The following is a 72,089-nucleotide window of genomic DNA, read 5'->3' as shown; positions in this document are numbered from 1 at the left end:
GTTTTTTTCGATTGCTAAACGACAGTGAGCACAACTGGAGCTACATGTGCAAAACTCTAACTACAGTCTGCACTACCAACAGTCACCTGAGCTAAACAGTTCACATCACCTGCAAAACTCACTCCAAGCAACACAACTCTTAACACATGGCTCAAAACAGGCTCAGTGCAGCCAAACACTATGCACAACCCTCACTGAGATAACACACACTGTCACTCACAACACACTGAGAGTAAAAACACTAGCATCAAACACCAATACAGAAAATACAAACTTTTTATCTTTACAGTTTGAACAATTTCAGTGACTTCATACAAAGTAATATTTTCTTCAAAGAAAAGAGTGACATTCTTTCACATGATTTATTTAAATTTTTAGAACATAACAATTCTTTTAAGGTAAATGAAAATTAGCAGTTTGCTTCAATAGTCTATAGTAATTTACGGAATTACAGTAATGAGAAAAAAAAGGTAGAAACTAAAAGTACATACTGTAATTCGAACAAATAATTGAGGGGCTAATCCTGCCTCTCTCTAGCATCAGGCCACAGGTTTTCATCAACATCACATCTAATGTTCTCTCTGCCATGCACCTGGGGAAGAACCTTCTGGAGTGCCTTATCCATCCCTGGCAGTCGTGTCCTCACATCCGGCACGCATGGCTTCCAAAAGAGACATTCATGTGGGTGGTGACCAAACACTTTCCACCTCCACCCATACAGAAGAAAAAAAATATTGAAATATATTTTACGTAAAGTGTCGAAAATATATGTGGCATATATTCTAAATACATTGAAATATATTTGCATTGTTGGTCACTTATATTTATCATTTTGAAATATATTCTGAAATAACAAAAATATATGATGTTACAGTAAGTGTGAAATATATTTACATATATTTACATAAGTAGTATTAACATATACTTTGTGTCACTTTTGGTTGATTTATGACCCTTGTCACTAGTGATTGACAGGGAATCCATGCGTCACTCAAACTGACTGGTCAGTGGGTGTCAAATGTTTTTACAGGGGGAACGTCTGTATGGGGGAAACTGTTGCTGATTGTATTTTCCTTTGATTGTTGGGGGTGAAGTTCACCCAAGCAGGTATTGCGTAATGTTGACACCCTGAGTGTCAAAATCGTTGTTGTTTGATCAATAGGGTAGCCTATATGTTAACTATAGTCAAAGTATTTGAGTCAAGACATTCAGGAATACCATTACCCCTACACCACACTGGCTATATTCATTAAAATAACATGTCTGGGGATGTTCTTTTAAGTCAAGTCATTTCATTTATATAGCACTTTTAACAATGCAGATTGTTTCAAAGCAGCTTTACAGAGATAAGCCACCCGCTTCGGATGTTATCACCCGATTGAATGGACATTATCAGTGGTTATCGGCCCATTCGTATGGGCTAGTAGTTCTCTGAGCCATCTTCAACCTGGAATATAAATGGATATAAACTTGCCTTTACATATATTTCACAATCAGCCCACTAAATCCATGCAGCTTGGTTAAAACCTTATTTACAATAATGCAATATGGACAACTTATAAACAAACTTACCACTGCAATCTTGGAACAGTTTTTCCTAATCTGGGAATCAAAAGTTGTAAAATGAGATGGACAAAGTCAAGTACAGAGAAACATAAGCAGGAAAGCAGACAGATAGAAAGACCGGTGTATAGGTTTTATGTTTCAAGTTCAAGGTTAATTCAAGTAATGCATTTTTGTTAGCCTGTTGTTGCTAGCTTACATAAATCAAAATAGAGCTAGCACAAACCTGATATCACTATCACTATATACAGTAGGTATACGAGCATGATATAGCCTGAATGAAGAGTTTGTATGAAGCAGATACAAAATATATGTACAGTGTAGTCATTACACAGAACGCCTTTAAGGCTAAAAGGTGTAATTTACAGGAAACTCGGTGTAATAAATCGTTTTTTCCCTCATCTGCTAACTTTTTTTAACTCATTAGTTAGCCATGGTGGAAGCTAAATTGTTAGTAATACTAACAGTTTTGTTTCGATTAAAAAAAAAACAACGTTTTTGTAGTAAACTGTAATGCTAGCTTGACCGGTAAATACAGTAAATGCAAATGAAAAAAAAAAAATCAATAAAAACAATATCTGGTATTTCGTTTAAACTCTTTAATATAACAGTTTTTTAAAAATGTTTTTTTTTTAGCTCATAAACTAAATAGGAACAGTTGAAAATGTCTTAATTTTCTGTCATTTTACCTGAAAGTCGCGGGAGGTTTGAGGTCTGGCGGCGGACTGTATTCCTAGGGGACTGGATCGAGAGTCTTCCTGTATGATGCTGATCAGCGATGTGAATAGATGATAACAACCTACTGCACCTGCTAGGAGGCACAGTAGGGCCCTACTAGCCCATACGAATGGGCCGATAACCACTGATAATGTCCATTCAATCGGGTGATAACATCCGAAGCGGGTGCACCAGCGTATAATTTAAGGTAACAGATTGTTTTGGCTTTATAGCGGTTCTTTAATAAAGTTTTTTTCCAGCTAAAGTTAGTTTTGATTGATACGCTTCCGTTGCAACGATCATTTGTTATTAAATTAGACGACACCGTTCTACACAGACTTTAAATGCGAACCTGTGATAAACGCTGATGGTGCTCATATGCGCATTAAGAATTGGTTCTATAGTTATGTGCGTTTGAATATATGTGCGCAGGTTTGTAATTCCCTACAAACCAAGCCTAAACAAAGTACTGGTCTTTCCTTATAAATTTTGATACAGAATTTTATTTTATTTTGTCAGGTACACAAAACGAATTTTCCCGACAACGCCTTATCTGTAGAGTGGTAAATGTTCTTTTAAGAACAACTGTGTGTGTGGTGTGTGTGTGTGTGTGTGCACACCTCAGTAGGATCAGTAGTACCTGAACTTTAGGTTTTATGTTAATGCCTAAGACAAAGACTCAGACACGTTCATCAAGCCAAAGAGTCCTAATTACCCACACACCCCGTGCTATATTCTTCTCAACAAGTAAAGGTGTCGTTTTTTCTGGAACATCTGTATCTGTTTCCCAGACGCCAATAGGATCAGTGGTAAAAAGACAAAGAATCAAACATTTATCTAACTCACAGTGAAGGTGTTTGCGAGTGGAACTGGCGGGGGAAGAGTGCATCCTAAATGGGTTTGTTAATGGGTTTAGGACAGTTGCTTAGGCTAGCCTAGATGTTTAAAGAATGACACTTCATCAAAAGCTTTCTGGTGATTCTCTGGGCTCACACACAAAAACATCTTTTTAGTGTATATAAATTTGGTCGTTACTTTTGTTATTTTAGTATTTTTTAAAGAAAATGTTTTAGTTTTTAACCCAACCCATAGTGTGTGTGTGTGTGTGTGTTGCAAAACAACAAATTTACATATTTTACTACAAAATTTTGAGTAAAATAAGACACACAGGGATTTTAAACATTCAAACATTTTATACATTTGTTTGCCATACAAAAAGCAAGAAAAGTTGTCTATTTCCTTTAAATAAAACTTTTACTTTATTTTATTCTTTAAAACAGACTGATGACCAGCATCTTTTATTAGTACTGTAGCCGAGCAGTTTCCTCACATGAGTAAAACACAATTTTCACTTAGAAAACTTTTTAAATGTATGCATGTACCTTTTTTCTTTTGACAAACCTACATTTCAAATTATACCTGTGTGTGTGTAACAACCACAAGGGATACATGTTGACGCCTAAGTTTCGGGTACAGTGCAAACATGCAATACTCAATCAATAATAAATCTAATCTTAGTGTAATCTTCGTGTGGTCAGAACACAAAACTTTGTTGAGTGATCCAGACAAAGCTTCATGCTAGAAAATATCATGGAAGTCACTAGCCCTTCAACATCCAGCACAAAATTAAAGAGATGAGCTTAGGATGTTTCGACTATTACCATCTTCTTTGACCCCCAAAAACGGGTGATATCAAGGTTCTATCAAAGCGACACAATATATAGTTAGATATTTGTGTATGTGTGTGTGTGTGTGTGTGTGTGAATAGTTGTTTTATCACTCCACTAGTGTCCATCTTATTCAGATAGCACTATTTTGTTTGTTGGACTCTCCTTTGAGAACTGTCAACATTCGGTGTTTATAGGAATAAAAGCAAATTAAGAATTTGAGTGATAGTCTTTCTGCTTGAGAGTGTTTGACTAAGTTGATATTTTTTAGTGCAACTTTACAGCTATCTATGATGTGGGATCACATGAAGCATCAGCACGAAAAGTAAGTTATTCTGTTTTACACTTAATCTGTTACAACTGATTCGAATCACATCTGACTATTGCACTGAGAGCTGCACATTCATTAATGTTTGAGGCTGGTAAACAAAGTGCCACACTCCGGTAAAACCTGCAGATAAAATTAAAAAATGACGTGTGCAGAAATCACCATGTAAAATTAAGACCCCAAATCACTAAGAAAATAAGTTAGGCCATACAAAAATTGTTTATGATGCATACAGAAAATAGAAAACTCAAATGATGAGCAATTTGTAAGTTTGTTACACGTTTGTAAGTATGGTTTTGCAAATGACTTTTTATTACAACACTAGATTAGTCATCTTGTTGAGATGACACTGTTCACATTTCTTTGTTTGTTGGCCTGTTTTGTTTTAGGCGAAGACAAACCGATGTAAGTTCATGCTATTCCGCACATGCGAAAACGTGTGTGATGAACGCAGGCCTTTCATTTAAGAGGCGTTTTAAATATATGACTGAGCTTTCTCTTTTTGACAAACCAGTATTTCATATATTACATTATACTTAATATTATATTAAGTTATTTAACGTCCACAGAATTGTTTATTTCAACGTCCCGCTTAACATTAAAGATTATAGTTTGTTTTCAATTGTTATCACCATCTTCTTTGACTCAAATAAAGGTACTATATATGTGCTTAAAATCTTTGTACATTTTTTGCTCTTCTGTCAGATTTGTTAGAGGAACTATGCCACACTGTTGTAATGCAAACTCATTAAGAACTATAAAGTTACATATCCTTATAAAGACTATGAATAAAATTCAAACATATTCGTTATACAGGATTTATGTGTACACAAAAGTAAATTCGAGAGGTCAATTTATTACGAAAGAGTGTAAGGCATATAGGAAAAGAGACAATTAGCCATAAAGAATACAGAAATCCTCTCTCCTGGTCTATTGTGAAAGTTTATGTCGATACAGTATGGAAAATGATATTTTTCCACTAATCGATGACCCGCTTTACATTTAGTTTCTTTGTTTTGTACAGTTTGTAAAGACTACTCTCTGAGCGTGGTCAAACATGTTCATAGGAATAATGAAAACATGAACAAATACCGCATTTTGAGAATTAAATGTCAGTAATTCTACATGACACTGCTTGAGACTAAACAAATGAAATTTATTTTAGGACATCTTTCTGGTAGAGATGTTCCGATACCCTTTTTTCCTTCCCGATACCGATTCCGATACCTGGACTCAGGGTATCGGCTGATACCAAGTACTAATCCGATACAGTGTATACAGCTGCAATTCATACTAGCCCTGTATGAATTGATAGAATTATTTTATAAAAGGTATTTTAGTTTTACAATATACCTGTATAAAAAAGTGCAACAAATAAATCTAGGAATCTAAAAAATGATATATGAATAATAGGGGTGTAACGGTCCACAAAATTCATGGTTCGGTTCGATACCATAAACTGGTGTCACAGTTCGGTACGTTTTCAATACAGCAAAAAGAAAGAAATGCCAGAGAAATTTCCTTGATTTACATTTTTTTTTTTTTTTATTAACATCATAAAGTATGATCATTTTTTACTTTGAGCAATGATGGAGCTATAATTGACATATAAAACAAAAACAGCTGCTTATAAAAAAAAATGAAATGTAATATTGTAGTAGTTAAGTTATAAACAAAGGTTTATTTTATTTCAGATTAACATTTGAGGGCAGCAATTTTATTCATAATGTCAAGATAAAACCAACGTAACGTTACTTGAAAGCACAATGTTCCTGGTTTCCAAGTCACCGCTGTTTGATCCGTTAATAACGGAGAATGTGAATGCTTCTCACTAACGTAGATCTCGCAGCGATGTTATTACTTCAGTGGCGAATTCAAATGCTTTCTTCACTGGATCTCTTAGCGCTGTGTAGCAACAGTGTAACAGTTAGCTTGATCAAGATCGGCTCGCGCTGCATTGGTCCAAACTGTTTAATGGTCCGTGAAGCACAAAATAACAAGTAGCGCAGTTTTGTTCCGTTTTTATTACGTTTGCCATTTGATGTTGGGCGCCAGCGTCTCTTACATTATGCGCTTGCCGCGCGCCTGCATTAGAAAATTTGCGTTTTCATTTCTTCTTCGCTGCTCTAAACAGTGATTGCTTGTGGCAACAGCACAACTTCCTGTGTTGCCACAAGCAACCACTGTTTAGAGCAGCGAAGAAGAATGATCTCCGATTTGCAGCGTAAAGCAAAGCTAGCGTGCATAACTAGGTATTGTTTAATAAAATGGTATCGGATCGGTACATGGGTAGATGTACTCGCCGATACCGATGCCAGAATTTGTATTGGTATCGGCGGCATTTCCGATACTAGTATCGGAATCGGAACAACCTTACTCTCTGGTCTATCTACGCTGTGGGATCGCAAGACACAATGAACCAACATGAAAAGTGAGTTATGCCGTTTTTCTGTTACCTATTCAACCATTACACTTCAAACTTTTCGAACTATTACACTTAAAACTCTGCATTTCACCGCACAGTCATAGATACACAGTTCTTTTGTGTTTGTCTCTAAACAACTGTTAAGTAAATGAACTACAGTTGATAAGTAGTAATTTTAAGTGAAAGGTGCAATGTTTCTGTCCATGCCAATACTTTGACACCTGTGTTTTGGACGTAGGCCTATGTCTTTTAGGTTTGATCCAGAAAACAGACGGTGTGTTTTATGTCTTAATATTTTGTTCTCCTTTTTTCTTTTTATGAAAACATGCAGTTTTTGTTCACATCAGCAGAGTACCAAAATGTTTTAGTATATCGTAAATTTCAATAGTTAGCTAGCAAATGCAAGTGAACTGTTTATTACTGTGATAATTTACAGTTATATGTGAAACAAGCTCAGTCACATCAGAGTTGAATTGGAACAGTTATTGTCACGCATGTTTAACAGTGCTAGTGTTCTTGGCCTCATCAAAGTTCACACAAGGCACAACGTTTTCACTGTGGTGCGTTTCATTCTTCCAAAGTTCCATTGCTTCAAAGTTTAATTGTAGCATGTAACAGTTTGGAGACATTTTTTTATTATTATTATTTTTATGGTACTTTGGTTTTGCGTGCACTTTTCCTGAAACAAACTGTTTTAGAAACTGTTAACCGTGTGTGTGTGTGTGTGTGTGTGTGAGTGTGTCTGTCTTCCTTACACTTTGAAAAACAACCGTTTCCTCTAATCTGCTGTAATTTTAGTGATCTCTAGATGTTCTCGGCTTCTCTTTGTTCAAATAAGACAATGCTCCCATGAATTTTGGGGTGGTATGTGGATATAGAATGCAGCACAAGGAACTCTTAAATATTTAATCTAATAAAACATCTATGTAGTGTTTTTAAAAACACCGTAAAACAAAGGTATGAAGACATCTTTCTATCAGAGACCTTCACAATCTATTTGTAAAACAAAATACAGTGCATCAGAGTACAACAGTTTACCAGCAAATTACTGTAATCACTTTTGTTTGAAGAAAAAACTGGTTAATCTCACTAAGTGTGATGTTTTATGACTACTGAAGGTGTCACATCCTTAGAGCATTACAACCCTGGATGTTTCTCACCTACAGCCCAGCCTCCTGAATTTGGTATTTAAATAAGATTTAGGATAGTAAGTAAAAATGTAGTGTTACAATGCTACTCCAAAAACTCCACTCTAGAGTGATGTGTGTAACACCGATAAGAACAGCAACAGATGAACAGTTAACAAGCTTAAACAGATGAAGACCTTCACTATCCACTCCAGAAAATTAGTTTGACGAAGTTTCTACATGAAGATGAAGATTTTGTGAAACAGGACTTTCTGATGTCTGAGGATCGTGTAGGAAGATTTGTGTTTGACAAGGGGTCACACACACAGTCAAACTCTACGCTATGGAACCTTACGAAGATTATGTACATAGAATGTGGTTTTCTGCTTTTGACTGCCATAGACTTGCCATTTTACTACACCAAAAAAAAGAAAAAAAAATGTATTGGTATTAGTGAAAAATAAAATGCGTGAAGATTATGCGTGGCACTAGTATTATTATTTTATTGTTTGTATGCAATGCCATGTTTTTCATTTTCTTTACTACTTCAGTGTATGAATATATATTCAATATTGTATGTGCATGAAATAAAAGGTTGAGTCACTTAACTTGTTATTGTTTTGTGACTCCATGTCTGAGCTCGTATAAAAAAGTAACTTACACAACTTGCGACCCTGATTCTTTAGGAGGTGAAAAAACAAAACAAAAACAAAAAACAAAAACATATGCTCTGGTGAATTGTTCACAAAAAGATGCATAACATGCATTTAGATAGTAGGGTGGAATTTCATTCTGTGCAGACTTTAACTTCTATGATAATGTTAAGATGAAGTTATGTTATGATGGTTCAGTTAAAGACTTTTAGGTGACATTGTCATATTAAATTGTCTTGAGTAAAAATAAAACTCAATGTTGTATAACAGCACTGATAGATAATAATTTAAATGTTTTTCAAAAATATAGAAATTGATAAAACCAACGTAACGTTACTTGAAAGCACAATGTTCCTGGTTTCCAAGTCACCGCTGTTTGATCCGTTAATAACGGAGAATGTGAATGCTTCTCACTAACGTAGATTACTACTTATTAACTTTGTTGATTATGATCAATCTAAAAAAATGCCAATTACATGTAATTAATCTGATCTTGTTACTCGCTAAATTCCACATTCATAAATCTAAATGCTAAACCTCTCTTTCTTGTTTTTATGAAAGAACTTTAAAAAATACCTCTTTTCAATTATACATTGTCGGAGAACTTTTTTCAGTGTAATGTAATTCTCATTATTTGTAACTCATTATAACTCATAACTCTCATTATAGATTTATGATGCTGGAAGACTTTTAATGAGAACATACCACAGAGGAGTCTTCTGACCAAATTGTAAGTACCTTTTGAATGCTTATGGTTTAGGTCAGATTTGACTTTCTTTATCTTACCTGAGAATAATAAAAATATAATAAAAAATAATAAATAGGTAAAAGGTGTTAAGAGTAAAGTACACACCGTAAAACAGTACACATACATTATTTGATCCTCAGAGAATATCATATGAAATGAATTCACAACACATTCGCAATGAAAAAAAAAAAGATTTATCATGATCCAAATGCTTCAAAAAGTATGAAAAAACACAGCTTCAGCTAGTTTTTTAGGTTACTAAAGTACAAATGCAGCTATATAAGACTCAAAAAGACAAATTCTCTATTTAATAATAATAATAGTTTATTTGTTCATAAGTAGTTGTAGTTGCAGTAGTAATAATTACAATGATAATATCTAAATATTATAAATAATATTTAAATAAATTTTATTTAAATTGACAAATCTACTAAATCAATTTTTTACTTAACTCATTATTTATTATTAATAATAATAACAAAACGTATTAAATAATGATGGAAATAATTCATTTAATAAATGAACAACAATAATTGATCATTCATTATAAAATAATAAATGTCATAAATAATAATTATTATTATTAAATAATTAATTAAATAAACCAAATTTAAAATTGGTAAAACTATAGATTTAATAAATGTAAAAAGTCAACAGATTTAATAATGTAATAATTGTTTAATGTAATTTTAATATTAATATTATTTTACATTTTGTTTTATTTTAAAATGAATAATACATTATTATCATTATTATTGTTGTTGATGTTGTTATTTATTTATTTATATTTTTATTCTCCCTTGGTGGAAGTGGAAAGGAGTCAGCCTTAGTTAACGCATTAACTTTTCTGTAATCTGTACAGAACCTTGAAGTACCGTCGGGCTTGGGGACGAGAAGACATGGTGAACACCATGGACTAGAACTAGGGGCTGCCAAGTTGTGTTTAAGTAAATACTGAGTTTCTTGCTTCATCAGTTCTTTCTTAAGTGGATTTACTCGATAAGCACTTTGTTTAATAGGCGCATGTGAACCAACATCAATGTCGTGTTTTAGCACGTGTGTAGTCGTAGGTGAGTCACTGAACAAAGTCGGATACCTCTTTACCAAATTTAGAATGTCAGCCTGGGCAAATAAAGACAAGTGTGACAATTTTGTTGCAAAGTTTAACAGAGTTTCTGAATTGGGCAACCGAGCGGTTGAGAACGCAGCACTGTTCATCTTCAAACCATCAATTTCTGGTGAATATTCTGAGGGTGATACATTTACTGGAGCGACAGTGACAACAGGGATCTTAGTCTCAGTGTTAGAGCGAGTCACATATGCCTTCAGCATATTGATATGACAGACGCGTGACTTTTTCTTACGATTTGGGGTGTCAACAACATAATCAGTGACACTCAGTTTCTCTTTAATATCATAGGGCCCAGTAAATTTAGCCTTAAGTGCCGAACCAGGCACAGGAAGTAAAACGAGAACTTTCTCTCCAATTTGGAATGAGCGCTGTACAGCTTTTTGATCGTAACGAGTTTTCATTTGGTCTTGGGCAGAATCAAGAGAGCGTTTTGCCAGCTTCCACACTTTATGAAGTCGCTCACGAAACGAGCTTATGTAATCTAGGACGTTCGTTGTGGGAGACGGACGATCGGAGGAAAGGATCTGCTCCTGCAAAATTTTCAAGGGTCCACGCACGGAGTGGCCAAAGATCAATTCAGCAGGACTGAATCCGAGAGAAGCTTGAGTCGTGGTACGAATCGCAAACAACAATAATGGGATTTCCTCATCCCATTCTTTCTGTTGATCAACGCAGAAAGTTCGGAGCATGGACTTGAGAGTTTGATGAAATCTTTCGATTGCCCCCTGTGACTGAGGATGATAGGCGCTAGATACCTGATGTTTGATGTTTAATTTTTTTATTACTTTGGTGAACACTTTAGACATAAAATTGGTTCCTTGATCGGACTGAATGTATTTCGGTACTCCAAAAGTGGTGCAGAATTTAACGATTGCTTTGACAACTCCATGAGCTTTAAGAGAGCGTAGTGGTATCGCTTCAGGATACCTGGTCGACGTACACATTAATGTCAACAAGTAGGAATTTCCAGATTTTGTTTTGGGTAACGGCCCAACGCAATCAATCAAAATACGTTTGAATGGTTCACCAAGCACAGGTATTGGCCTCAATGGGGCTGGAGGAATGACTTGATTGGGTTTACCGGATAACTGACACGCATGACAAGATTTACAGAATTTAGAAACGTCTGATTTCATGGAAGGCCAAAAGAAATGTTTCAACAGATTATCATACATTTTTCGAACTCCTACATGACCAGAAAGTTCATGGTCATGTGCCACACTCAACACTTGTTCTCGGTAGGGTTTTGGAATGACAACTTGAACAACAGTGCCCCAGTCATCCTTAACATGACCTGGAGACCACTTACGCATGAGAACTCCGTCTTCAAAGAAGTAACCCACTGGACACTCTGGCAAAACGCTCGGCTCAACAACAGCTGCAACACAGTGACACAGAGTTTGATCGGCACGTTGTGCCTCAATTAACATGGTTTTTCCAAATGGGAAGTCAACATTGGGAAGTGCACACATTTTTAACTCAACTGCATCAACTTTTTCCTCGGTCTCATCAGAATTATCAGCACACAAAAAGGTTTTTGACAGATCGACAGAGTCTTTAAATTTCTGAGCTTGAGCTCGAGTCACTACACACGTACTAAATACATTGGGAAATTCTTTATGCAATGCATCTTCATTGTGCGCATCGGGAACGTCTATCACTTCTGGCAAACAGAAAACTTTGTCACCTGCCAGATCGTTTCCTAGAATGAGCGATACACCTTTAACAGGTAATTCAGCCCGAACTGCCAGTTTAACGTTCCCTGAAATAATCCCAGAACGTAAATAAACATTGTGCAAAGGAACTTTAACTACAGTGAGATCAATGCCTTGCACTAGCACACTGGAACCGCAGTTTGAATGTTCAGAAAAGGGCAACACACTCTCTAAAATAAAGGATTGCGCAGCGCCAGTATCACGGAGCATACAAACGCGTTTTGTTTCAGAGTCTGCTTCGTTAAACGACACAACACCATCAAAAATGAACGGCTTAAAAGCAGATTCAGCGACTGTATCCAGAGATACTGGCTCGGGGGAAAAGACATGTCGCTCAACTAACACAACGCTTTTGGAAGTGTTTGCTTTCTTGCCAGCTTTACGCTTCAGAACAGGGCAGGCGGAAATGAGATGTCCCACCTCATGACAGTAAAAACATTCACGGTTTTCAGTAGAATCTGCTCTCAAAACATTCTTAGGTACCACTGGGGCATCCTTAGAACTGCGAACACGATCAGGGAAATTACGTTTTGTGGGTGAAAACACTACTCTGTGTGTAAGTACGAACTCATCTGAAAAAACTGCAGCAGCAGAAAGAGAGGACACTTTCTGCTCATTTAAGTAAACCACGATTTTCTCTGGTAAACAATTCTTAAACTCCTCCAAAAGTATTAGTTCTTTAAGCTGCTCAAACGTGACTATTTTGTTTGCGGCGCACCACTTCTCAAACAAACTTGCTTTGTCTCTAGCGAACTCAACATATGTTTGACTAGGGGTTTTCACATGATTACGGAACTTTTGCCGATATGCTTCGGGAACTAATTCATACGCACGCAAAACGGCATTTTTCATTACTTCATAGTCCAAGCTCTGTTCAAGCGTTAACGCTGAACAGACTTCTTGGGCTTTACCCACGAGTTTACATTGTAACAACAGCGGCCAAACATTCCGCGGCCATTTCAACCCAGCAAACACGTGACGTAACGGCGACCAAAAGTGACGTCAGTATTGGTCGTGGGTTCGTCACGTCACCAAAAGACTATGCCACGACGTTGTGGCAACGTCATCACAAGGTAGTCTCGTGACCACAGCTCTTGGTCGCTTCCTTACCTTCCCACAACGTTGTCTAAAGACCAGCTGATGACTAATTATTTTGGTCATTTTCTAACCTCCTCACCACGTCTTAGCCACGTCATTTCTTGACTTTAAGCAGATGTACATTTTAATAGAAGAATTTGTTTTCAGATGTTTTATATGTACAGGTGCTGGTCATATAATTAGAATATCATCAAAAAGTTGATTTATATCAGTAATTTCATTCAAAAAGTGAAACTATAATTTAATTATATACACACATATATATATATATATATATATATATATATATATATATATATATATATATATATATATATATTTATTATTATTATTATTATTATTTAAAAATGTTACCCTATTCACCTGTAGTGTCTCACTTAAGACTCATTCAAGTCGTACAGATTTCAACAATTTCACTTCGGTACAGTAGGGGGCAGTATATGCAACTCTCAAACGCTTGCAGCCTCCCCATATCCACAAAAGAAGAGCTTCCGCTGCTGGTTGTGTTGAATCGAAGAAAGAAGAAATACACCATTCCTTCACGACGAAACACAGGTAAGTGTAAATACAACCCGCCATAAGGGTCCCACACATTCTCTAAAGTATTTTCCGAATTTTACATTTTAACCAAGATCTCTGTTTCAAATGTAGGTTAAAATTGTCGGCAAACGCGCCCGCGCGTTTTGCTAGATTTTCTTCACATTGTAGCACAATAAACATAAATTTCTCCGTCATTTATGGTCATACAGAAAAAAGAAATATAAAAAAGAATCTGTGAGATGTCTACTTTTGTATGTGTCCACTTACAATCAAATCAAAACATTGTGCTTTTGTAAAATAAAGAAAATAAACAGGGTGCTTTCTGCCTTTCCGTCTCGCTGAACTTTTTTTTCTTGAGCACGTCTATAAACTGAAACAAAACTCAGCGAATACTTGTCACACATTTATGAGCCATACACCTTTATAAACATTTAAGTGTGTACTTTTAAATGATCGGATTCAAACTGAAAACAAATAAACAAAAAACCCAAACGGTTACAGTAATGCAAGGTATCTTCATTTTTATTGTGGGTAAATTTCAGTCATGTAATAACTGCAATGTGTTATCTTTGCACTTTGTACATTTCTGACCTTCATTTTAATGTCTTTGAAACATTTTGCATTTCTGAAACAGAGACACTTAAGGCAATGTTGACCCACCAGGATGTGATGGCAAAAAACATCCAGGAGATCCTCCTCCGGTTAAACCAGACTGGAGGAGCCAGCCAGGGTCCGGAGACTCCAACAGAAATCGATGTGGCCCAGTCTTTGGAAGAACTTGCTGTCTTGGAGGCAAAACTGAAAGAGCTTCCAGACTACAAGATTTATTTAAATTGTTTGTCTAGGTGCAGTCAGTCTCAGAAGTGGCGGTCCCACAAGAGATCAATAACCAGCAATTCAGTGACACAGATTAAGATTCAGATGAAGAGCTTTTTAAAGTGTTTTACATAGTGATGTTTATTTTTTTCCTTTTTTGCTTTAATGTATAGTTGTGTTAATTTTTTCCCCATTTGTTATTATAGTGTCTGTTAAATTCTGTTAAATAAAATCTGCAAAAACACTTTTCAGTTCTTTCAATTATTCTACAATGTTTTTTAACATGTGTTTACATTAGTGAATGTTTAAACATGTTTTTACCAATTGTTTGAGTAAAATGTCAAGATTTGAACAGTAATGCTAGTTGAAACAACAAACTTAAGTTCTGAACAAGAACCACAATTATCGATGTTGCTGTGACAGTAGTGGCAGGTAAATGCTAGTATAAATGGATGTGAATAAATCCACTGCAGAATGAATATATATATGAATATATGAAAAACTATCAAAAGTCATCAAATGACCAATCGGCGACCTTAATTAAATAACGTTGTCGCAACGTACTGGAGACGTTGTCACGACGTCGGTTGGCGACGTCATAGCGACCTCTTTTGGTGTTTCACTTTGACGGTTGTGGCGACGTCATATGCTAACGTAAGCGTGACTAAAAATGACCAGCACGTGACGTCGTCACAACGTCATATTGTTTGCTGGGAACGTGCCGGGGATTCTCTCAAACACGGTGAAATAAGTGTCAACCTCGGTCTCTCGAAAAAGTGGGACTAGTGATATTTGACGACTAATATCAAATTCAGGTTGACTTACTTGTGGGTTGCGTCGAGGTGCAGGAATAGGACTCGGAGTGGAAGCAATCATGGGTGACGGCACATTCACGTTCATGCCAGGCGCATCAACAGCTGAGGGGTGAACAGGTGATTTAATTTTGAGCTCCAGCTCCAGCTCCTTGAGCTTGATATCTCGCTTGGTTTCAAGCTCAACTGTGCGTACATGCAACAGCTGACTCTCATAACGCTGTCTGCCCAGCTCCACCTCTAACTCTTTCAATCTGATCGCCAGTAAAGGATCTCGTGGAGAAACTAGATCGACGGGATCTATGCTGGCCAGCTCCTCAAGTTTGGGTTGCTCACCCTCACCCGCGAAAACCGGCAACTGAAATGCAACACCCGCCGACTCACTCCGCTCTGGCAAAACTCCGTGCTCTATCAAGTGTCTATGAATTACCTCCTTAATCTCCTGTTTCACTGCACCACGAGGAACTGTGATTTGATAAAAATCCACAATCATGAACAGATCATCTTTACGGCAAATATCTAACTGTTCAGACGTAGGCTGAATCGCAAATTTTTCTAGTGCAAACTTTAAAGACATTCCGAATTCCCTCCCCCTCAAAGTGAAAACCACTAGCCAAACAACAATATACAAAGCAAATTTCATGAGTTTTTATTTCTCTTCTTTTTCTCTAACACGCAGTGACGAAACTTCAATTGGTTTTTGCAATAAATTTTTTTTTTTTTTTTAAGACGAGCTAGGGGTCAGCCGCAACAGGAAAAGGAAGAGAGTCACACTACCAGAGAGATGACGTGTAATATGAATTTTATTGACCATGAAGGGTTAGCGTCAGGGGCAGACAAGGCCAACATAACAAACAAAACAATCTTCTTCTTAGAACCTAAATGACCTTAAACAAAAGAAAGAAAGAAAAATACAGTTCAACTTACCTAACTCCCTTACCTATAAACAAAGTGAAAAAGCAATACAAACAAAATGGCGTCTAACCCCCTACATCCCCTGCTGAAAAATCCAGCTAAAACCAGCCTAAGCTGGTTGGCTGGTTTTAGCTGGTTTAAGCTGGAAGTAGCTGGTTTTAGCTGGTCTCCCAGCCTGGCTTAGCTGGTTTTAGCTGGTCTCCCAACCTGGCCTAGCTGGTCAAGCTGGTCTCCCAGCCTGGCTTTGCTGGTTTTAGCTGGTCTCCCAACCTGGCCTAGCTGGTCAAGCTGGTCTCCCAGCCTGGCTTTGCTGGTTTTAGCTGGTCTCCCAGCCTGGCCTAGCTGGTCAAGCTGGTCTCCCAGCCTGGCTTTGCTGGTTTTAGCTGGTCTCCCAGCCTGGCTTTGCAGGTCAAGCTGGTCTCCCAGCCTGGCTTAGCTGGTTTTAGCTGGTCTCCCAGCCTGGCTTATAGCTTATTTTAGCTGGTCTCCCAGCCTTTCCTAGCTGGTCAAGCTGGTTTCCCAGCCTGGACAATTTGGTGGTCAGCTGGTTTTAGCTGGTCTCCCAGCCTAGCCAAGCTGATGAACATCTCACAATATTATATATATATATATATATATATATATATATATATATATATATAATAATTCACACACACACACACACAATAAGTTAATATAGACGAAGTTGATTATAATATACACTAGTTAATTATTGGAACCGTCTGGAACCCAGATTTTTTGTTTGTTTGTTTGCTTGCCATTTAGTAATATAACGCAATTATTAGTATTCTAACGCAACTTATCATTATATAAATGTAAATTGAATTTTTCAAAAATAAAATAAAAAACTTTTAATACTTCTGTCACTGTCACAATTTTTTTTTACTCGCCTGCCATAAACCTGGCATATTGCACATGAATGGGTCATATAACTACACAATGAGTTTTAAATTCATGATTTAATATTAATGATTTTTTTATTCTAGATGTTTATTTAAATGCTGCGTGACTTTGAAGTGTTTTAATGTGCGTGCGCGTGAACATTCGAACATTCGCATTCAAACACTGGAGCGAGCGCGCTGTGCGCGCGAGAGCAGATGGAAACGGGAAACGTCATCAACTGACACACAGCAAAACTCTTGTCTCTCGCTGTTGTTTTCACTGCTTTCAGGTGAGTTTAGTCAACAAATTCACAAAAATAATACATACAAACGTCCCTGACACCTTTATTACGTGTAATTGACACGCTCCTGTTGAATATTTACTTTATAGAAATGGTTTTGTGTCTTCGAAAAAGTCCGTTAGCATCTCAACCAGTTTCAGAAGAGGTAAGTTAGGCCTAACTTAACTTACGTTAAGGCTAACTATAGTCTGACTGGAGCTCTTGTTTATAAAAGTTTGGGGTTTTAACCACATCTTTGTGTAGATAACAGTTTTTGATAGTTTTGTTTTGCTGGTAATTTGTCAATGGGTGATTGAAAGTAAGCTAATTTATTTAACCTGAAAGAATACGCTGCACTGTTAATCAGTGACGGCACTTACAAATAGTGATTTAAAAAAAGTGATTTCAGGAGCAACAGGAAAAAACCCTCTACAACAAAGGGTGAATTATTAATTTCATATGCATCTATTTATATTAATATATAATTAATTATTATCTTAATATATTATCTAAATATATAATTCTTTCTCTTTTCTGCAGTTCACCTCTGCTCTGGCTTGGTTTCTTGTAATAAACCCTATTGTAAATCCTATGTAACAGTGTTGGCTCTGTGACATTGCATGTTATGTTCCTACTGTAGATCATCATGCTGAAGGCCTGCTGCAACCCCATCCAAGAAAATCTCCACGGCTATGAACCATATGACTAGTAAGCAAAACCACCTCAAACATACAATGCACTACTGTCCAAAAGTTTGGGGTCTGTAAGATTTATGCTTTTGAAAGAAGTCTCACATTTTAAAATCATTAACCCCAGGTTTTTTCAGTGTGATTGTCCTTGAGAAGCCTGTAGGCTAAATAATAGGCGACAAATATAATGGTATAATGGTCGTAGTTATAATTATTTATTTAACTATTATGATAACAGGATATCATGGTCATTGGTATATTTTATTTCTCTAGGTCTGTTTTGAGTTATGTTGGCCAGTGAGACAGACACCATACTCAGGGGTATTTATTTATTTGTATGTATTTTTTACTGATAAATACTGAAATTCTTTTTACTTTTAAATGCTAAATATGGTTCAGGCACGCAAGTTATTTTTCACAGATATCTGGCCAGCTTACTCATGGCTCATACTCTTAGCCTTTAAAATGTTTGAATTGATATCCCCAATGCAATATCAGGGGCTAAAGATATCATTAGAGTTCTTAAACTTATGGCTATGCTCTTGTTATCAGATGAAATAATCCCTAGCGTTTGGCCCTGTGATTCTTCAGGACAAGACCTTGATGCGGTCACCTTGACAAGGTGAGTTTCACAATAGCTGTCACTATCACAAATCAAGAGACTGAACACAACAGGCTTTCATCCATATGAACACACCCATATGTAGGCATGGGTACTGAAACATGAACATTAATGGGTACATTAATTATGAACTACAATTAATTTGCCTTGCCTAAATTCATAACGACATCACCACATAACCACACTTGCGACATCACCGACGTGCGTATGAGATCCATTCACAAATTGTCGAGTGCTTGCTTTAACAGACGCATCATTTAGAGCCAAGATGAAGATGGCATCGTTGTTCGTCAGTATTTTGTTTCCATAGCACATTAACAAAACATTGAATGACACTAATAACACTAAAAACAATACAATTACAAAATATTAATGATAATAATATCACTAAAATTATATAGGCCTAATAAAAGTCTTTAGTTCAAGAACGCAGCACAACTCTGCCGTCTGTGAAATCAAAAGCAACTTCAAACTAGGGGTGTCCCCGACTATGGATTTTCATAGTCGAATCAGAATCGTCATGTCTTGCCTATAGTCGACTAATAGTCGAATCATGTGTGTAGGGGTGGGGCTGGGGGCGGGGCTTTAACATTTCAAAGCCACCATGTACAGAAAATCACACAAAGATATAGAAGAAAATGTATAAAAACATTTTGGATCAATAAAACTAAGAAATAACATAAATAACTCCAGAAAGGCCACGGACAGGATTTGCATTTCACATGCAAATCAAATTAAATCGGCTAAATTACCTGTGCGGGCACAACATCGATGCACCGAAAAAATAAACAATTTACTAAATTAAATTAGAACAGAATATACCTTTCTAATAAATAAAAATACAAAACGAAATAAATCAGAATCAAGTCACAAGATGAGCAAATGTGTGCAAAATGCCTAAAGTGCAGGGGAACATATATTCAAAACACAAGCCACAAATAAAGATTACCCTGACAGATCAATAAATAAAATTAAAATAAAGAAACTATTAAAATAACGATAGTAGCCAGAATTTTCAACTTTGTCTTTTTAACTGCAGAAACAACAATAAATGCTAAACTGGAGTGGCAGTCTTTTTAGCTAAAAATGTTCACACTCACAGCATCCAAAAATCAAATTAGAACCGGCTGAAAAGTTTTGAAATCACTTGTACCCTACCTGATCGAGAGAACAAATCCAATCTTTCACTCTGTCTGTGTCCGTTGGAGTCTTTTCAAATTGTGCGCGCGGATAAAATACATTCTAACGTGAAACTTAACGTTGGCCGGCAGAAGTGCGATCATGGTTTTCCTGATGCTAAATCCAGCCTTGGAGAATATCCTTTCTGATGGTGTACATCCACACTTTAAAGTTTCTTATCCCAGACATTGTTAAAGATTTAAATCCTTGCCGCGAAGACGCTCCTCTGTCGGTCACGGATTGAAAGTGAAACTTAAATCTGTCACGGGGTGTTTGGATTTATTCACGCACATTAAAAATATTTATTAAAAACTTATTTCTTTGCACATTTTTATATACAGCATTATCATAATAGGCTGAATATTAATGTATTGACAGAAAACCGATAGTTCTATGTGAAATCAGACATTGAGCGCTCTCTTATAGCCAAAGTGGCATGATCCTCGTTTCATAACACCTGTGCGAAGATTCGACCGTGAGATCGGTAGTCGAATCAGGCTCCTCCAATCGAATCTTCGACTATTCGGGGTCACCCCTACTTCAAACACTTGTTTAACAAGTAATATTCTTCTAATTGTTTCACTGTCAATAATGTAAGTCCACAAGAGAAATATTAAGCCAGTAAATTAAGATAGTTGCTATACCGTTATATCCACCGTCGTCTCTGAGAGAACGCGCTGTTAATGCAGCGAAAGCTCAGTCCGTTTCTGCTTTCACTTTCAGGGAATGAGCGCGTTTACATGCACGTTATTAACTCGATTATGCTGAATAAACTGGCAATGCATGTCATGTAAACACATTAACCCGTTTTCCTTTATCGGAGTCAAGTCATAAGTTTAAGTATAACCGATCGACTTTTAGATTTTTGCCTTTGATTTCTCTCAGCATTTAAAACACATTAACCCGCGTTCTTCGGGCTTATTGAAGTGCGATGTGTGAAGTGCACTTGCATACAGACAGAGAGTGCACTGGTAGGAGGACATATATCACAAACTCTGACTCTTTCTTGACCCAAGAAATTATTAAAACGTGTTCTCATCTCGTGCAGAAATACAGTCAAAATGCTGCATCTGTAACGGCATGAGAGGATAATGTGTGTCCGTAAATTTCCCGCTGACATGTTGAAATACTCCGAGTCAGATACAAGAATGATAAGGATCTTTTTTTTTTACCTCACTATACCGGGAAATAACCTGATTTAGCCTATTGATAAACACTCCAACTTTGCTAGCAAAATAGAAAACAATTCTCATATATAAAACGAACTAATAAAACAAGCAAATTAACGAGTAAATAAGCAAGTTAATGATCAAATAAGTAAGCCCCGCCCCCTCACGATAATATCGCGTACCACCGATCTTACTGGCTGACGATAGGACGATATGAAAATGGAGCATATCGCCCAACACTAGTTAAGACCGACCGATATTTTTTTTTACCTCTTCAAACATTTAATACAAATGCAATAAAATAATATTAGTTATTAAGTATTGTGAATATAAATTGCCTAGACCTACATACAAACACAAGCTACGTTTTTTCTTTTAAATGAAAACCTGTGGCACGTCATCTCTATGATTATGTTTGCACCATTGGTTTACGCATGTCACACTACAGCCTGCAGGCTAAGTTCGCTTCGTTTCATTCACTGTCAATGGTTCGCGCTTGGTAATGATGGCTGCGGCTTTACTCTAAAGATTATTTCATTTTTATATGTTGTTGAATATGGTTTATTAAAAAATAAACATGTGAGAGCGTGTTATAGGCTATATGTCATGTTATAGTCAGATATGATGACGCTACTGCAACACGCATCGCCGCAGATGAGCATCTATTCATCAAACCAACGTGCAAACTATCGCAAATCAAAGTGAAAGTCGCTGACGCTTAACACACAATCATCTTCATTAAATGTAAAGAAACGAAATGATCTTACCAGGGCTGTTTCTGCTTTCTCTTATTGCGGGCTTTGATTCAGAAATTTTAGCTGATGATCAATAAAATAATGTATCTCATATCTGTTGCTTTCGGTGACGTGCACTCCATTAAATCTGCAAATAGCGGGAATTTAAGATCGGATTTATATCCGAAAAAAAAAAAAAAAAAAAACACACACACATTGATGTAACCAGGTGTAAATGGAATCGTTTTGATAAATCAGACAGCAATCTGATCTGAGAAAACGCATGAAGTGCCCTGGTGTAAACAGCCCCTAGACATCGGTGAAAAACTAAATAGAGATGCATTGTTAATGTAACACATTGACATGTTTTTTTTTTTCATAGGTATTACATTGCATGTTAATGCAATTAACTGTCATTTTGTGAATTCTAAAGTCAATTTAATTTATTTGTTTCCCTCTGAAAATCCACTTTAGTTGATATCTAGTGGCTTGAATAGTAATCAACTATTACATAGTGAAACTCCTGTTGTGGATGCACTCCTCCCAGGACAACACGCTGAAACCAAGCGTGCCGCACAAGCCCTGAAAAGTGAAGCCAAAACGTCTCGATCGCCCCCCGGTGACTGGTCCTAGTATATCAGGGTACCCGCGGGGTCTTAAAAGCATTGAAAAAGTCTTAAATTTGATAATCTCTTTTCTATGATTAAGTTCATACCGTAACAAAATTAACTGTTACTAATGTAGACTAATTAAAAATTAGTCGCGTAACGTTGAGTGCACCTCGCGCTCCACGTCATAGCAGAACTCGCGAAAGTGTGCGCACCCGTTACGATGGTTACTAAGCAGAGCTTTTCTGTTAAAAGAACATGTTTTCTACCCGGTCTTTTCAGTAGTATCTGGCCACAACCATCCACGCGCGCTCTCTCTACATTGTTGAAGAAGCGCGGATGATCTGAAAACACAGACAAGCTGGAGTTCAGCGATCTTCATTTGAGATTTTCTACTTAAATTAAAGTGTCATTCAGTCGGTCTGTGTTCTGTCACGAGCCGCTTGCGCTGTTTGTGCGACTAAATCTGCGATCAAAATGCAGGCTGATATACAGCAGTGTTTTTAATGTTGATCATTATACGAGCAAGAATGCAATGTTTCCCGACTATCCACACGATTTCAAATGTGACATTGATTTTATACAACAGTGAAAAAAAGAAAAGAAAAAGGGGGTAACATTAAGTGATGTGCTACATTTTAAACAGTATTGTCAGGCTTATTGCTCTATTTTGCAACAAAATCTGTGGCTTTGACAAAGACAGTGAGTTACCGCCACCTACTGGCGATTTTAATATCATATTTCTATTAATATTAAACGTTTTTTAACATTGCATATTTATTGAACATTGTTTTATTTAAAGCATTATTTATTTTTTTAAAGGTATTATAAAGGTGAAAAATGAAATGGAAAAATCGATTAAATGGGGCAAATATTGTCCCTTAATGGAAAGATGTGGAAGAGTTGGGGTACCAGGGGGTACGGCACTCTAAAAAATTGGAGAACTAAGGAAAAGGGATATGTAGAATTGCACAAGTGCTACTGCTAAAGAGTGCAATGCCAATACAGCCTGTTAGCTTAATTTTAATTTCTCATAAGCTTAATTGAATTGGCCTAGAGAGAATAATTATGACATTTTCTGTCTAAAGACTACATATAAAATAGCTACCAAAATTAAAGTTACTGCAGTTTGACTAAAAGTAATGACTAAAAGTTGACAAAAAATGCAAACACATTTCGTCAACTAAAACTATGAAAGGCAGAATGACTCAAATGTGACTAAGACCAATAAGCATTTTCGTCTGAAGATGAAGAGTAAGACTAAATCAAAAATGGCTGCCAAAATTAACACTAGCCTACACACGTGCGCGCTACAACGCTGTTGCGTATATATTAAATATGACTTATTATTTAAATAAAATGTTTTATTTAATTCAAGTAGTCTACTTGTACATAATTATTTTTTAGGGTTTAAAATGTATACAGATTTGACATTTTCCCCTCATACTTCTGTCGGAATTGGTACGAAGTTGGCATTGAATTTCATTTGAAATGGTATTAAAAAGGTCTTAAAAAGCCTTGAATTTAAGCTGGAGGATCCTGGGGGTACCCTGTATATGTCATAAGCCCCGCCTCCCCGTGTTATTCAACGGGACTTGATACCAACTAAACAATTAAATTACACTTCAAATATCTTTTTTCCAAATGTGGTTTCTTTCATTTGCTGTTGTTTTTATCACGCTGGTGTAAGATCAAGTGTCTGTTTCAAAAATAAGTTGGTTTTTAGTTAGTTACGTGATGCGGTGGTGTAACGTCATGATTGACAGCTGTGATTGACAGGTTCTCTGAGTGAAGTAGTCACCGAAGCACCAACGGACATTTTGTCTGGATCTTCGGAGGACTGAGGAGATTGTATACTTTATTTTAACAAGCCTCTTGTCGTACTGCAATCAATTTTTAAAAAAGTGTGCAGAATCCACTCTCCCTCAGTGCATTCGGCGAGAGTGAGGGCGGAGCGTTGATTACTTCCTGCTCACGACTGTGCAGGTCTGGTCCCGAGATCGCTACTGCGCAAACTCAAGCCCCAAGATGTCAGCGCCATATCGGGCTTCAGTTCTCATCAATGGAAGAGAGCGAAGGGGCGTCGTCCATCTTTTTTTACAGTCTATGGCTGAAACACAGCAACTAATCCCAAAGAATTTACAACGTTTTTAATGCAATATTTTGCTCATTATAATGTATGTATATATGGCAGTCCCAATCATAGTTATTAATGTTCTGCATTGAAGCTAATGATCATCACATATTGAGACTTTTAATTCGAAATCAAAGCTACAGCTAACACTGTCTGTAAAAGACAGACTTACAATCGGTTAAATGTACTGTTATGTTGATGAAATATTGAAAAAAATCAACTTTAGAAAACATGGGTGGTGATGAAGTAAAAAGATCCAGCACATTTAGATGGTACAAACTTTTGAACTGACTGTATGCATATTGCACACAGCCTCATTTTTGATTCACTTAAATATGGCATCTACCCAGACTAAAGTTGCTTGACACGTGCTGAAAGGTTCCACACAAATTGTTAAGATCTCACTGAAATGACTAGATATCTTTGTAGGAAAATAAATACAGCTTCTTATTTGTAATATTGAGATCTTTAAAAAAAATGCAGCTCTGATGTGGTAGCCAAAGTAGGAGTAACGTCACAACATTTATAGCTACCAACTGGAATATATTCTGTATAAGTTTATTTTTTCTGTAGAACATAAAAGAAGATATTTTGAAGAGTGTTTTTTTTCATACAATTGAAGCTAATTTATGTTTTGTCTTGAAGATCCACATACAAACACTTTAAAGAGCAGAAGTGTGTCAGGAAAGGAGTGTCCCACGAATAAACACTCTGCAAAGCCTCCCCTGACACCATCCAAGCTGCAAGTTTTGAGAGGTAATCTGTTATTTCATTTATTCATTCATTCATTCATTCATTCATATACTTTATGTAGCCGTAGCCAATTTAGTAAAACGGTTTTACATTAGTTGATTACCTTTCTAAGTTTTACTAGTTGAAAAGTGACAAATTAATAATCTAAATTATTTATCTTTCAAGTCTGCTTCAGTGACTGGCTCAAACAAAAAGAACCCGAAAAAGGAGAGAGAGAAGCGGGAGAAGCAAGTGGGGTATTACATATCCCAAAAAATACAAGATGTCATAAAAAAAGAAAAGTAAAATGTAATGTAAAATGTATCTCTATAATTCTGTTATTGTTCTCCTTTAGTTACTATTATAGTTTTTAGCATTTTAATCATTTCAATTAATAATTTTGTACATTACTGTTAGCATATCAATGGGTTGTTTTAAGGGGCTGCAATATCAAATAAAAGGAATTTGTTTGAATTGTTGCCTGTGCTCCTGAAGATTATTTTAAGTATACTTGGAATTGTTTACATTATTTGTCACAACACACAGTGGCAGGAAAAATAGAGAAGACATAGAGTCAGCCAGTCTGACCAGCTAAAAACAGCCTGACCAGCTAAGCCCAACAATGACCAGCCTGACCAGCTAAGCCCAACAATGACCAGCCTGACCAGCTAAGCCCAACAATGACCAGCTAAAACCAGCTAAGCCCAACAATGACCAGCTAAGACCAGCCTGACCAGCTAAGACCAGCCTGACCAGCTAAAACCAGCTAAGACCAGCCTGACCAGCTAAAACCAGCTAAGACCAGCCTGACCAGCTAAGACCAGCCTGACCAGCTAAGACCAGCTAAGTCCAAAAATGACCAGCCTGGCCAGCTAAAACCAGCTAAGACCAGCCTGACCAGCTAAGACCAGCTAAGTCCAAAAATGACCAGCCTGGCCAGCTAAAACCAGCTAAGCCCAACAATGACCAGCTAAAACCAGCTAAGACCAGCTAAAACCAGCTAAGCCCAACAATGACCAGCTAAAACCAGCTAAGCCCAACAATGACCAGCTAAGACCAGCCAGGCTGACCAGCTTAGACCAGCCTGACCAGCTAAAAAAGTGTTCAAAACCCCTCTAAAACCAGCCTGATAAACCAGCTATGACCAGGCTGGGAGACCAGCCAAAACCAGCCTGACCAGCTTAGGCTGGTTTTAGCTGGATTTTTCAGCAGGGTCCCTTAATCTGGTAACAATGTATATACAAGAATATTTACACGCTTATTTAAGAAGTATCAGGTTGACAAGTTAGAATCGTAATTCAAGGAGTAGTTAAACAGGCAATAGTCAGATATAGGAGAAAACCAGAAGTAGTTACATTCAACAAACACTCACAGTTTCACTAAACACTATCTCTTTGGCACTACACTTCAATCACAGTTTCACTAAACACTATCTCTCTGGTACGACACTCTTATAATAATAATGGCGAATCAAACAAAGCTGAAGAGAAGCACACTTAAATGGTACGACCGCGAAGCACAAAGGCATAAAGCACAAAGGCATAAAGGGGCGGTCCTTATATCCAGGTCAGGTGCATAGCTCCAATCACAGTCTTCCACAGATTAACAGAGGCAACGCCCATCTGAAACACAAGCTTGTGTACACACAGAGAGAGAGAGCGAGCAAGACACACCCACACACAAGGACAATTGATACAAACACACAAAATATCTCAGGATCCTAACAATATAAAATATATATTGTACCATACAAATACAACGTACTGGTAGGCTATATCAAATTAATAATTTTAAATATTGATCAAATTAAATGATGCCGCAGACAATTTTGTCATTTTACTACATTTTACTACATACAAAATAATGTATACATACAGTGTTCTGAGAAAATGTTAAAGAAAATTATATTAAAACATATATTAGTCATTATAATTCTGAGCAGTTTATTATGTTGCGTAGTGTCATAATTAAACCACAAATTCTTTTTACTTTGAAAAATGATTGCATTATAAAAAATAAAAAATAAATGTTTTGCATAACAATAAAACGATTTTTTCTTTTTCCAGATCGAGTCCTTCTTACCTTCTACCGCCCCCGTGCGGTCATCAGTGGAACTGATAGAATACAATACTTGTTCTGGACTCACACACATGAACGTGCTCCAAATATCACGCGTGTAAAAGTCCACTGTGTGCGCATTCGAGATGCTTAGCGATATGGAGAGAAAGCGCTTTACTTCATCTATTTTCCTTTTTAAAGTTTTAATAGGCAGGTCATTAAATGCCATTATTCACGGACCGAGAACAGTGAGAATTTCATGAGAGCTGCAGCTATTGACACATTTTCTGTATTTAAGACGTAAGTAGTCACATAAGGAGATGATTCCTCTGAGCGACCAAATGTGCGGCCATGTTGGGTGTACTAGTCAGCGTTTTGTTCTATGAGCGAATAGAACATATTGCGCTCACACAAATGACGCTTATTTGATTAGTAATGCCTTGCGACCATACGCACGTCATTATTGTGCGTCTCTACACGAGAATCATCCGTGTTGTCCACATACTAGCGTCAAACATGGCACCGTTAAAACAAAACTCAAAAAGTCAAGGTCCGTTTAGAGGAAAACACTTCAATAACAAATTTTCACATGGTGGTTTATCACACAACGCCAAAAGAAAAAGAAAATGGGTTCCGGAGAACAAAGTTTTTGATGGTAGTTTAAAAGAGGGTGAGTAACGTTAGTTGACTTTAAAATCCATAAATGTAACGTAAATACTTAACATTTAAGTAAATGTATTTCGATGTAGAAAACAGTCATTAATTAAACACATTTTCAATTAAAATAAAGATATTAACGTTACATCCTTTAAAAATCTAGTGTACTATTCACGTGCCTAGTTCTTTGATATGTAAACTTTGCATTAATGATGAACATTTTTATACCATTTTCTAAAGAAAATATATTTAATTTTTGAATAAATTTCAATAATGGATATTTGAATAGCGTAATAGATCCTTAATCCATAATAAAGGACTAAAATGTGAATGTATTCTGTTTGAATCTCATCTCTGTCTCATGCTTCATCAGGTCAGGGGTTTGCCTTCAAAAGGAAGGAGAAAGTAAGGCATGAATACAACAAACTTCTTCGAAAGGAGAGGAAGAAAAATCAAGCATCAAAAGTTCAGTTAGAGGAGAAATATCCCGAGCATCTGAGACATCTGTACCTGGCTGAAAAAGAACGACTAGATGAAGAAGAACAGGAGAAAAAGAAGAAAAGATGTGAAGGAAGAGCACTGGATAAAGAGACAGAGTCAGATGATGAACTAAACATGGGGTCGGATTCTTTAGATTCTCCTGAGAAACACGTCTTAAACACAACGACTGACCAAACCGACCCTGATCCTGATTAATCTAATAAACCAGCACAGTCTGACAGGTACAGTAACAGATAAGTGTATAAACGTACACATATATGTGCGTGTGTGTGAATTATATTCAAATAATAGTCCATTTGCATCAGCAAAGCCACATTCCTGATTTGTGTCATCAGCTCCCACAAGGCCCCGTTCATCCAAAGGAAGCATAAAATGTCTTCGTATCAAAAGACAAAGCAAGAATATGAGAGGATGAAGGAGGAACGTGCACGAAAGAGAGAGGTGAGGCAATAGAAACTGGCCAATATAAAAAGATTACATCTAACAAATGTATACTCAGTGCTAGAGTCTACAAATGCAGTCATTTTACTCATTATGATGGAATTGTTGTAGTTTTCCATTTCCTAATGAATCTCCTATGTGATGTCATTAAAGGTATAGTTCACCCAATAATGAAAATTGTCATCATTTACTCATCCTCATGTTGTTCCAAACCCATAAGACTTGCTCATTTTCATAACAGAAATGGAGATATTTTAATGAAATCTGAGAGATTTCTGTCCCTCCATTGACACGCAATTACCACTTTGAGCTTCATAAAGGTCATAAAGAGATTGAAAACTATACATTGAACATTATATGATGAATGGATTTAATTTAGGATTTTATTCACATATAAACATTCATCATCTCACACATCAGTTGTGGTAAACAGAAGCTCAAGCATGCGAGAAATAAATGATGAGGATCATTCTGGTGTTACGCAGCATGATTGAGCTTCAGCAAGAACCAATGAGGTTTGTTCTCGCGAGTCAAGCAGGATCTGTTGAGCTTCTGTTTATGTTCGCTGATCAGTGTTAATACAGTATGTGACCCTGGACCACAAAACCAGTCCCATGGGTACATTTTTTTTTTAAATTGAGATTTATACATCATCTGAATAAATAAGCTTTCCATTGATTGGTTGTGATGGTTTGTTAGGATATGACAATATTTGGCCGAGATATAACTATTTGAAAATCTGGAATCTGAGGGAGCAAAAAAATCAAAACATTGAGAAAGTCGTCTTTAAAGTTGTCCATTTATTTTTGCGAATTTTGACCCATACAGTGTATTGTTGGCTATTGCCACAAATATACTTGTGCTACTTGTAACTGGTTTTGTGATCCAGGGTCACAATTGTGAGTCATATAAATTATATAAAATGATTGTGTCTCTTGGTAGTTGCGTGGACTGTCAATGGAAGGACAAAAATCTCTAAGATTTCTTTTAAATATCTTCATTTGTATTTCAAAGATTACAGTTTTGGAACAACATGAGGGTGAATAATTGATGACATTTTTTTTTTAATTTTTGGGTGAACTAAGCCTTTAAGGAAGATCCATTATGTCATGCACATATACACATTTTCACCACCCTTACATTTTTGCCTAAATGATTGACGCATGTTTTATTTTGTGTGTCTCTGTAGGAATTCTTGAAAGACAAATCTCAGCGTGAGGAGGCTCTGAAGAAATACAAGGAAAAGAAAATAGCAACATATCAGCTGTTGAAGAGAAAAACCAAGAAGGGTCAGCCCAACCTCAACCTGCAGATGGAGCTATTGCTGCAAAAGATTCAAGCGCAGCGCAAATAACTCACATCAGACTTAAAAACTGTTTAAAGGTGTTTAAAGCATTTTAAAGTAAAAATTCACCATCACACAATAAAATGTGCAGTTTAGGTGTGTGTTTTTTTACATAATGTGTATAACTGTGTCTTTACAGTAATCATTTTTTTAAAGGTTAAATTATGCTCTACTTAAGTTAATTCAAGCTGACAGTACACAAGAAATACTATTACTAAATAATATGGCAGTAAATTTATGGAAAAATGTGATTCCTAATAATAATCTGGTAATATTATAATAATGATAAAAGTGGTAAATAGATTTTCTCATTATATTTAGGTAGATAATGCTGTCAGCAGCTGAACTCCCTAACAGTTTTTTCAACTCCTTTAAACGTTTATTTGCGTTTTCTCATTTTCTCTAACTGCCTTTTAAAAATATGTATATAATTTGTGACAAACATAATGAATTTATTGTATCTTTTGTTTATTAGGCAAAATATTGATGTCAAAATAAAAAATAATAGGCAAAATAATAAAATACAAATACTACAAAACGTGTTGCAATGCATGTAACCTGTTATACAAAAATATTTCAGATAACAAAAACATGAATCTTTAACAGCAGTTTAAGAAACCCCCATATCTCCAGGAACTGTAATATGATTGGATGAAGAGGCAGTGGGTGTGGTCAGTGAGTCATATGGCTCCTCCCTCTTTATTTGACTCCTCCTCCACATCATCATAGTCTGTTTTTAAAAACATTTTCATTGTAATATTTACATTAAGATGTAGTTTAAATGAGAAACATAACAAACAAAGACAGATATAGGTTATAGAAATGTTCAATAACCTACCCAACAGGTTCCTCTCATCTTCACTGCTGTTCTTCACATCATCATACTCCTCCTGATCTCCCTCTGATTCACATGTGAAATAAAAACCTCACATTGTAGTTTGTAAATCAGCTTGTGTCACTAATGATGTCATTGATCTCTTTCACCTCATGACTGTCTGAGATTATTAGATTTACTCCTGATAAAGTCATGATGATTCATTAATGGTAGAAATGTTCAATATTAGTGGGTGAAGGTGATCATGAAATGCAGTTCTGTGTGACTCACCTGTTACATCTTGAAAGATCTGTCCATTAATGATGACATCATCATAATGCTCTGGTGTGTCCACTACACATGAACATATAGACAGAACAAACATTGCATTATATCTTACAATGTAATGGGATTAACAAATAATATCATAAATCACTATAAAAGGATTATGGTAAATACACCAATAACAATAAAAAGTAAACACCATTTTTGATAAAGTTCTGTCCACTTGTCATTACATCATCATAGCTCTCAGGTGTGTATTCTGTAAATTTAACATGAGACATTATATAATGTATATATATTTCTATATATACATATATACAGATTTTAATATATTTTAAATATTTCTTCCTATTATAGAAAACCGAATGACACCTGTCTCACGATCTGGTTTCAGTCCATCAGTGATGACATCATCATAGTATCCCGGTGTGATTTCCTTCATCATCTCTTCTGCATCAAAACATGTATAATTTGGGCATTTTTTTATATTTTGGAAAACAAAATAAATGTAAAATATACTGTTGCAGGTTTTGGGTAATGAATGTTAGCTGTGTCCCAATTCGGAGGCTGTGTCCTCCGGTCGTCGCGTTTGAAGGCTGTAGCCTATACCTCATCAAGGATGTCTTATTTAAGAGAAGTAACCGTAATAAAATTGACTGTTATTCCTCATGAGGTGTAAAATACTGAAATTTATTTCTTACTTTGCAATCTAACAGTTATTTTTCTTAAATGAGACCGCCTCAGTGACGTATGCAGTCTTCAGATGCGACCTCCGGAGGACACAGCCTCTGATTGGGACACAGCAGGATCACTGACCTTTCAGGACACTGCCATTGGTGACATCATCATAATATGCAGTCTTGAACTCTTTTTCTAATAAAATACAAGTTTTAGTATTGTGAACAGCTGAATTAGTGTTAAAATGTGTAAATTTCATTTTTTATATATTTGTAAATCAAATTATTGATTTGGATCTACTTCAGCTCTCTAACCTGAGAGAAACTCATCAGCATCTTCATACCCAGAATGCAGTTCTTCAGAGACGAGACTTCCTGTTAAAGGACAGCAGAACAGTCAGAAACATATTCATCATTTCATACAGATTGAATCCACATTTCTCCTTTGGATCATGAAGCATTGTGTTACTTACAACACAACACAAATATTAATAACATACATTTTAAAAGCATTAGAGGCAGAAATACCAGGTTTTTTGTTTTAGGCCTATTAGAAAAACACACATGTATCCTCACATGAACCCATTCCTCACTGCCTTCCAGAAATACACACAGGAAGAGACACTCACTGACACACTCACACACACACACATAAACATGCACCTGCAGCTCTGTGGTTTTCTGTGAGGAATCCTCTGGTTTAAAGCCGGAGGTTTAACAGGACTAATAATAGATAATAATAATAATAATTCATTACATTTATATAGCGCTTTTCTCGACACTCAAAGCGCTTTACATAGAAGGGGGGAATCTCCTCAACCACCACCAACAAGATGAACATCAAGTGTCTGACAGACTCTCTTATTAATCATATTAAATAAGATTCACGGTCTCACCTCTCTGAGTGAAGTGATTGTGTCTGTGATGAATCTCCTCATAAACGGCCTCAGTCGTCGTCCTGTGTCTCCTCTTAGAGAGAGCTGTGAGTGTAGACAGACAAACCTGCTGTCAGTTCACAACACATGACTGATCACACACTGAATAACACACAATATGACAGTCTCTGGATCTCTCCTACCTCTCTTCATCACTCTGTTCTGCTGAATCAGTATAAGCAGTGGCACTAAGAGCAGTAAGAGCAAAACTCCCAGTACAACCACAAGCACAGAGAGAGACACTGGAGGAGTTTGTGGAGGAGTGACTGATGTTGAGCGCACTGTCTGAGAAACTGGAGGAGAAGCTGATGATGTTGTGGCAGGAGTAGTGGACACTGACAAATCTGTCAAATCTGTCAAAACAGACACAGACAGATTAAAAATCATGCAAATACACAGTTAGTAGCACTAAAATGATGTGAAAATAAATAATATTGCTCAGTGTTTTGCTCTGACTTGCACAGGTGAGTCCAGCGTGCTCTTTGTGGGAGCAGTCAGTGTGGTTCTTCAGGGAGAGAGGACAGTCCCACAGGTGAATCTCATTCCCTCTGCACTCGACTCTGTTCAGCCACACAACACCTTCACCAGCACCAAAGACTGAATTCCCATCAGCCCTCAGTGCTGCTCCACAACCCAGCTGCCTGCAGACCACCTGAGCATCGCTGATGTCCCACAGATCAGCACAGACTGAACCCCACACAGCGTTATGATACACCTCCAGCCTCCCAGAGCACCGGCCCAAACCTCCACTCAGTCTGAGAGGAACATGATCTAAATCACACACAGCAACATCACTGACCAGCTTCAGGACAACATTTACAACAAAACACAGAAACTTAACTAAGATGGCTTTAAATGTATGATTAGTGGATTACATTTATGAATTTGATTATGATTTTTAAATGCACATTTTAATGGAAAACAGTCTTAAATTAAAAATCTTACTTGAACACCGTCTCTGGTGAGGAGATGGAGAGGTAGAACATGTCAGACGACTGAGAGGAGACTCACGACTTTCCTCCTCTGAGATTAAATATTAAGAGAACTGAACATTAGGACACAAAAATCATAACTTCTCTCAGTGAAACATGTCATTGTGAAAACATAATTTAAGCCTCATAAATGATTGTGGCTCTGTCCATCAAATTAGTTTAGTGTTTCAGAAACAGTTTATTCACCACATTATATACAAACACTGTGTTTAAAGAAACATAAATACTGAGACCATCTTTATTTAAACAATCTCACTTGAGCAGGTGATGTTGGCCACTTCATCTCTATTGCAGTCGTTCTGTCCCCAGGGTGAAGATGGACACTGCCACAGATTTGAATCATGTGGTCGACATTTCACTTCATCCAGCCAGTTACGAGCTGATTCCAGTCTTGATGTAGAATCAGACAAAACACCAGATCTTCCACAGTTCAGCTCTTGACAGATCAGACTCACTGTGTCTGTGTTCATCTGGTTCCAGCACACATTACCCCAGGATCCATTGTAGAAAACCTCCACATTCCCTTCACAGCCCTCAGTTAACCTGATCGCTTTAAACTCTAGATGGAAAAGGATGTGCATTAAAAATATTGGAGTTTAAGTTGTGCTTAACCTAAAATATCACCAAAATAACTGGTTAATACAAGGCTAATGCACACTGCTAGCTCTGCTAGCATCTGAAAAAGATAATTATATTTGTATAATATATTATGGATCTTATGTATTACTTGATTCTGCTTGGTCAATAAAAAAATATTTAAAAAGTAGCGGCATCCATGGCAGCGCTGTCTATCAGACCATCATACAGTAAGATGGTCTTTGTTGCAAAATATGAGCCATCCGCTCCTGATGATCCTGGTGTTTATTTTGCAAAAATTACCAGCTGCACATTATCCCTTTAAACATTTGAAATTATATATTTAAAAATCAATCACATTACTTTACTGTTTACCTGAGCACACGACTCCTACATCCTCCTTGTGTTGACAGTCATGTTTCCCCCAGCCTGGAGAAGAGCAGTTCCACAGGGACGTCTCATTCCCCTCACACTCCACCTCATCCAGCCATATGGGTCCAGAACCAGGACCAAACCAGGCTGGTACCTGCTGGTTACTGAGGGCCACTCCACACTGCAGCTGTCTGCACACCACATGGGCATCTTTAATATCCCAGGAGTCATCACACACTGTCCCCCATGAGCCGCTGTGAAAAACCTCCAGCCTCCCTGCACAGTCTCCCCCAGAACCCACCAGCCTGATGGACCCGCGACCTGATATTCAGAGAGAGAAAAACACATTATTGATCACTAACAACTGAACAATCTGCCCAGATGTTGTTGTTCTCACCAAGGCAGGTGATTGACAGCTGTTGTGTGGAGCTGCAGTTGAGAGTTTGTGGAGAGCTGCAGTTCCCCAGATGAGCTTCACTCCCAGAGCACTGGAAGCCCGTCACACACTCATGACTGTGTTCAGGACTGGATGAAGAGGAGTCGGAGAAGTTCAGCACAGAGCCACAGCCCAGCTGTCTGCAGACCACAGAGGATTCAGTGAGACTCCAGGAGTCCAGCAGAACTCTCCTCCAGACCTGATGGATGGAAACTTCCAGCTCCCCCTCACACTGTCTCTCTCCAGACAACCGCACCAGACCGTCATGAACAGCCAGAGAGGAATCTGAGGAGAAGATCTCATGTTTTACTAAAATATTGCAAGTTGAGAATATACTTTACATCAAATTATACATTTTGCTGTACATTTTAAATAAATAACTGAAAGAATGTTATCTCTCAGTATGAAAAGAACATATGAAATTACACATGTATTGAGATTAAATATTGTATTTATACTTTTTAATATTTGCAAGCAGAATAATATCAGTGAATCTTCCGCTAATATGGACTCACTAGAGCAGACGACTCCAACATCTCGTCTATGAGAACATTCAGCTCGACTCCATGAAGAGACGGAACATTCTGAGAGTTTTGTTTCATTCCCGTCACAATCAAACACATCAGCCCAGATTTCACCACTTCCCTCTCCAAACCAGTCTGATCCCACAACAGACACAGCAATCCCACAATTCAGCTGTCTACAGAGGACACTGGCAGCTCTCATATCCCAGCATGCATCACACACTGTTCCCCATTTACTGAAGTACTGACGCTCAACTCTTCCAGAACAGGAATCTGAACCATTCATCAGTTTGGCCTCTGTGTAACCTGAATAAAGAACAGAAGTTAAAACAGTGTATAATGCAGCTGACAGAGGAGAATGAAGAGAGACAGAATATTGACAATTTACCCGAACAGATCAGGCCCACATTATTGTCACTGGTGCAGTTGTGTTGGTGTGAAGGTGATGTTGGACAGAAGTAAATCTGAGACTCATTTCCTCTGCACTGAATCTCTTGTGTCCACATCTGAGCGTCTCCTTTTCCAAAAGCATCTTCTCCCAGCACCTGTACAGGAGCCCCACAGTCCAGCTCTCTACACACAACCTCTGCATCCTGCTGGTCAAAGGCAGCGTCACACACTGTGTACCAGGTGTCCCCATGAATCACCTCTAATCTCCCAGAACACAGGTGAGACCCCTCGGAAAGTCTGGGATGTTTATGATCTGTTTATATTAAATAAAATCATACAAAATAGATTTATTCAGAGTGGTATAGGTTTAAGAGTGTGTTTAATAATAACAACGTTCAGTTTTAAATAAATAATATTTATATGTATAATCTCCCAGAACACAGGTGAGGTCCATCATCAATTCTTGTAAACCGTCCGTAGTTTATGGTTTCTGATTATATTGAGAGAGTGCACAGCACAGAAGAACACTTTAACTGGATGTGTTATGTCCTGAAGAGGCATCTGGCACTGTAATTTTTATACAGACATAAAGCAACAGCAAGTCACAGTCCTTTAATTAATTAAATATTTTTTAGAATGGATGAAAATTAATTCATTCTTAGTTTAGACAATAACACATGTTAATTATTCCACAAATTGTTTATGAATTGCTCTGAAAACAAATTACAAGAAGTTATTTTAATATTTGTGGATGAACATTCAAAAAAAATTATATAGTGCTTTTCACAATAGGCTACATATCGTTTCAAAGCAGCTTTACAGAAAATGCATGAGTCCACATTACAATTTAGAGTGATCTGTTATCAGAGATGAGTGACTGTGTCCAAGTTATGTATTTCAGAAATGTACATATACAAATCACACAGTTAGCTAATAATGTATTAATTTAAGGCAGAAACAGTGAGCTCTTGATGTAATGAATACATGTTGTTAACAAATGATTAGTATATATATATAAAAAGTTGAGTATTGGTGCATGTTGAACCATGATCAGTGATGTATTAACAAGAGTGATGTATGGAGCCGCTCACCTGAGCATCTGACTCCAGCGTCTTCATGATGACGACAGCTATGAAAACGAGAACCCCATCTGTTTGACCCACAGTTCTCCAGTGTTGACTCTGATCCACTACAGGCCACATAACTCATCCAGATTGGTCCTGATCCTTGTCCAAAGTGAGCATTACGCACAGCCTCTAGAGCCTCTCCACATCCTATCTCTCTACACACCACTGCAGCATCAGGCATATCCCAGCTCCTATGACACACTGTTCCCCACTGACCATCATGAAGAATCTCCACTCTACCAGCACAGGGACTGTTACCACCAACCAATCTAACAGTCTCGAAATCTGTACATGAAAGAGAGATTTAGCCAGTAGCAGTAGAACATTGCAAAGTTGAGGACATATTCAAAATATGAGAAAATTATTATGACAAATTAAATTGGTTGCCTGTAAAAATTAATTATTAAAATTTAATTAGTATTAAATAAATGATAGTGTCATAAGATCTATTTATAGATATTACAGGCCTCTATTCAGTTTCTAGTGGTATAATTTATATATTATATTAACTGCTCATTTAAACATGTATAATTTCACCTCATTACTCTCTATTTTTTTACTTACCAGATGTGGTTATAGTGACTATAGAGGAGAGTAAAACGAGTGTCAGAAATCCCTCCATCTTCTTCTGCTCGTCACACTGTTTGTTTGACTCTGTTTCTCCTCTGCTCCCTCAAACACACTGAAGAAACTGGCTCCTGTCAGTCCCCTAAAGAGAGAGAGACTCTCACAGCTGCCAATGACACTCACTGTTACCTTATTAGACACAACAGAGGAAATCATCAAACACAATCACTGACAAATCACACAGCAGCATTTTTATTTTCTCCATATATATCAATAAAGTGTGAGCGCTGATGAGCGGGACTCCTCCTCCAGTGTGAAAAGACACTTCACTGAGGACAGACTCGTGTCAGTCATATGTCAGCGTGGAGAGAAAGTCACTCTAAACTTACAGGAGATTGATAGAGAAACACTGCAGGTTATATTCAGCATCAAAGCCTGTCACTGCACACAGGAGATACAAGACTGATGACTGATTTTTGTAAGTCTGATCAATTCAAACACTTGTAACTTATAAAATATATTTTTTTTCATGAATTATTTGAATAAATGTAAAAGTTTCTGGATAAATTATGCATAATATTAGGCTACTAAATGTGGAATATACTGCTTTGTTCTTTTATTCTAAAAATACAATTGTATTACACCATAATACAACTATATTGTTGCTAAGCAATTCAGATGTGTTTTTATTAAATAAATTAAAACCTATTTAAAAAAAATAAAAATAACAGTAATGTATGTGTGTTTAATGCTGTATTTGTCCAGTAGATGGCAGCAAAACACCTCTTATTGTAAAGACTATAGCGTTGCACATGAGGAAGAGTGAATCAAAGGTTTTTCTTCACTTACATCAACATTTATAAGTAACTTGTTTCATGTAGTAGAGCTCATTTCACTGCACACTGATTTTACACTTTATCTGCTGTTGGGCCATTCCACCGAATGGGTGACATTTACTTGTTGTAACTTCAAAATTAAACTTTATTTTTTAATCTTTTTTCAACACTGAATCTAATGCTACACATATTTAACTCAGGCAACTTTATTTTTCATAAATCTCAGGCAAATTTATTTTTTACAAGGTTTCTTAGCAAAAGATGGATGCATGTTTTCTCATTTTAAAATGATGTTTAAAAGCATGTCAGTTAATTCCTTTGTTTTCTCCACAGTTAAGTGTTTATTTTAAAGAAATTGTTTGTTATATGTTCAAATAATCGATATTTGTGACAAAAAAAAACACAAAACAAAAAACACTATATTAAGGCAAGGTGTATTTTAATAAAAAACACAAAGCCATTTTTTCATTTTAAAGAAGACCGAAGCCTCAAGTTATCTTCTTTTTTTTTTATAATTTAATTTATTAAACAATTGTATAAATGGAACAAACAAAACTGATAAAAAACAGTGGTTTACCGTTATTTTTTTAGAAAAAAAAAAATTAATAGAAATGAACACTTGGTAACAGGAATGAGTGTCCATATGTGTGTGCATGAGAGAGTGTACATGACTGTGTGTGCATGTGTGTGTATGAGAGAGTGTACATGACTGTGTGTGCATGTGTGTGTATGAGAGATTGTACATGACTGTGTGTGCATGTGTGAGTATGAGAGAGTGTACATGACTGTGTGTGCATGTGTATGAGAGAGAGTGTACATGACTGTGTGTGCATGAGATTTCTGTGTTGAAGTGATGTACTGTGTGCTAGTAGTACTTCACAGTGAAGGAGGTGGAAAGAGAAAGAAGGAGAGAGAGGAGAAGAGAGAGGGAGGGAGGGAGAGAGCGGGAAGTTAAGACAGAAAGGGGGGAAAGAGGGTTTCGGTGTGTTTCGCTCTTTCCCTTGCAGGATGCCATGGCTGTGTGTTTCTGGCACCTGAATAGTTTGGGCTATCTCAATCTTCTACAAAATACAAGAAAGACAAAGACAAAAAGTTCAAGTCACTTCGTGGTGATCTGGCTCTCTGGAAGCATGATATTCACATTGTAAAACTAATACTGATGTCTACCATTTAAAAAAATACAACCTTAAAAAAATAATATTAAATCAACAAAACAGAGGACTCCTGTTACTTTAACTCACTCCTGTTATTTTTAGCCTCATAGCATAATTGCCTAAGTCATATTTCAATTTCTTTGGAAAACAAGAACAAACAAAAAATGACTTAGGCAATTATGCTATGAGGCTAACTGAAATTAACAGGATTGAGTTTTTAAGCAAAAAAAGTTATCAAATACATGACATATGACAACACATGCTAATAGCATGAGGACACTGAACTAGTGACTTACCAAATTAAAATAAATAACATCTAAGAAATAATTTAGGTAACAGAACAGTACGTTGAGATTGACCTTCTCAGTCATATTAACAATTTTATAAAATATACAGAAATTAAAATAAGAGGACTTACTTATGGTCTTCCCATTGCCTTCAGAAGATCCAGATGATGCAACTTCCTGTTGAAAATGTGTCTTGTGGAATCAGAGGGGGGGATGTGTTAGGGTAACAGGACTGAGTGAAAACCTGTGGACACGACTAAAATGTGTATTTTATCTAAAATATTAGATAAAATATTTTTTTCTCATAAAAAAAACAAACATTTTAAAGCATAGATTATATATAAAGTCACACAAACATGCAACAAAAAAAAGATTTATGAAGGATTTTAATCATTATATTTCATGGTAAAGTTTAGAGATTGGGGACATGCAACAAATGCTATTTTTTTAGTGTTCTAGTTTTTATGAATGTTTTTAATTATACATTTTAAATTTGCAGTTAGCTTAATGTGCGGGACACTTTGCTTAATAATAAAATGTATTTTAGAGTTAATTTTCATGCATTTTTATACATATAATATCGTGGGGACAGAAATGTGGAAGTTATTATTCGGTGGAATGCAGCCTATAGCCTAGACCCAGAGTGACTGAATGTGGGTCTATTCACTCTCTTTAGCGGGATTTTAATATAAGGTTTTTCACTGACAATCTTTTAAATTTGCCCTGTAATCTTGATTATTTGGCCTTTTCATATGAGTTTAGCACGTACATGATGATGGTTCATTCCAGAAGAAATGGAAATGGAAACATTTATCACTACATCCGCTCTCCACACTTCACTCATTTACTGGATTTAATTAAGTTAATACCAACTTTTTTTTTTTTCTGTATAGACCTGGAAGAGTAACACTTGTAAGAGCTGTAAACACAGAGGAGGTAAATAATAGCAGGACGTGTCAACTATTATCTGTCTGTCAATGGTGTAAAAGTTCATTTTAATTGGTTCTTGCTTAAATAAAAATACTTGATACCCCCTCATTCAAACCTTAGTCAGTTCAACTTGAGTTGAGATAAAACAGGATATTTCACCAGACAAACCTCTTCCTGTTCCCCCTTGACATTGTGGTGGTGGGACATCAACGTAAAGTGAGAGGTCTGCTCACCAATAACGTCAGCAGTGTCAGCGATGAGGACTAAGACTAATCTGCATTTCACTTCTCAAAGTCTTAACATTCCTAAAGACGAAAAGGATTGCTGATGTGTTGCACTCTCTCTGTTTCTTTCAGCTGGGACCCACAGCAGGCATTCAGTACAAGACAATAAATGATGTTTCCTGAATTAATCAGCATAATTCCCTGTATTGGATCTAGCTTTGGATTGTACATGATCCTGAGCTGTTGAAAGACGATCAAGGTAAGCAGCGCTGGAATCATGTCAGAGATCGGACACGTTAGAGACACACGGGTCACCAGCAGTGGCTCAGACCAGGATGAGAAGCAGCCGAAACCGCAGCCAAGGAAAAGTGTGAAGAAGAACGCAGGATGGGGACACATTGCTATGTTGGACAAAATAGAGGATTTCTTTCAGATCTGTGACAGCGAGGGAAAGGGCTTCATCACACGCACTGATATGAGGGTAAAGTCGGGGTCCTTAACTTGACACTTGATATTTTTCTTCTTTCATTATTATTTAAATTCTTTTTTTTTACATCTGCCATGGCTTTGATATAACTCTACAGCTCTGTATTCAAATTATGTTTTTGAATTTATAGCTTTGTATCGCCATCAAACATTTTTTTTTTTAAATTAAATTATTAAGGGTGTATATGTTTCTGTTACAGTTCAGGCAAGGAAAGAGGAACTCAATTGTAGCAGTCTTTTATTTACAAAAATGAAAACAAAGATAATCCAAAACACTGGAATCAATAAACATAACAGTTTCTGCTTTTACTCAAAAACAACAAAGGACAAATGAACTGCAACAGTCTGAGAGCTTAAATACACAGGCTAAATGAGGAACCAAACAAGACACAGGTGAACATAATCAATTAACCAATGAGTAACCATAGTAACAAAGGACACACAAACAGGAGCTAAACACAGGAAGGAAACACAACAGAAGAGTCCACAAACAGAACATAACCATAACAGTTGCATTATTTTCCCTCATGTTTAAAAGGATTTGTTACAATGTTCTATTAGTACAAAGGGTTTGGGCGTTAGGCTATCAGAATATCTAGATGGCTGAAAATAGTGTTAATGATGTCATTTTTCCATCTGTTTCTTGAGTATTTAATCATATACCATCATTCTCTCTATCTTAGAGGCTACATAAAGAATTGCCACTCACTGCTGAGGAACTCGAGAACGTTTTTGACTCACTAGACCTTCACAAAAATGGATTCCTGACCATGGGAGAGTTTTCCTCCGGATTCTGTGAGTTTATGATCATCTCCTTTCCAGTCAAGAGGATCTATTTAAAAATCATTTGTTATTTGGTACATAATGTAGCAGTACTGTTTATTTCTGTCAGGTTATTTAATATCAAGGGGGAGTGCCCTTTAATTGCGTTCCTTCCGTATAAAGGGGTGTCGCTATGGGAGTGCGTTCTCTCTCTGCGTCATTTGAGCGAGACACCGGGTTTCCGGCGGGACGCGTGAATGTTTGTACGGTAAGAGCTGGTGGCATTGACTATACTAGTATGGCTTGTTTGTGGGGTTGTCTCACAGGGATTACCTGATTTTTATCTGTTAAAGGTTGGACAGAGGAACTCTGTGGGATGTCGTGATTTTAATGAGTGCTTAATATAAAGCTGTTTGGGTACCATGTGAATCGCACTACAGGTATGTTTTAACAGCTGACAAACACATGATTGCTAGTAGCCGGGTAAATTAATATTTTGTATTTTATGTTTAAGGTGCGGGCCAACGTGCGAAAGACGTTACAGTGGGCTTTCTCTGGGTTCATAACGTTATAGCAGCTAAACCGCTGTGTGGATGTTCCCTTTTGCTGTCTGCATTGTTTGCTGTCTTTTCCGACTTTATCCGACTCGTTACCGTGACTACAACTCTAGCTCAAAGTGAGACGGGCTGTCCCGAGTGTGTCTGTTCTATTGAACTGATTAACAAGACTCATTGACTCTTTCAGTTCGCGTGTTAACGCGCTGCTGTTCGATCCCTCGCCACATCCATTGTTTACGTCCAGCGCGTGCTCCATCAGCTGGTCCGAGGACTGTGGGTCGTTGGCATGGTACCTCATCAACTGTGCTGTGAGCAAATACATTGAGTCATAAACCTCCAGTGGCGCCCAGGTATCAGATCAACCACTTCATTGTCACTAGCTCTTCTATATTTTGTTTTCTTTAAATATCATATCATTTTCCTGAGTTTCTTGTTTTATGGATTAATTTTATATATTTTTTCTTTTTCATTGATTTGAGTTGCTGGATATATTATCCATAGATATATATGTATATATTCTGTGTGACCTATTTGGTGTGCGACCAAGTTTATGTATGTGTATGTTTCTTGTGTGGATACCTTGAGGGCAGCCCAAAAGAGGTGTTTCTCTATTTTAACATTGTTGGCTGTTGTGCCCATATCTGTCCACCCAGCATTGTACGGGTGACCGGATGCGGCACCTCGATTCGATGAGCCAAACTGATGTGGTGAACTCTTTTAACATTGTGGGCCCTATCTTGCACCCAGCGCAATTGACTTTGTACACCGACGCATGTATCATTCCTATTTTGCACCCGTGCAAAGCGCGCTTTTCCCTCCACAAAAGCACGTCGCTAAACTAGGGAATGAACTTGCGCTCCCTGGGCGGTTCAGCGCAAAAAAGGAGGCGTGTTGCGGCGCAAACGTTCCTTCATGCTATTTTGCAGGTTTAGAAAACAATTGCGCCACTAACCAGGAAAAAATAGTTTAAAGTCAGTGGCGCGTTGCGCATGTTATTCATATGCTATTTTAAGGGCGCATGCTTGGCCATAATCAATGTAGCGTGTGCACAACGCGCATACACTTTGATTCTCTCATCTACACAGAAGCAGCAGTTTTCATTTTTGCAAATCATATATTATTACGATAGATAGATAGATAGATAGATAGATAGATAGATAGATAGATAGATAGATAGATAGATAGATAGATAGATAGATAATTTATTATAAAAGCATACATCTAGCTTACACATTTACCCAAATTATCATACGCCTTTTTAACCGAAGTTAATTTGGGTGGGTTTCTCCATCCCCAACGTCCCTGACGAGAGCGTTGCTCTCCTTGGCTGTGAACCGCTCCTGGCGCGCGCCTGGCAAATCCGCCGTTATAATAGGAATCCGCTTTAGAACAAAGCGCGCCTGCTCTTAAAGGGAATGTGAGATGTCGCTCTGATTGGTTTATTTCACGATACGCCCAAACCACACCTATGAATAATGAAGCTACCTCAGACCAACCCATTTTAGATTTGCGCCTGGCGCAAGAGTCATTTATCCCGCTGGGAAAATAGCAACAGCGCCAAGACCCGCCCACAAAGTTACTTGCGCTTTGCGCTTTGACACTTGCGTTTCAGATCGTTAAAATAGGGCCCTGTGTCTTAAATTGCCAGCTGCTCTGTTTAATGTTTTGATATTGTGTGTGTTTTGTGTTACTATTTTTTTTGTTCTCTCTTCAGAATTGGGGCAGCCAGTAGCAGGAAATAAGCGTCTCTTCCCGATTGTGGTGGTGGGTTCTTTTGCCTGAATGCTGTGTTCACAGTGAGGTGTGAAGTGAGTGTGCAGTGAGTGTGTACGTATGATCGCTATATCCGTTCTGCTAAAGAGAGCCAGCTCCCCATTCTGAAGTGAGCGTCCGTGTCATGTTGTGTTCAGATTATTTTCGATTTATTGGTGTTGTCTTAAATACAATTTGAGGTGTTTTTATTGAGAATAAAGTTTTGTACTATTTTCTACTCCATGTCTGATATCTGACTCTGATCAACGAACCTCTGAGCCTTATTTAATTAAAGGGCATTTCCCCGGAAAGAGGCCCCCGGGTGGCGTAGTCGGTAACTTTCTTAAATCTTTAGCGTACCTCTAGTCAAAGCTGCCACAATAATATAGCACAGCAAATTACACACTTTTACAAGGTGTATCTGTAACTGTTCCTCAGGTAACTTTCTTTATGGACGAAGAGTTTCCAAGACTGAGGAACTAATGAATACACCCTCTCAGAGCTCAGGGGATGAAGATGATGAAGAGAGACATTTTAGCGTGTTGATGGAGAGCTTGGGTGCTAGCAATGTGTTTGAGGAGTCAGTACTGATGTTTTATACTTGACATTACATGGCATTGCAATAAAACATTAGCTTTATATTGCTACAAGCAGTAACAGTTCTCTCTTCACTTCAGCCCGAGTGAGGTTCGCAGCCTGTGGACTCGGCTCAGGAAGGATGAGCCTCACCTCTTGTCCAACTTTGAAGAGTTCCTGGCCCGTGTCACATATCAAATCAAAGAGGCACAACAAGAGAGGAAGGAGATGGAGAGCACCCTCAGAAGGTGACATGATGATTCTTTATGCAACATGAAATGAGAATGAATTTAGAGCAGTGCCATCTAAAGTCGTCCATGTTTAAGAGCCAATAATCTGCTTTGTTTTCTTAATTTCCCCTCATGTTACTTGTGAATAATCCCCGTTTAGAGGCTTAATGTAATTCCCTATAGAATGCTGTTTTATCCCAGTCCAGTGACCACCAAGATGAGGAGTTAACCAGGTTTTTGCAGTACTTCTGGTGGGAATAAAATGTATTTTGATCAAATCTAGGTCAGAATGATGTGATTTGCAACATGCATTGTTTAAAGATACACATTAAATCTTATGATCCTATAATTATTACCTAACGGGATGTGCAGGTCTGAGCCAGTGTTTTGGAATGTAAATACTGTGAGAATTTGGAAAAAATTATATAATATGAAAGACTTGTTTGTGGTTTATCTTTTGATTGTATTAGGCTAAATGCATGTTTTAACATTGAACGCCATTGTCATTGCACAGGAAAGCAGCCACACATGACAACGAAATTCGCAGATTATATGAGGAAATGGAGCAACAGATTATTAATGAAAAAGATCAAGCAATTCTGAAGGTAAAACATTCTTTTGAACGGTTGCATGTGCTTTTACACTATACAGTTGAGAATATTTTTTTAAACAAGAAATGAATAATTTTATTCAGCAAGGATGCATTTAATTAATCAAACGTGTCAGTAAAGATATTTTAATTTTCTAGAATTATGATTTTTTTTTACCAGTTTCCACACAGATATTAAGCAACACAACTGTTTTCAACATTGATAATAATAAGAGATGTTTCTTGAGAAGCAAATCAGTATATTAGAATGATTTCTGAAGGATCACGTGACACTGAAGACAATTCAGCTCCATAAATTTCAGTTATTTCGAATTGTAATAATATTGAAATTGACTAGTATGTTACAGTTTTTCTGAATTACTAAAACACACTTTCTCAAAACCTTAAACACAAAACCAAATTTTCAAACCATATTCACAGAACCTCTGACTCTTCTGGCAAAATCAAACAATTGCCTCAAACCCATTTTATCTGTTCTCAAAATCAAACAATGCTCTCAGATCACACACACAGCGAGTCAAAATTATAAACACTACAGATCATTCATTACACACTACATCAAAAAATGAAGAACACAGAATCCAAAGAATGCAGTTACAGAAAAAACAAAGTAAACAAATTTTGCAATTACGTAAAAAAGTATATAATGACAACTTATTGGAGTCTTTACTGTAGGCCTATCGAATGTCTGTATATTCACCACTTGCATACTGTGAAAATACAGTGACCCAACTGCAAAAAAGGTTACAGTAAAAAACTCTAAATGAAAAGCATGTTACAGTAAAGTACACTCAGAAGAGTTGTGCAAATGCAAAATCAAGGTCAGTGAGAGAGATTTTATTCTGCTTCAGCATCATGTCTTCATGTTGGTTCGGCCGGAGGAGTTTCTCCATTTCAGACAATGTCATCTCTGCAGGAAAAGGGAAAAACCCTAAAGCAGATCCAGCCTTGACAACATTCTCCACACCTTGCTCTTCCTCGTCCTCATCCTCTTCCTGCTTGTTCACCTCCTCTTACTCTTCCTCATCCTCCTCTCCCTCTTATATTGTTTCCATCCATTGTTGGTATCAACATTCAGTGCAACATTTTGAGTACATTTTGGGACTGAACTGACTTGTATTATGTAGTTGGTTTGGTCACATCATTAGAAATAAGTGTGAACAAGTGTGCAACTGTGTTGCAGTTGTGTTTAACTATCGCCTACCTGTGTTTAGCATTTTGAAACGTAAGTGCATCACAGTGCAAAATGTGTTTTAGGGAGTGAGAATGTGTTTAGAGTTTTGAAAAAAGAGTGCATGAGATTTGTAAACTGTGTTTTAACTGCCTGAACTTGTTTAATGTTTTACAGAAAGAGTGATTTATTCCACAAATTGGTTTAGACTATTGAGAATTTGGTTCAGAGAATGGGGTTTAGTGTTTTAGCAATTCAGAAAAACTGTAATACATATATTTATATACATATTTGTTTTATTTTTATTGATATAAAACAATAGGCCAAAATCCAATACAACTAAAATGTCATAAAAGCAGTAAGCAAAGTTTCATTACAGAACATTTTCAAATAACATCAAACCTGAGATTTCACACAGAAATATCACTCGTGACTCTTGAATGTTCAAATGTCTTGAACTGAGGCAGTGGGTGTGGCCATTCAGTCATACGGCCCCTCCCCCTTTGATTGAGGCAGTGGGTGTGGCCATTCAGTCATACAGCCCCTCCCCCTTTGATTGACTCCTCCCCCACATCATCATAATCTGTTATTAAAAACAAAATCTTAAATTATTTAACATTATTCATAATGAACATGTCTATAAACATGGAAAAATATAATAACAATAATATTAGAATATACTGAGAACAGAAATGTTACAATAACTTACCTAACAGTTTCTCATATCTTCAGTGACACTCATCACATCATCATACTCCTCCTGAACTCCCTCTGATCAACATTAATAACATAAAAATGTCACACTAGTTCATAAAACACTTTATCTCATTTAATGTATAATTTTCCCTTACTTTGATTACACAGAAATCGTGTAATACTCAAGCAAACTTGTATGTAAAGGGTGATATGTAGTGCATACCTTGAGCGCTCTGTCTAATAATGATGACATCATCATAATTCTCTGGTGCATCCACTACACATGAAAATAGAAGCCAAAATATATAACTTTAAGACTTTCAGTAACAAGCTTGATTAGAAGAATATTGTGTAAAATATTGTTAAAATAGTAAAAACACCTTTTTTAATAGAGTTGATGACATCATCATAGCTCTCAAGTGTGTCTTCTACAAAGTAAAGAATATTACATTTAAAACTCACTTTTCTTCAAAATACTTTAATATTGTCATTTAAAACTATATAGAATAACAGAACAACACCTGACTCACGATCTGGTTTCAGTCCATCAGTGATGACATCATCATAGTATCCCGGTGTGATTTCCTTCTTCATCTCTTCTGCATCAACACAGAATATGTTTGGATACAAAAGCCAAAATATGTTCTTGTTGCAGGTCATGAGACCATTAAAGGAGAACTCGTCAATAGGCCTATTCATAGATGCCACCTACGTCACTACAAATAGAACGCCGCCATATTTGCGACCGACTCGCCCGGTATGGCCGCCCAAACTGCCCATTTGAATGAGAGAGAGAGACAGAGATACCTGGAGAAAATGTCTATTTTAGGCTCCAATCCTTATTTGTTACCCCCAGTTTTCTTTTGTCCATTATTATCTGCCCCAGGCTTGCCCCAATTGGCCTTTCATGATATAGAAATACTAAGTCATAGAGCTTCATGGCGCGCGTTCATGAGAGTCGAGGCGATGTCATGAATGAATCTATGAATCTGCAGCTGTTCGGCTGGCATGAATGAATCTATCTAATCCGTCCATCAGCACAGCCAGAGACATCAGCCGAATATCATAAAAGACTGCCATATCTGTCCGAAAGAACAGATGTTCAATTACAGAGAGAAGGTTTAATACACACAAATATCGAAATGAAAGAATCTTTCGAGTCGAATCTTTTTGAATGATTCGATCGGCTGCGATTAAAAGCTATCAAGAGGTAAAGCTCATCAGTGATTATAATATAACGACTTAAATTGCAGTTTGTTCGTCACATAAAGCTATCATATGAATAACTAGATGTACCACATGGCAGTACAAAATATGACCGCCGCTCAGGCCTGCACTGGCTTTCCACAAAAATAAATGACGTGGAGCAATTTGGCTGTATTGCGTGTTTATGTATATACCTAAAAAAAGTAGTAGTATGTGCATGTCTGTCTGTGTGTGTGTGTATGTGTGTGTGTGTGTGTTTGTGTGTCTGTGCGTGTATGTATGCGTGCGTACATGTGTGTGCGCGTGTGTGTTTGTGTGTGTGTCTGTGCATGTGGATTTGTATGTGTGTGTCTGTGCGTGTGGATGTCAGTGTGTGTGCATGCTTGCGTTTGTTTGTATTCCTGCATGTGTGTGTGTGACAGTATCATCCTAAACCAGCAACCCTTCGCTCAACAGCACCATCTACAGGCCGATGAGTGTACAGTCACTAAATGTGCACATAAATGAATTTATTTTATACCCCCCCATGGATGAAATTCTACGAAACTTAGCATACCCCCAGAGGATGTCAAGTTAATCATACACATGAAATATGGTGCAGTTCTGAACATCTCAACTGAAGATAGGGGCGATTAAAGCATAATAATATTGCATTTTCATTTTTTATGGGAGGGGCGCAAATCACAAATGAGTGATTATGGGCTAGGTTGATGTGGGCCCTTAAGACCAACATACCATAAAAATGTCTTCATCCTCGGTGCCACGGTTCAGGTAGTTATTTAGGAAAAACTGCATTTTTTGGGTTTGGGGGGGCCCAGCGCGGGGGGGGGAGTGGCCCCCGGGGACCAAACGAAATTTTTCCGTAAAAGTCTAGTGGGGCTACATGCCCACCAAATTTCATGTTCCCCGGTGTTTCGGTGTCCCTGGTATCGTTGACGAAAAATTCAGTAAGATGACGAAAAAAAACGAAAAAAAAAACTTTGACAATCCCTATATGACCGCTTTCGCTAGCTACGCTAGCGGCGGTCATAAATAACGATATTAATCTAACGGACGAGTCGTATTAGATCACTTTTATGATACTTATGTGATGTTTTTTGTCTTTTATTATTATTATTTTTTGCGTGACAGCCCGCAGTAGGCTCATGTTACTCATTCACTTTCATTACATCGACAAGAAGAGTCTCCATTACATATTCAAAAATGTCCCTTTGTCTTCCACGGAAAGTAAACTTAAGGATTTGCACATGAAGGTGAGTAAATGACGGCAGAATTATAATTTTTGGAAGAACTAGTCCTTTAATATGCATTTCAAGGCTGAGATTATGCATCGTCTGCAGAGCTAACGTTAACGTTACTTACACAAAATAACATCTAAAGCGCATGTGACGAAGACAATATCTTTATGAACTTCAGAAAAATATTTATTAGATTTAGGTAGGCTAGGTATTAACTAACAGACAGACAGTTATATTCAAAACAACCCCAAATCTTACTAACTTACCATGATAAAGTGCATTTAAACAGGTCCAACAATAAAATGAAGAAAAAACATTATCTGTCGATATCTGTCTGTATAATGTTGGCCACTGCATAATGGAAATATAATTAACCACAAACCAACATGAGACTTCAAGTCTTTTAAATAAATGATTCTCTCTTCTCTCTTCTTTTGGTATAGAATAAAATACCAGTTCAGGGTTCCTCTTTCGGCTGTTGTTGCAGCCAACTGCACAACATATTGCAGGCATTACTGAGACCGCCGCGGTCGCAAAGATGGCGGCGCAAAGCTACAGTGACGTCATGTGAATCGAATGAATTTCACACTTCCTGCTTCCGGAACGCGTAGTAGGGATTCAGAACTTCCGGTCAACAGTATTTCTCCATAAGGATTTAGATTATCAGCCATAATGTCTAAACCATCCGAGGTAGACTGACCACGAGCTATGAGGTTGTGAAACGAATGTTTTTGCTCCTGTAGAAGCTATAAGTTCGTATGAAATCAACCTTGTTTTAAGAAAAACATTTTTTATCCGCGATCTTATGAAAAAACTACCCACAATCCTAAGCGTAGCAGCAACGTCTGCTGATTGGTCCAACTCGCTGTTACCATAGAAACGTTTACCTTACTGGCGAACGGCCCGCCGCTGTTGTTGTAGTGTACTGGGTTGCTCTGCGTCAGGACGTAGACAGCCATAACTCAGCTTTCACGCTTTTCCACTTGAGAGTTTTCATTTACCATCCGAACCACATCGTCATATGTGACTTCAGGCAGGTTGCGGAGAGATTTGGTCCAGCGGTATCTATCGGATTCTGCCATTGTAAAAGCCTAACCGGAAGAGCCGTATCCCTACTAAAAGACGTACTTCCGGTCTTCAATTTTTCCGTGACATAGGCCTACTCTAGCGAACTCTAGTCACTTCTTCGCTGATTTTCCCTTTTGTTGTCGCATGTTTTCCCCACGAGCTCCCCCTACAGCTGCGGGGGGGGCCGATATTTCACAACACGGTCGTAAAAAACTCACTTGCGGCGGCCTCCTCCCAAGCGGGAAGGAAGTCGACCGGAAGTTGAAGCCGGCCGCGTGCCACCATCTTGTAGCAGAACTTCACCTGCGTTTAGCATCCCATTGACTCCCATTCATTTTGGCGTCACTTTGACAGCAAATAACTTTACATCTGAGGCGTTTGAAGACTCCATTTGTCCATTATTTATTTCTTAAGAAACACGACAATGTATAAAATGCTCCATTACCTTGTAGCTTATGTTATGGCCCCGTAGAAGCAGTTTTTGTAAAAGTAGGCTAACGATTGCGTCACAACCACGCGACTCTCTGTCGCACAGTAGAGAGATTACCGTATGGACGGGAGGAGAAGCTCGCGGGCAATCGGGGGGACGTGAAGGCAAAGTGACAAAATAATTCATCAGAATACCTAGCAAAAGTTTCTCCTGCTCCAAGATCATGGACAGCTCCTACTCATACTCTCCGTCTCTGCAAGTTTCGGAAGGTAATGATTCAGTTTTCTCGTGCCACTGCCTTCACTTGTCTCAATTGAGTTCCAATGAGATGACTCTGTCCACTTTTTATACTGTCTATGCCTCCTCCCCCTCTCTACCGCTGCTCATGTGCATTTGTTTTGATCGGAGCAAGCCTGTATCGTGTGGAGCATGTCTACCGAGGTGGGTAATCTGGTAATACATCATACAAGCGTGTGTGTTTATGTCGAATTGCCGTAAAGCAATTTGTGTTTCGCGCTCGTTCTCGTTCTCGCTTCTCACGAGACTTCCAATTTCTATCTTGCCGGGACGGTAGTCCCCAAGTTGCAAGGTTGGTTTTCCGCCTGGGAACGCTGGGGGGAGCAGGGAAATATCACTAGAACAGGCTGTTTAACCATCCAAATGATTTCTAGACAGTTTTATTAAGTTAAAAAAGTTACTAAGTTCTCCTTTAAGTTATTAATCATCTAGTAATAAATCATGTGATCAATTAAAAAGGTCACTGACCGTTCAGGCCACTGTTGTTGGTGACATGATCATACTATAGAGTCTTGAACTCTTTTGCTAAAAAGGAGAAAAGAATGTTAATATATTAATAAACAGAAGTGTTTAAAGGGTATTGAGTCATTAGTCAAATATTTAATAGAATTTGTTAATTACGTTTATTTATTTAGGTTGAATTCAAAGAAAAATATTTTGTGTGGAATGAATATGCGCTTTGCTGTCTAACCTGAGAGAAGCTCATCAGCATCTTCATACCCAGAATGCAGTTCTTCAGAGACGAGACTTCCTGTTAAAGGAGAGAAAAACAGTCAGGAACATGTTCATCGTCACAAACAGACTGAATCCTCATTTCCATTGGATCAAAAAACATCAGAGGCAGAAATCCCATGTTTGTTCTTTGTTAGGCCTATTAGCAAACACACATGTATCCTCACATGAACCCATTCCTCACTGCCTTCCAGAAATACACACAGGAAGAGACAAATACACACACACACACAAACATATGAACCGCTCCTTATTACCCTCTAAAAATACATACAGGAAGAAACACACACACACACACACACACACACACATACACACACACACACACACACACACTCACATAAATATGCACCTGCAGCTCTGTGGTTTTCTGTGAGGAATTCTCTGGTTTAAAGCCGGAGGTTTAACAGGACTAATAATAGATGAACATCAAGTGTCTGACAGACTCTCTTATTAATCATATTAAATAAGATTCACGGTCTCACCTCTCTGAGTGAAGTGATTGTGTCTGTGATGAATCTCCTCATAAACGGCCTCAGTCGTCGTCCTGTGTCTCCTCTTAGAGAGAGCTGTGAGTGTAGACAGACAAACCTGCTGTCAGTTCACAACACATGACTGATCACACACTGAATAACACACAATATGACAGTCTCTGGATCTCTCCTACCTCTCCTCATCACTCTGTTCTGCTGAATCAGTATAAGCAGTGGCACTAAGAGCAGTAAGAGCAAAACTCCCAGTACAACCACAAGCACAGAGAGAGACACTGGAGGAGTTTGTGGAGGAGTGACTGATGTTGAGCGCACTGTCTGAGAAACTGGAGGAGAAGCTGATGTTGTTGTGGCAGGAGAAGTGGACACTGACAAATCTGTCAAAACAGACACAGACAGATTAAAAATCATGCAAATACACAATTAGTAGCATTACAATGATGTGAAAATTACTATTGTCGTTCAGTGTTTTGCTCTGACTTGCACAGGTGAGTCCAGCGTGCTCTTTGTGGGAGCAGTCAGTGTGCTTCTTCAGGGAGAGAGGACAGTCCCACAGGTGAATCTCATTCCCTCTGCACTCGACTCTGTTCAGCCACACAACACCTTCACCAGCACCAAAGACTGAATTCCCATCAGCCCTCAGTGCTGCTCCACAACCCAGCTGCCTGCAGACCACCTGAGCATCGCTGATGTCCCACAGATCAGCACAGACTGAACCCCACACAGCGTTATGATACACCTCCAGCCTCCCAGAGCACCGGCCCAAACCTCCACTCAGTCTGAGAGGAACATGATCTAAATCACACACAGCAACATCACTGACCAGCAATACATTTACAATGCATTTTGACTATTTAAAGTTGTGACAAATTATGAATGTGGATTCAGTGTACAAGTGCTCAGATATGAATTATTCAAGATACTGTGAATAAAGAAAATACATCCTTATAATTGTCTTACTTGAACACTGTCTCTGGTGAGGAGATTCTGAGGTAGAACATGTCAGACGACTCCGAGGAGATTCACGAGTCTGCTCCTCTAAAATTAAAACGTTAAAATTTAATTAAATGCTGAATAGAAAAATTATTAATAAACTTTATTCATTTATTATTTTACTTATTATTTTATTATTAACAAACATGATGTTTTCCAAATATCTTAAATCAGTTAAATATCTTCTTACCTGAGCAGGAGATTTTGGCCACTTCATTATCACAGTCATTCTGTCCCCAGGGTGAAGATGGACACTGCCATAGAGTGGAATCATGACGGCGACATTTAAGATTATCAAGCCAATTATGAGACTTCAGTCCCTCTGAATAATCGGGTTCACTGCCAGATCTTCCACAGTTCAGCTCTTGACAGATCAGACTCGCTGTGTCTCTGTCCATCTTGTTGTAGCATAAATTTCCCCAGGATCCATTGTAGAAAACCTCCACATTCCCTTCACAGCCCTCAGTTAACCTGATCTCTTTAAACTCTAGATGGAAAGGGATGTGCATTAAAAAAATTGGAGTTTAAGTTGTGCTCAACCTAAAATATCACCAAAATAACTGGTTAATACAAGGATAATGCATGCTGCTATTGGTAGCTACGGTGACTGGGAGGGGACATGTTCGGTTCACTTATTTTTGTCGTGGCCACAACATATAAACTCGTGGGAACGTGATATTAACTCGTGGCCACGAGAAAAATATATCGTTCACTCAACATATGATCGAGGCTACGACTTTGCATCGCGTGGCCACGCCCACGACATAATGATGTCGTTACCTCAACAAAATGATCTCGTGGCCACGACTTAATATGACGTTCCCACGACTTAATATCACGTTCCCACGAGTTTATATGTTGTGGCCACGACAAAAATAAGTGAACCGAACATGTCCCCTCCCGGTCACCGTAGGTAGCATATGAAAAAGATACTTAATTATATTTTTATAATATACTATGAAACTTATTTACTACTTGATTCTGTTTGGTCAATAAAAAAATATTTAAAAAGTAGCGGCATCCATGGCAGCACTGTCTATCAGACCATCATACAGTAAGATGGACTTTGTTGTTAAATATGATCCACCCACTCCTGATTTTCCTGGTGTTTATTTTGCAAAAATGACCAGCTTTACATTATCCCTTTAAATATTTGAAATGATATATTTAAAAATGAATCACATTACTTTACTGTTTACCTGAGCACACGACTCCTACATCCTCCTTGTGTTGACAGTTATGTTTCCCCCAGCCTGGAGAAGAGCAGTTCCACAGGGACGTCTCATTCCCCTCACACTCCACCTCATCCAGCCATATGGGTCCAGAACCAGGACCAAACCAGGCTGGTACCTGCTGGTTACTGAGGGCCACTCCACACTGCAGCTGTCTGCACACCACATGGGCATCTTTAATATCCCAGGAGTCATCACACACTGTCCCCCATGAGCCGCTGTGAAAAACCTCCAGCCTCCCTGCACAGTCTCCCCCAGAACCCACCAGCCTGATGGACCCGCGACCTGATATTCAGAGAGAGAAAAACACATTATTGATCACTAACAACTGAAGAATCTGCCCAGATGTTGTTGTTCTCACCAAGGCAGGTGATTGACAGCTGTTGTGTGGAGCTGCAGTTGAGAGTTTGTGGAGAGCTGCAGTTCCCCAGATGAGCTTCACTCCCAGAGCACTGGAAGCCCGTCACACACTCATGACTGTGTTCAGGACTGGATGAAGAGGAGCCGGAGAAGTTCAGCACAGAGCCACAGCCCAGCTGTCTGCAGACCACAGAGGATTCAGTGAGACTCCAGGAGTCCAGCAGAACTCTCCTCCAGACCTGATGGATGGAAACTTCCAGCTCCCCCTCACACTGTCTCTCTCCAGACAACCGCACCAGACCATCATGAACAGCCAGAGAGGAACCTGAGGAGAAGATCTGATGTTTAATTTAAATATTGCAAGTTTGAAAATATGGTTTACATGTATAATACATTTTACATAATAATAAATTAATTCAGAAAAAAATTAGAAGAACATTTTCTTTCAGTTTGAAATGACACTACACTACACATGTTGTGAAATTACACATGGTGAGATTAAATACTATTTTTATACTTTTTTTAATCTTTCAGCAGCACAATATCAGTGAATCTTCCAGAGCAGACGACTCCAACATCTCGTCCATGAGAACATTCAGCTCGACTCCATGAAGAGACGGAACATTCTGAGAGTTTTGTTTCATTCCCGTCACAATCAAACACATCAGCCCAGATTTCACCACTTCCCTCTCCAAACCAGTCTGATCCCACAACAGACACAGCAATCCCACAATTCAGCTGTCTACAGAGGACACTGGCAGCTCTCATATCCCAGCATGCATCACACACTGTGCCCCATTTACTGAAGTACTGACGTTCAACTCGACCAGAACAGACGTCAGGACCATTGACCAGTCTGAGGTCAGTGTAACCTGGACAAAGAACAGAGAGTTTAGTTAAACAGTACAAAACATGCAAAAGAAATGGTTTAAAAAAGTTGTTTGAAAAGCTCCATTACCAGAACATAACAGTCCAATATCATTCTCATGGGTACAGTTGTATTCAAGAGAAGATGATGTTGGACAAAAAGAAATATAAGACTCATTTCCTCTGCACTGAATCTCTTGTGTCCACATCTGAGCGTCTCCTTTTCCAAAAGCATCTTCTCCCAGCACCTGTACAGGAGCCCCACAGTCCAGCTCTCTACACACAACCTCTGCATCCTGCTGGTCAAAGGCAGCGTCACACACTGACATCCATGACCGATCATGAGGCACTTCTACTCTGCCAGAACAGAGAGATCCCCCAACCAGCCTGACTCCTTGAATAAAAAAAGGGACAATTTTAATAATATTTGCTTTGCTTCTTGACCTATTACTTTATAAAACTAAACAATTTATTCTGACCAGTTATTTATTTATTTTTTAATTGTCAGCAGTTTATTTCATGCATAAAATTCACACAAGCTTCTTGCATTTCATGAGATTGCACTTACAAATAATTATCTAGAGTAAAAGAGTATGCGTATTTGACGACTGGTGTGTTGTCCGGGGGAGAGCTCTGAATGTGGCCCGAACCCAGAGTACACCCGCTTTCTTCATTTAATGAATAACATGGGAGAAAGGATCACCTGCAGGGTGTTATTAAAATGCATGTAGTCTACGAAATGCTCAACCTTTGAACAATATATGTGTTTCGTTCACAAAAGGGATTGTCTGGGACAAAAAAAAAGCATGTTGCACACAAATTTCTTCATGTACATTCCATCTAGTAATTCAGCACGTCACATAATAGATTACTTCACCTCACACAGACAACCAAACAACCACCTGATGTAACACTGAATGTGGTAAGAAATTTTTTATTTATCCTGGAATTCTGTGGGGAAAAAGGTTAGTAATTATGAAATAAGTGTCGATGAGCTAAGCTTACCAGAGCAAATGACTCCAGCATCTTCAGTATGATTAGCTTTTACTCCCCATCCAAATAATCTACAGTTCATCAATGTAGACTCTGATCCAGTACACAGTAAATTAGAAATCCAGATTTTTCCTGATCCTTCTCCAAAGTGAGCATTCTTTGGTGCACTTAAAGCCTCTCCACATCCCAGCTCTCTACACACCACTGCAGCTTCAGACATATCCTAACCAACATCTTCCACTGTTCCCCACTGACCTCTATGAAGAACCTCCACTCTACCAGCACAGGAACTCTTACCACCTACTAATCGCACTGTTTCTAAAGGTAAAAGGGGCAGAGAAAAACAATTGTACAATATTACTCAATGATTTTATGTCCATACTTGTATAGTTCATATTTCGTTCACCTACCAGCACATACAACGCTCACATCGTTGTCATAGGAACAATTGTGTGAAGGTAACATTGGACAGAGAGCAAACTGATACTCGTCTCCTCTGCACTGAATCTCTTGTGTCCACATCTGAGCGTTTCCTTTTCCAAAAGCATCTTCTCCCAGCACCTGTACAGGAGCCCCACAGTCCAGCTCTCTACACACAACCTCTGCATCCTGCTGGTCAAAGGCAGCGTCACACACTGTGTGCCAGGTGTTCCCATGAGGCAACTCTAGTCTTCCAGAACAGCGAGAACCTCCAACCAGCCTGACTCCTAAAATACAGGAGTGTTGATTAACCATTTAAAATATCAAGATATTAAAAAAAAAATCCTTAAAATATTAAAGTAAAGAAAGGGTCAGGTATATTTTTAAGTATACTTTATCTAGAATACTAATATCAATGTACTGGTAGAAAATTGTAAGTGTACTATTACTAAATTGTAATTTTAAGTATTTTTCTGAGAAGTACATAAAAAGTAGACAGGAATTATACTTTATTATTTTTAGTACTAATAGCACACTTGAATATACAGTATTACTTTTTCATAAGGGAGACCATGGAGTGTTGTATCGTTTTGCTTACAAATTAAAAGCTGTTTTAAAATCTTCAACTTATTGTAAACTATTTAGAGTAATGTCAAGAACAAAGAGTGCTGTTGTTTCAGTCTAGAGTAACATTTGTGTCAGTACTGGTCCTTCATTTGGCACCCTAGGTGGTTGACTATTAACAATATATTGTGTCACAATCTATCGCAATACAAAAACAATATTTATCATCCATAGCGACAATGTATTGTATATACACAGCAACAGTAGGCTATAGTTCACCCAAAATCAAAGTTTAGATTTATTTAATTTAGCATCAAATATGATTAACCCAGTAGTTCACACATTTGATCTAGCATGTTTATTCATTATTATGAATCAATTAAAAAATAAATACATTATTTAATAAAATACAATATTTAATATTTACAATATTTAAATTGCATTCAGGAACAGAGATATGCTATGAAGAATATAAATATTTCTAATATTTTAATGCTGTCACCGAATTTAGCATCTTGCAGTAATTTTTGTTAAATATTTTGTCCATTTTGGCTTTGTTTAAAGTATTAGATTCAGTATTCAGTATTGTGTATCAAGCTGAATCGTCACATCAGTGTATTGTTACACCGCTATTGACTTGTCCAGCCCTGGATTTGGTGAGCTGTAATACTAATAAAACATCAGTTTTAATATTATACATGCATTTATTTTTCAATTTCTGGTTTATTTTTAACATAAAGGTGAAAGTGTTCAATATTTAGAGTAAATTTTGTATATGAAATTAAACAAGAGAGTTTGCTGATTCAGGTCATGCATGCACTCTCATTAAACATGCATTAACCTGATCACAACATAAAACAAAATTTTGACTTCAAAATTTGTTACTGTCATGTAGATTTTTTATATTTTTACACAGTCTTGCAGCTTCTACTGTCACATCAAGATAGTGGTCATGTACAGTATGATTGATATAACATTGAGCCGATAGATCGGTTCTTATCGGTTAAACTGTGTTATAACACTTGTTGGTTTCCACTATTTATGAACTTTGAACATTCATTTTAAAATCTAGTACATATTTTTAATAGAATAAATACATTTGATGATGAAATCTAGACAGAAAACCAACCTACCTGAACAGATTACTCCAACATCTTCACTGTGTCTACAGTTATGTTTACCCATTTCTGATTGTGAGCAATTGAATATTGAGGACTCTGATCCACTACAGAAAACATCATCCATCCAGATTTGTCCTGATCCTGGTCCAAAGTGAGCAACACGCATTGTATTTGAAGTATTGCCACATCCCAGCTCTCTACACACCACTGCAGTGTTTGTCAAACTCCAATAATCATGACACACTGTTCCCCACTCTCCTCTATAATAAACCTCCACTCTACCGGCACAGGAATTATTCCCACCCACCAGCCTCACATTTCCTGCAGACAAGATACAGAATGATTTACTGTATATATAATGCACAGTGAGAAGACAAACAACAACAGACTTTAAGTCAGCAAAACAGATGAACAGAGAAACCATGAAAGAAGTAAATTAACATTTATATTAATTCAAATATTACATACAAAAGTGGTACTTATGGCCATTTCCTAACTAACACAGAGTCAATCACTACATTAACTCACACATAATGATCCTGTGTGTGTGTGTACGTACCAGCTGTGGCGAGTCTGATCACAGATGACAAAACAATGAGTGTTAGATAGCTCTCCATCTTCACTGATCATACACTCTTCTTGATCAACTCAGAAGTGAAAGGTTCAAGAGAGACAGAGACAGAAGACTCTACAATCACCAAACAACAAGCCAATCAAAGTCACTTTTACCTTATTAGACAGAAGAGAGGAAATCATCAAACAGTTTCACTGACAAATCATAAGACGTATTTATGATTCTCACCATATTTATTAAAAGCACGTCAACACTGATGAACAGGACTCCTCCTCCACCTTATAGAGACACTTAACTGGGGAGAAACATGCAAGATAGAGGGGTGACAGTCACTCATACAGGAAACTGATTTCAGGAAACATTCCAGTTTATTTACAGCATCAAAGCACAGCATTTGCAGATATACAAATACAAACACTGATAACTAACTGCTTCATGTTTCTCACTTTGAGTCCATGTTTAGAAATATTAGTTGGATACAAACAGAAATCAAATGTGCTGTTTTAAAGATTCATTTTAACTACTATAATATATCCAGAAGTAGCCTATATTAGCAATGCTTGTCATACTCTTCAAGTGCACAGTAAATGTTATTTCACAAAAGAGTGTAAGGAAAAGAGAATTTTGTTTAAAAATATTATAATGATTTAAAAAAAAAAAAAAAAAAAAAAAATACATATGCCTTTTGTTCATCATTTAGGAATACTCGACCAAGTTTGCAGCTTCACTTGTGTGTTTAATACTGCAATACCGATCTATTCCTATGGGTGGCAGTAAAATGACTATGAGATGTTTCTGGTGGCGAACATCGCCGGACTCGTTATCTGGGACAGGAGCCCCAGTTGTTGTGTGTGTCAGTACAATTTTACTCAAGTTTACAAACCTTTGACTGCAGTATATTAACAGATTATTATTTACCCTAACAATTTCAAGAATTATGTCATATTTTCAGTCTACTGTTTAGAATCACAACTAGTGATTCCCCAAATGAATAGTTTGAGTCGGTTCTTCTCACTGAACTGTTCAAACTTGCGCACTGAATCTTTTGAGATATTTTGTAACACGGAGAACAAATTCAGGGCTCCGTGAAGTGTGTCTTCTTTACCTAGTTACAACAATCAACTGAAACGAAACCTACAACCACATCGTTTGTCACAAATCAAAAAGCTCTAAGTTCAAAATCTGCATGTGCTACTGTGAATGACTCGGTTTTGCAGGTAAGGACAATTTTCAACCAAAAGAATACTAAAAGTACCAAAAAGTAGAATGACATTACCATGGTTTCATTATTGGCTGCAACACTTGAGTACATATGAAATTGCCGTGATATCACACAAAGGTATGCCTACTGCATTTTTTTCGCTTTGTAGTTTTTGACGATGCATGGGCTGCACGGGGTTCTAATGTATGGAGTGCATTTTCTGCCAAATTTAAATAAATAAATTAAATGATTAAAATGAAAATTAAAACCAGATTAACGATTTCATTACAGAAAACAGTATGCAAAATATGTGACAAAATTGAGAATGAAATTAAATGATTTCATTTTCACAGCATTATCCCTGTCAAACTGAAAAATAAAATGCAATTGGTGATTTCACATTTCATTTTCACTACAGTCTCGAGGCAAGACTGCCAATATTAAAATGAAAAGCCAAACGTGAAAAAGAAACTACAAATACAGTTTTTACAATGCTCTTTAGTAACGCTCACGCAATAATAGTGACACAATTCAAATACAAATGTACATTTTCGTTTTCATTTTAATTCCTCTTTTATTTCACAGTTTTCATTTTCGTTTTAATTTTCAAAGACAACCTGCATGCAAATTCTATGTTTATGAGTGGGTGTGGCTTATTCTAGTAACGGCGCTAGAGGCACGCCTTCTGTAAAGCGAAGTCGTCGACGTCCCTTGTGCATGAGTTGAATGTGTGAAACGAAATTATTTAAATGTGATTATATTGTAATCGAGACGACGAGATATGGCGAAATCTGTTAGGGAGCTTTTGCGGGAAGCTGCCGCAGCATTAGAACAGGGAAACAACCAGCCTGATAGTTTGTTTTCCAATTTGAAATGAAATAAGCAGAAACGAGAAAACGGCCCCTTTATTCGTTTTTTCAAAAAAAACGAAAAAACGAGATTTCGGCTTGATTTTTCGTTTTTTAGTTCACAGGCAAAAAACGAATAAATGACTTCAAAATTCGTTTTCCACATGTGGGCGGCCTGACACGCCCCCTTCCGCCGATTGGTCAAGCAAATCTGAGCATGTGACGTCATCAGTTGTCGCTCAGGTCAGGGTCTGTTCAACAAAATAATAGTCCTTTACTATGGCTACAGATTCTTAAACTGTACAGGGCAGGTCCGGGCTTTCTTCTGTGCAACTTTACGCGTTTCACAGAAATCTTTACATCAGAAATATTAATTATTAGTCTGCCACCAGCCTGTTTTATTTAGCTGTGTGTGGTGAAGCTGCGCTTGACAGCGCCGAGTGGGAGAAACTCACTGACCAATGTTCCCAGCAAGCAATTTTGCGTCTAATAGATGTCTAATAGCCGTCAAAACACAGCCCAGACGTCTAGGCTAAAACGAGGCTAATTTTGGGCTGTCAGTGAAAATCTAATAGACGTCTAAACATAGCCCAAGAATAGACAGCTATTGAATGACTACATATATATGTCTAATAGACGTCTAACCATAGCCCAAGAATAGACAATCAGACAGCTATTGAATGACTATATTTATACGTCTAATAGACGTCTAACCATAGCCCAAAACTAGACCAGTCATCAATTAGACAGCTATTAAACGACTACATATATACGTCTAATAGACAGGCAATATGGGTCTAGGCTAAAACAAGGCTGATTTTGGGCTGTCAGTGAAAATCTAATAGACGTCTAACCATAGCCCAAGAATAGACTAGTCATCAATTACACTACATATACATGTAATAGACAACAAAATGAGGCATAAGGATTCTTTTCACTCAAATATAACAGGTTCTCATAAATGAAAATCCATCCAAACTAATTGAATATAAAGGATTTATTTAGAACAATTCTATTAACAACTTAGACAACATTCAAACATAAAAATGAACAAATAAAATATTGGAAAATATGTAAAACAACTTAAGATACTACAATTTTTAAGAATTAACTGTTAGCTTTATATCCATAACCACCACCCCCTGCTCTCCCTGGTGCTTGTTTAAAATTACCAGAAATTGCATTTTTTATTTCCCATTCAGTCGCCGAAGGAAAGTTGGTCATCACTGTGTCTGCCAAATGAGAAAAAGAAAAAAATTATTGCTCAAGAAAAGCATTGTTGACAATCATTTTTAACTAATTACAGTCATTCACTTTTGCTAGGATGCACACTAGAGCTGGCCAATATAGAGTTAACGGAATATAGATTGAGACTATATAATTTATATCAATATAGACAACAATTTATATCAATATTATTAATAAATTAATATCAATAATTGAACATTTTTGCCTGCATAATGGTGATGCACTAATTATATATATATACAGTACCAGTCAAAAGTTTGGAAACACTACTATTTTTAATGCTTTTGCAAGAAGTCTCTTATGCTCATCAAGCCTGCAGTTAAAAAAAAAAAAAAAAAAAAAAAAACAGTAATATTATGAAATATTATTACAATTTAAAATAATGGTTCTCTTTTTTAATATATTTTAAAATGTAATTTATTTTTGTGATGCAAAGCTGAATTTTCATCAGCAAGTACTCCAGTCTTTGGTGTCTTATGATCCTTCAGAAATCATTCTAATATGATAATTTGATACTCAGTTATTATCAATGATGGAAACAGTTGTGCTGTTTAATATATTTTTTTGGAATACTTTTTTCAGGATTCATTGATGAGTAAAACGTTAACAGCATTTATTCATAAAAACAGCATTTATTCAAAATAAAAACATTTCTAACAATATAAATCGTTACCATCACCTTTTATCAATTTAACGCATCCTTGTTGAATTAAAGTACTAATTTCTTTAAAAAAAAATAGTTATTGTTCCCAAACTTTTGAACGGTAGTGTATATTGTTACAAAAGATTTCTATTCTAAATAAATACAGTTCTTTTTAACTTTTTATTCATCAAATAATCCTGAAAAAAGTATCTCAGGTTATAAAAAAATATTAAGCAGCACAACTGTTTCCAACATTGATCATAAATCAGCATATTAGAATGATTTCTGAAGGATCATAAGACACCAAAGACTGGAGTACTTGCTGATGAAAATTCAGCTTTGCATCACAAAAATAAATTACATTTTAAAGTATATTAAAAAAGAGAACCATTATTTTAAAATGTAATAATATTTCATAATATTACTGTTTTTTTTGTTTTTTTTGTTTTTAACTGCAGGCTTGATGAGCATAAGAGACTTCTTTCAAAAGCATTAAAAATAGTAGTGTTTCCAAACTTTTGACTGGTACTGTATATATATATATATATATATATATATATATATATATATATATATATACATACATACATACATACATATATATATTTTAGGGGTGTAACGATACACGTATTGAACCATTCTGTAGGAGGCTTTCGGTTCGATTTCAGTACGGATTTTTAAGAAGAAATGTTCATTAGACAATTTTTCCTCCTGACCAAAATTTTTTAATTACAAATGTAGGCACGTCAAAAAGCGCGCTCAAATGTAAGAGAAATCATAACAAATCGTGACAACAATTGTGCTCTTTCAGGTAGTGACCATATAGACCTGCATTATATGACTGACTGACATCTTGGATGCCCTTGAGGTAAGCTAAAACATGCCAAAATTTCAAAGTGAACTATCCATACATATCATTCTTTATCACTTACTCATATAACTCTAATGAACATAAAAATATACTTATAGGGGTAGTTCACTTAAAAAAATAAAAATTTAAAAAAAAATCACGTAACCATTTACTCACTTGGTTCCAAACCTGTATGGCTTTCTTCTGTTGAACACACACAAAAAATATATATTTTGAAGAATGTTGGTAACAAGACATTTAATGGTAGTCATTGACAAGTGTTCTGTATATTCAATTGCTGTACTTTGTTGTCTGATTGCTGGATAATTTGCAATAAACAGTGTCTTCAAAATAAAATAAAGTGGATTACATCACTCCAGTTCTGAGGTTTTTACACTGGCTATCTGTCTGTCAAAGAATTCATATCAAAATACTACAGCTGGTTATTAAATTAATTAACATTTTAAGGCCAAAGTAAATTTCTTATCTTCTGATGCATTATGAACCATCCAGAGCAGACCTCTCAGGTCATCTGGGACAGTAGCCAGCTACTTTTATATCCCCAAAGTCAAAACAAAACATGGAGAAGCAGCATTCAGTTTATATGCACCATATATCTGAAACAAATTCACTGAAAACTGAATGTATGCTGCATATTTTAATTATTTTAAATCAAGTTTAAAGACTTTACTGTTTGACACTACCTTTTATTAATCGGAAAGGACATTTTTTTTTGTATTATTTCTTTTCATGTTGGACTATGTTGCTGTTAAGTTTTATGTAAAGTATACTTTGAAAATTTGCATTAAATCAAAAACTATTATTTCTTACCCTAATCTAAAAACAAAAATATATTGGTATCTTTAATAATAATAAAAAATAGTAATGATAAGTTTCATAGTTTCATGCTTACCACCTTGAATTTAGATACATTTTAGATTAAGGGCACACAGTTGCAATAACACGTGCAGGTAACGTTAACTTGTTGGAGAAATATAGTACTCTGCAATGGTAATGTTAATGTCACGGTTTCTACACATTATAACAACTAACTAATTTAAACAATGAACATAACAAAAATAACACGCATACTTACAAGATCGAAGTAGAAATTTGAAGGTTTTCAGAGTGTCGCTCGCCCGTTGCTCTCCAACAGCTGCCTCGTGTAAAATAAAATTGAAAATAGCGGAAATGTTTATCGCGAGATCTGGCTAAAGTGATCTAGTCCAGAGAATGTCTAAGCTCTGTCTAGTCGCATGCCAGTAGTCATGTCTCAGTAGTGTTTCGATTGTGCCATCTAGCGGTTGAGAAATGCAATTGCATTTGATTTAATTTTAAATGATAGACAGTCATATCGTAGATTGTGTGAATGTTATGTTTATGTGTGACAGCAAACATTAAGCTGTGTGAGCGAAAACATTTTTAAGACTAATATTCTTATACTATATCGCTGGTCTGAATCAGGGCTATAGCCTGGTTGCTGTGATTTCGCCAGGTGGGCTAAAGCAGACCGCATATAGCCCGTCCAATTCGGAGCTAAATCGTGACTACAGATCGACCATGTCGTGAAATGACACATATGTCAGCAGTCAGAACTTTTCTTTTAGACGCTCCGTTTTGCCACGGGATGCTGATTGCAAATACTGTAATGCCAATCGGCTGAGGGTGGGTAGCCTACCGATGATGGTGAAATACATTTTTACTGAAACTGTAATCATATCCGCGACCCGTGAGAATGAGACAGATGATTGACAGGACGATAGCGGAGGCAATTAAAGGCGCAAGATAACTTCTGTTAACAAAAACATAAATAAAAAACTGTTTAATATAAGTGACTTTGTCTTTGTTTTATTGTTTTTGTTGTTTTTAGTCAAATAATTGTGAACCACAAACTGAGCCTTCGTTTTAAAGGGCAATTTCCAAATATATTTTATTTATTTGTTATAATATGGGTATTTTATAATACAGCAAAAATAAAAACAAGCACACGTAATATGTATGCCTATAGGCTAAACACCACAGTTTTTTGGTTTTGTTTGTGTGAACTTTTATCCCCAACCGTATTTCTTCATGGGCTCCACTCCAGGGGTCACGCTCAGCACCCCTATACTTCCCATGGTAATTAACAGTATGCTGACCCAGTTTATATGTAAAATCTTTGGTATATGTAATCTATATGTAATATCTAAAAACACTTTACAGTGTGATGGAAATAAACTTTTCTTAAAGCGTCTTGTATATCACCACAGATTTATTGACACCCTTCTGTGTTGTATACTGTATACTTGTTTTTATTTTTGCTGTATTATAAAATACCCATATACAAATAAATAAAATATATTTGGAAATTGCCCTTTAAAACGAAGGCTCAGTTTGTGGTTCACAATTATTTGACTAAAAACAACAAAAACAAAGACAAAGTCACTTATATTAAACAGTTTTTTATTTATGTTTTTGTTAACAGAAGTTATCTTGCGCCTTTAATTGCCTCCGCTATCGTCCTGTCAATCATCTGTCTCATTCTCACGGCACGGGTCGCGGATATGATTACAGTTTCAGTAAAAATGTATTTCACCATCATCGGTAGGCTACCCACCCTCAGCCGATTGGCATTACAGTATTTGCAATCAGCATCCCGTGGCAAAACGGAGCGTCTAAAAGAAAAGTTCTGACTGCTGACTGAACATTGGTCAGTGAGTTTCTCCCACTCGTCGCTGTCAAGCGCAGCTTCACCACACACAGCTAAATAAAACAGGCTGGTGGCAGACTAATAATTAATATTTCTGATGTAAAGATTTCTGTGAAACGCGTAAAGTTGCACAGAAGAAAGCCCGGACCTGCCCTGTACAGTTTAAGAATCTGTAGCCATAGTAAAGGACTATTATTTTGTTGAACAGACCCTGACCTGAGCGACAACTGATGACGTCACATGCTCAGATTTGCTTGACCAATCGGCGGAAGGGGGCGTGTCAGGCCGCCCACATGTGGAAAACGAATTTTGAAGTCATTTATTCGTTTTTTGCCTGTGAACTAAAAAACGAAAAATCAAGCCGAAATCTCGTTTTTTCGTTTTTTTGAAAAAACGAATAAAGTGTAACGCTTCACAATTCATTTTTCAGACCATACAATGCAAATGCAAAAATGCAAAATTGAAACCAGACATTAATTTTTCTTGTTTTTCCAGTACATTATCAATGGATATTTGCCTTTTTCTCCCCTTTTTCAATTTTACTTTTGCTAAATTGTGACTTCAGAAACAAACATTCGAATAAATGAAATCTAACCGATTTTCTATTTTTCCATTTTTCGTCTTGTAATTTGCGACGTGGGCGGTACCATTAGCATGGGGGTGTGGCCGTGGACTAACTTTACTATCATTTCATTGATGTAACTGCTTTATTTACACTGCATGCACGTTTGAGGAGAAGTTTAAAAGACGGAACACAGGACGACATTTTTCACCCGTTTAAGGAGGAACCGAAGCTCCACTCTTCCAGAACAAGAGTCTGAGCCGTTTACCAGTCTGAGATCAGTGTAACCTGTGCAGAGGTGTGCATTTAAACATGAAACTAGAATCCAGATAATTGAGCAATACAACATCAGTATATTAGGTATGTAATTTATCTAAATAAATGCCAAATGTTTATACTTAACCAGAACAAATCACTCCCACATCATTGTCATGGGAACAGTTGTGTATCTGTGAAGATGATCGTGAACAGTCGTCTATTTGAGACTCATTTCCTCTGCACTGAATCTCCTCTGACCAAACTCGACCCTTTCCTTTTCCAAAAGCATCTTCTCCCAGCACCTGTACAGGAGCCCCACAGTCCAGCTCTCTACACACAACCTCTGCATCCTGCTGGTCAAAGGCAGCGTCACACACTGAACCCCATCCTTCTGTACGAAACATCTCCACTCTCCCAGAACACAGGTGAAACCCGTCCACAAGTCGAAGTCCTCGCTCTGAGTTTTTGAATTATAAAGACAGATCATTAATTAAACAAATTTATTCACCTGGAACACTAGAAAAATCTTAATTAAATTTTGACATTTTGTATTTCATTAATTCACTTAATCTGCACTTATTTTATCTGTAATTTTATCTTTCATCTGTAATTTTATAATCTTCATTAAATAAAGAATGTAAATAAGATTGTCAAATCAGACTGTGAATAATAAAAAAGACATTACATAGGTCTATTTAGTGGGGATTCTCTGCATCATATTTTATTATAAGAAAATAAGGAATGGGGATAAATATAATATCATGAACAAAATAATTAAACAGATTGCATGTTTCATAAGATTGACACTGATGAAGTTTGTCCTCACCAGCATACAGAAACATTACGCTTGAGTGAGAATTATGAAAGAGTGATGTGATATCAAGTTGAGGGGAAGCTTACCTGAACAGACGACACCAGCATCTTGACCATGATTACAGTACTGTGCATATTGGCTTAGTGATCTGCAGTCTTTCAGTGCAGTCTCTGATCCACTACACTGTACATATGCCATTGAAATTGGTCCTGATCCACGTCCAAAGTGAGCGTCATATGTTGCTTTTACAGCCGTCCCACAGTCCAGCTCTCTACACACCACTGCAGCATCAGCAATATCCCAGTAATAGTGACACACTGTTCCCCACTGACCATCATGAAGAACCTCCACTCTTCCAGCACAGGGATTACTGCCATTCACCAACCTCACACTCACACTGTCTACACATGAGCAACAGGGAGACAACTAAATATACCAATGTAAGTGTTACATTACATGTAAATGATTTCAGCTCATATGAAAGAATAAAGTCCCTCTTTATGTACCTACCAGAGGTGCTGAGTTTTACCATATAGCACAGAAACATCAGCATCAGACAGCTCTTCATCTTCTGCTCGACACACACTCGTCAGCTCAGAATGCAGCACAAGTTTCTCCTCTGCTCCCTCAAACACACTGAAGAAACTGGCTCCTGTCAGTCCCCTAAAGAGAGAGAGACTCTCACAGCTGCCAATGACACTCACTGTTACCTTATTAGACACAACAGAGGAAATCATCAAACACAATCACTGACAAATCACACAGCAGCATTTTTATTTTCTCCATTTAAATCAATAAAGTGTGAGTGCTGATGAACGGGACTCCTCCTCCAACATGAAAAGACACTTCACAGAGGATAGAATCATATATTTCATAAGTCAGAATGGAGATAAAGTCACACTAAACTTACAGGAGATTGATAGAGAAACACTGCAGGTTATATTCAGCATCAAAGCCTGTCACTGCACACAGGAGATACAAGACTGATGACTGATTATTGTAAGTCTGATCACTTCAACACTTGTAACTTAGTAGAAAATATTTTTTCATGAATTATTTGAATAAATGTAAAATTTTAATCTCATTGTTTCTGGATAAATTATGCATAATATTACTAAATGTGGAATATTTAGTATATTCTTTGTTCTTTTATTCTAAAAATACAATTGTATTACACCATACTACAACTATATTGTTGCTAAGCTATTCAGATGTGTTTTTATTAAATAAATTAAATATTATCTACATAAATAGGTAAACCTATTTAAAAAAATAAAAATAACAGCAATGAATGTGCGTTTAATGCTGTATTTGTCCAGTAGATGGCAGCAAAACACCTCTTATTGTAAAGACTATAGTGTTGCACATGAGGGAGAGTGAATCAATTGTTTTTCTTCAATTATATCAACATTTATAAGTAACTTGTTTCATGTAGTAGAGCTCATTTCACTGCACACTGATTTTACACTTTATCTGCTGTTGGGCCATTCCACCGAATGGGTGACATTTGCTTGTAAGTTCAAAATTAAACTTTATTTTTTAATCTTTTTTCAACACTGAATCTAATACTACACATATTTAACTCGGGCAACTTTATTTTTCATAAATCTCAGGCAACTTTGTTTTACAAGGTTTCTAAGCAGAAGATGGACGCATGTTTTCTCAGTCCTGTTGCCGAAACTCATGTGCTGTTTAAAAAGCATGTCAGTTTTCCTTTGTTTTCCCCACAGTTAAGTGTTTATTTTAAAGAAATTGTTTGTTATATGTTCAAATAATTGATATTTGTGACAACAACAAAAAAAAAACCCACTATATTACAGTTTTTCTCAATTGCTTAAATACATTTGCCCACTCTGACATCACATTTTCAAAACAGTTAACACACAGGATAAAACTGAAGCTCAATGGCCAAAATTACTAATTTTGTAAGCAAAATGCTCCACTCACAAAACATTAAAAGCATGCAACATAAGCAAATATTTCCATCAAACACCACAACTTGTGGTCAAATTAATTTATTCTTTCAATCAATCAATCCACAATGGACAACAAAATACAAAATACAGCCATCAATATGAAATATGACACTTTACAAACTCAAATGGATACTGAAAAAAAAAAAAAAAAAAAAGCTACC

The 72,089-nt window shown here is 37.1% G+C and overlaps 4 protein-coding genes, 1 long non-coding RNA gene and 1 pseudogene across 8 annotated transcripts in view; 3 read left to right on the top strand and 3 right to left on the bottom strand.

The window, feature by feature from the left end:
• The window catches only part of LOC311082249 (antigen WC1.1-like), a gene marked incomplete at its 5' end in the record, with an annotated part of 31,487 nt that extends 19,655 nt beyond the window's left edge, over positions 1–11,832 (bottom strand). Inside the window, 2 exons of the mRNA XM_084112981.1 lie at positions 10,333–11,019; positions 11,551–11,832. Of these exons, the coding sequence (XP_083969107.1) occupies positions 10,333–11,019; positions 11,551–11,832 (969 nt within the window). The remainder of the gene's footprint in view (positions 1–10,332; positions 11,020–11,550) is intronic.
• A 5,486-nt stretch (positions 11,833–17,318) lies between these two features.
• Positions 17,319–25,759, top strand: LOC311080745. Of its 2 annotated transcripts, XR_014605702.1 has the most exons (7): positions 17,319–17,427; positions 17,529–17,584; positions 18,059–18,126; positions 18,381–18,428; positions 18,660–18,729; positions 25,199–25,309; positions 25,472–25,759. It is a non-coding gene; the product is annotated as an uncharacterized lncRNA (long non-coding RNA). The 2 variants fall into 2 exon arrangements; XR_014605701.1 differs by lacking the exon at positions 18,381–18,428.
• A 1,905-nt stretch (positions 25,760–27,664) lies between these two features.
• LOC311080721 (thyroid transcription factor 1-associated protein 26 homolog) lies at positions 27,665–30,773 on the top strand (annotated as a pseudogene). The gene is made up of 4 exons (XR_014609588.1): positions 27,665–28,013; positions 28,374–28,722; positions 28,837–28,942; positions 30,132–30,773. The product of XR_014609588.1 is annotated as a thyroid transcription factor 1-associated protein 26 homolog (transcript).
• Positions 30,774–34,930: 4,157 nt separating this feature from the next.
• Positions 34,931–38,052, bottom strand: LOC311082248 (antigen WC1.1-like; the record flags this gene model as incomplete). The annotated part of the gene is made up of 6 exons (XM_084112980.1): positions 37,980–38,052; positions 37,380–37,700; positions 36,287–36,601; positions 35,890–36,204; positions 35,336–35,659; positions 34,931–35,259 (listed from the first exon to the last, which is right to left on the bottom strand). Exons 1-6 carry the CDS (start codon positions 38,035–38,037, stop codon positions 34,931–34,933), a joined length of 1,662 nt encoding a protein of 553 aa, XP_083969106.1. The 5' UTR covers positions 38,038–38,052.
• A 4,728-nt stretch (positions 38,053–42,780) lies between these two features.
• On the top strand, positions 42,781–54,662 carry LOC311080733 (EF-hand calcium-binding domain-containing protein 4A-like). Of its 2 annotated transcripts, XM_084110848.1 has the most exons (8): positions 42,781–42,929; positions 43,015–43,101; positions 43,176–43,568; positions 44,933–45,026; positions 45,409–45,550; positions 45,648–45,794; positions 46,291–46,381; positions 54,204–54,662. In XM_084110848.1, exons 5-8 carry the CDS (start codon positions 45,453–45,455, stop codon positions 54,273–54,275), a joined length of 408 nt encoding a protein of 135 aa, XP_083966974.1. In that variant the 5' UTR covers positions 42,781–42,929; positions 43,015–43,101; positions 43,176–43,568; positions 44,933–45,026; positions 45,409–45,452; the 3' UTR covers positions 54,276–54,662. The 2 variants fall into 2 exon arrangements, with proteins under 2 accessions (XP_083966974.1, XP_083966975.1); XM_084110849.1 differs by having other exon boundaries at positions 42,782–43,101.
• On the bottom strand, positions 54,279–58,451 carry LOC311082247 (scavenger receptor cysteine-rich type 1 protein M130-like; the record flags this gene model as incomplete). Its single annotated transcript, XM_084112979.1, has 9 exons — positions 58,173–58,451; positions 57,259–57,561; positions 56,871–57,172; positions 56,263–56,638; positions 55,908–56,225; positions 54,899–55,195; positions 54,676–54,753; positions 54,392–54,510; positions 54,279–54,299 (listed from the first exon to the last, which is right to left on the bottom strand). The coding sequence occupies exons 1-9, from the start codon at positions 58,378–58,380 to the stop codon at positions 54,279–54,281; spliced, it is 2,022 nt and encodes a 673-aa protein (XP_083969105.1). The 5' UTR covers positions 58,381–58,451.
• Between the last annotated feature and the right edge of the window lie 13,638 nt (positions 58,452–72,089).

This window comes from Abramis brama (genome assembly GCF_963993115.1).
Source record: "Abramis brama genome assembly, chromosome: 4".
In the NCBI taxonomy this organism is placed as follows: Eukaryota; Metazoa; Chordata; class Actinopteri; order Cypriniformes; family Leuciscidae; genus Abramis; species Abramis brama.
Note: the sequence above shows the minus strand (reverse complement) of the source record. Positions and strands in the feature narration are given on the sequence as shown.

What these genes read in the sequence shown, in the direction of transcription:
- LOC311080733 (XM_084110848.1), top strand. Translation starts at nt 45,453, where the DNA reads ATGAATACACCCTCTCAGAGCTCAGGGGATGAAGATGATGAAGAGAGA. An exon ending in ATGGAGAGCACCCTCAGAAG is followed by an intron (nt 45,795 to 46,290) that starts GTGACATGATGA and finishes GTCATTGCACAG; the next exon opens with GAAAGCAGCCACACATGACA. An exon ending in AAGATCAAGCAATTCTGAAG is followed by an intron (nt 46,382 to 54,203) that starts GTAAAACATTCT and finishes TGACTTGCACAG; the next exon opens with GTGAGTCCAGCGTGCTCTTT.